This window comes from Electrona antarctica, assembly GCF_951216825.1.
Source record: "Electrona antarctica genome assembly, chromosome: 1".
NCBI lineage: Eukaryota > Metazoa > Chordata > Actinopteri > Myctophiformes > Myctophidae > Electrona > Electrona antarctica.
Window position 1 is genome coordinate 25116514 of NC_136806.1, and position 72089 is coordinate 25188602.

Below are 72089 nucleotides of genomic sequence, written 5' to 3' on the forward strand. Positions count from 1 at the left end.
AGGTGAAGGAGGAATACCCTGAGCATACTTTTTGGTCATCTCCACAAAGTCGTCCAGACTCACGGACTCAGACGTAGCTTCAAATGCAGATAGAAAGAGACGTTGTTGAAGTCATTTTATATTAAGACTGAATGTTGCACCAACTGGTTGCATGGGGAAATAGCAGCACAAGACGTCAAGGCAGAATCGCAGAGAGAGAAAGTAGTTTTTGTCATAATGAAATGTATTAGTTGATTTGAGCCTGGATCCCTGCTATGCTCTGTTTTGTGTGATTTATCCCCGTTTAATTGATACATCATTTACACAAACAAATAAAACTTCCACTTGGATTCTATCAGACAATCGTCACTCAACCTTATCTAAGTGTGGGTAACTTAATAAACAGCAGGACAATCCAAGTGTGATCATGTTGTGAATTATTCTGAAATAAAGGCATACTGGCCTTACAGACGTGTTTATTAGCTAATACTGGTTAACATTTTTGTCAATATGCTCTGACAAACAAAATTAATACACAGGTGGCACTAGGATCAAACCGGAAAGCATCCATGTCATTTTCGATTGCCTATTCAAAAGTAGCAGATCTACAAGCTCCCATCGCGTCACTTCGTGCCGCACTGCGAGGTTGTACATCTGCTATTGTTTTTTTTTTGGGGGGGGGGGATTTGGGCAGTATGTGAAGTATTAGAATTGTTCTCAATGTACCTTCACTGGAGACCATGGTCTGTAGAACTCTCCTCTGTTTCTGGGCACAGCTGGGCAGAGGGCCTGGGGAGCGTGGTGTGCCTGTGGGAAAGGGAAAGCAAATGAAATACAGACATAGGTAAACACAAATAATTTGTTAAAGTAGAACTATATCATTCAGAATGATGCGTGCTTGCGCACTTGTGCGTGCTTGTGTATTATATATATAATTATATATATATATATAATTTGGTTTCAATTATGATGTGCTTTCTTATTTTCTATTAATCTGCTGATCTATGTTCTATAAGAAACCATCGAGTTATTATTTCATGTTCATGATATGGCTGTGGTGCATATCATTGCTGTGAGTCTACCAGTGATTGAGAAGCCCTGCCCAAGACTCACCTATCAGACTAGCCTGATTGGCATTTGGCACTCACAATGTTTGTGGCATATGGGGAGTGTGGCTCTGGCAGTCCAGGCTGAATGTGAGCAGAGAGAGACAACTGGAGGAGCAGGTGGATTAGTTTCCAGGTTTTGCTAGTTTCTATTGGATCGTATTGGATACCACTACCACTGGATGAAGTGAACTTTTCTATTGTGGATTATTGGATTTCTTGGATCAAGACTTGCTATTAAAGGGACAAACTGTGCGAAAGAGTTAAAGGGTGGTAAGAGGAGACTAACTTACCACACTCACGGCATAGACTGGTTTGCATTTTGCTTTCTTTTTGAAATTTGTGTTTAGTTTTAGTCAGTGTGAATATTTTCTTATTTGAAGCTACATTTTCTTTGCCGTTTTTAATTGGCTATATATATTGATATGACCACATCTCTGCTATCTGCATCTACCTGGGTCTGTGTGGACTTGTCCAACGTTCTCCAGCATCTCAGACACAGTTACTGTCTTTTTCTTCTCTGGGTTTAGCTTCCAATACATTTGAAGGGCAGCCTTCCTCACTCCTCTCTCATAGCGTGTCTCCAAAATCAACTTCCTCACCTGCTCATGGTTTTCTTGTGTGATGCCTGGTAAAGAGTAAAGACAAAATGTGAATGAATATTTTGATACAGACAGCAACAGGACCAACAAACCCCCAAAATCAAAAATCTTCAACTGTACAGTTTTCTTCAGTTCCTTTGGTAAGTTTTTCTGATCAGAATATTAGAAATTCTCAAAACTATTCAACATCTAGTAACTTGTGCATCTCAAAAGGTATTTCTCATTCTTTTGGGGAAAAGGCAAATGCTTTGGCACAATGCATTGAAGCAAATTATTATGTAATTATATCAACATTGTACCTTTGCTGGAGGCCAGACAACTTTGCAAGAGTTTGACAGCATCCCTGCGGCCGTGTTTAGCAGCGTGGATCAGCCAGGTGACCCCGTTACAGTTGTTCAGCTCCTCATCTCTCTCCTCTGCCAGCGCCAGGTAGTGACGACCCATCTACACACACACACACACACACACACACTTTTTGTAGAGTCTTGACCTTAAGGTTTTTTAGTAACAGACTGTCACAATACCAACTGATTTGGCTTCAGCTGTTTTACAATTACAAAGACCCGTTGTCTGACTACTAAGATGGCCATTCATATAATTGTCAATGTTGGGAAGAAACCTTGTATCTCCATAATCACCGTAATGTTTATTTATTTTTTCATAAATTCCATGCATTTAAAAATGGATGTTGAAAATCTTTTCACCAGCATGCCCAAAATAGGGATGTCAGGTTGAAAGAGTTTTTCTTTTTTTTTAATATAAATATATAACCAATGAAAAGAGCTTGTGACAAAAAAATGGTCTTGGACAATTGTACAGGGTTTCTGCCAGACGGTGGCATTTACAATGCCGGTTATTGTGACAGACAGTGGTTGTTGTTGCTTACCCTGGTTTGTGATTTGGCATCTCCAGATTTTGCCCTCTTCTCTAGGATCTCAAAAGCTAGCTCCTCCTCTGGCTCTGGTTCTGGAAACACAAGTAATTTGCTTATTGAGCGGAATAAATGATCTGTCATTTTGCGATTGACTTGCTCCTCTGGTCAGTTGTGTGGTGATTAGTGAATTTACCGATAACAGCATATACATGCAATGTCTTTTGCATCAGACATTCTTATTGTGTAAGTCTAAACTAAATTATGTAAAGTAGCATACCGGTATTTGAGGCTAAGTATTTTTGGCATTATACAATGGCTTCCCTTTTTGAGGGGCGCCTCCATCCGCTCCTCCTCCGCTTTCCTTGGGAAACTTTGACAGCTGCTGAAAGTTGGGGTAACAAGTTACAACCTATGTAATATGTAGGCAATTTTTTCCAAATTTCATTCTGCTTTAAGTCAGTGGCATGAGATGGGTCAAACCAGGGGGTTTCCATGATTCTGAATCCACTGCAAGCATTTATTTTGCACGAAAAACACTCCTTGGGCTAAAAGGGCTGACCTCGATTAGTCGAATAGTCGACTAATCGATCGGAACGGGTCTCAGTCGACTGACAACCTCTCAGTCGATGTTCACAAAAAAAAAAAAAAAACAGTCTGGACGATTTTTTTTTTTTGGGCCGGGTGGAAAACGCCTCCTCCGTTATAATGGTATGTTCCCAGTCCCCGCACCGCAGCATCGGGGAACACTCTGGCAGCCAGAGTAAAGGCTGGGAGGGACCGAGCGAGGGAGGCTACTGTACTGTAGCCTACATGTTGTTTATGCTCCGGAGTCCAGACCCATGCAGTTTAATAATATACAGTCACAACAGAATGCACACTGCTGTCTCGTGTCTCATCACAATCCCAATGCGCCACCCGTGAAGTCGGGGGGAAAATAAAAAACAGGCTGCTAGTGTTAGTGTAGGGTCGGGGATCGTTAGCTTAGCGCGTAGCTACTGATTCAACCCACTGATTGAACTTCATCTCCGCCTGTAATCTAGGTTATTTTTTTATTGACAACGTGAACGAACCCCGACACCAGCGCTGCAAAAATAGACAGATCTACAAGCTCTCAACGCGTAGCGAACGGCGCTGCAAAAACAGGCAGGACGCGATGCCTTGAGAGCTTGTGGATCAGCCTCCCCGACGGTGCGGGGAGGCAAGAGTTCTCCGGGGAGGAGGAGAAGTTACCAGGGCAGGCTACATGTTGCTGCGGCTAACAACACTGTCACCAGCCAGTGGTTGTGATGTTAGCTTGGCTTGCATTGCAGCTGCTTGTCCGTTCCAACTTCACTTCATCTCCACCTGTAACTTATTTTTTATTTTGTTACCCTGGCTGCGCAGCTGCGCTGCAAAAATAGACGGATCTACAAGCTCTCAACGCGTAGCGAACGGCGCTGCAAAAACAGGCAGGACGCGGCGCCTTGAGAGCTTGTAGATCTGGCTTTTTTTTGGGTGTTCAGTCGACTATCAGTCGACTAACAGCAAATTTATTCATATTAATTTCGACTATACAAATCCTTAGTCGGGGACAGCCCTAGCCCCGGCGGCGGTCATCAAATTTGGAAAAGCAGCTGGCCGTTTTTAGCCCAAGAAGTGGGCAGAATAAAGCAGAATGAAATTTTGCCTGCAAATAGGTTGTTAATGGTACCTCAACTTTCAGCAGCTGTCACAAGGTTTCCCAAGGGAGTTGGCTTGGAACACATTTAGGTGATAGTAGACACCTTTGTCAAAAAAGCTAGTGGTAAGCATTTCTTTTGCAGATTTGCCACAAATTTAGCTACATTTCCCTAATTAAATGCCAGTGGAGTCCAGTCGAGCATCCCCCCCCCCAACATATGAACGCAGCATGTTCATATGTTGAAATCAGGACACCAAGACACACACGGAAAGGCCAAGGTTTACTTGTAGAAGTTCTATATTTATACACAACGCATGTATTCCAAGTATTAGATTTCATACTTCCCATCCATCCATAGTCTATTTGCATGTCTACAAACCAGGCCCACAGATTCCCAGTTGATTGCCTGTGAGAATCTAGGGGTAAGAACAGGATTTTCTCCCTCAGTAAGCATTATGGGAGAGGCTGCTTTTACATGTTGTGGTAAATGTGTATGGTTGTCATGGAGAGATCATGGCACATCATGATGAGTCAGGGTATCACTGATTGTCTGGGGAATACTACTGCAGAAAAGTATATGGTCACAGTCTAATTTTGTATGCATAATGTGTGTGTTTTATACGTGTATGGTTGTTGTGACACATGTCGTACTTCTGTCACCTGGTTCAGAAGCCGAAGTAGACCGCAGAGGGTTGGCTGCAGCCACGGCCGGGGGTCTGGAATTCTCCGTGGAAGCTGCATTGAGCTGAGACCTGCCCACCTGAACAGGATGGCGGAGAGGGGAGGAAGGTGGGGTGGAGAGCGCAGGAGAGGGTGGAGATAGAACAGGTGCAAACTGAGAAGTTATGGAGGGACTGGTTTGTTTGGGTGTGGTGGGGGTTGATTTTGAGGTCATTGGAGGTGGGGTTGCGGCAGGCGAGCCAGTCTTTGAGCTGGCGAGGGTGCCAGGCGATGATGGTTCCATGTCTGAAAAATGGAAACGGACAAGTCAAACCTGGCACGCCTTCAATCACAACTAGGGTTGTCCCGATTGGAAATCGGGGCCAATCGCATCATTTTCAAATGATCGGAATCGGATCGGGAGCAAAATCCCTAATCACAACCTTTCAGAATATTTTAAAATACACAAATAAAACAAACACACACACAGACCTAGACGGAACAATTTTATTTTCTGAGGCTATGAATGCACAGCTTGACTGACAGGACAGAGGGTGCAAGGGACCAATGCTGGGCCAGGAGGAGAATCAAGAAGGGGGAGATTGCAGATGGTGCTTGCATTGACAGGCTGTCAATGAAAGCACAGCTGCCAACAGCTGTCAACAGCAGTCTTTAGAAAGACACTGTTTTACTTTCTTCTCCACCTGCCAGCAGTGAGTCACTCTACTCTGTCACTAAGAAATCTGCTGCTCCCGTCCTGAGCTAGCTCACCAGACAGTCACCACTCCTACAGCTCAACAAATATATATTTTTATTAACGGCCTATGAAATTGTGCTGGCATTTTCATACATGGCCTACTCTGCACTCACAAGCACAAATACATGGTGGGTTGTGTTCAGTGGCTAAAAGACACATTTGCTACTATGCAGTCAATATTCATTCATTCCAAACTGATTTCCAGTCCCAGATTTAACACAAAACAATATCTGCACCCCATCAGTTGCTCAGCCCAGTGCCCACCATGGGAATGGGACGGATGGGAGCTTGGGGCTATATTGAGAAGGTGTCTGACCAACCTACAAAAGTGACATGCCCTAACCTCATAGCAGGGAATCCCCTTTGGCCAGCAAGAGTTGCACTGTCTGACTTTGACATTACCAAGGCATCCAAAATTCTAACACAGGCCGGGGAGCTAAAACTATCTGTAATGGCAACATGGCTCGTTCATATAGCACACAACATTTGAGACTGTTCATGGCGAGAGAACGCGAAACAGAACAGACAGTAGTGGGTGAGTGAGTGGCAGGTCAGTCAGGTACACAATGTTCACCCATAATCTGGAACTTTAAGGTGCTGCTAATGTTAGCACGAATCTCCTTTAGCATGTGTCGTTCGCTCACCTTTTACGATAAGTACACCAGTGTGTGTTTAGTCTGCTTGGGGAGAAATCTTCTAGAAATATCCAAGTCCTCTTTCTATTCAAAGGCCTTTCTCATTCATGTCTTCCACTTCTGAAAGCTCTGTGTGAGACTGTATGTGTTCACTGATTCCACCTACTAGTACTAAACTACTAACAACTTAGGCAAGTGGGAAGGTTTGTTAGCGGTTGTCATACACAATGTAGACGCCCATTTCGTATTTCTGAAATTGTGATTGGACACATTTGTGGCTTCTCAGCGTTACATTATTCTGATTGGACATAAAGACCGGAAGTGAACATCATATTTGGCAGCCGTTTTTCAGACAAACGTAGTGGAATGTCGAAAACACAGAGTATATAAAGGTTTCAGCTCAGCCAAGCTGCAATTTAATCTTGAATTAGTAGTGCGACGTCAAGACAGTTTTATAATATTGCATGATTCATTGACGCATTTGTTTCCTGGATACTTTCATTATCCATTGTTTTATCTCAGACTTTATCATGTATGGATCTATATCACTTCCTCCGATTGCTCGTGTGTGTGTGTGTGTGTGTGTGTGTGTGTGTGTGTGTGTGTGAGACTGTGTGTGTGCGTGCGTGCGTGCGCTATTCCTATGTCCACCAGGAGATGTCATCTAACTGTCAAGAATAAAACGTGCAAGCTAAAATACAAGAGAAATAGATTCAGTAGCAGTTATACTCTCATGATCCAGGATATAGCGATCTGGAGAAAATTATTCAACATATTGATTGATTGAAATTTGTATTGCAGAATGGCAATGAGTATCCTACAGTCCAAGGAAGGTACAGACTAGTACAGGTCAATACAAGGTCTGCTAGGATTGAAATACACATAAAAGCACTATATGGTTTATTTACATTGGGGTCCTCCATTTTCAATTAATCAATCTATGCAAAAGGGGAAAAAATCACACTCATGTGAAATGAGGGACGACCAGTTTTTGGGGGCATGTTGATGTTCTCATGTCTGAAAAATGAAATAAATGTATTTATATCGGCAAGATGACGATGCCAACCAAGTCCATGACTTGGTTGCATGAATTGCATCATAGTGCAGTGCAACAATTACAAATCATGTACAGGATTGACTTTTTTTCTGGGGCCAGTTTCAAATTGCAGTAATAAGTGTTGTGTTATAGGTGGTGGTCCTCAGGGTGATGGATTTCTAATCTATCATTCACTACAGTCTGAATGTATTATATTGGCTATATCAGACCAAACAATGTTCATGACAGAAACCGAAGATGGTAAAATGCATGGAAAGAACACATTAACACTTGTAGCTCTTTGCCCAGACATACATATTGAAAATGATTGCATTAACTCGATAGAACTAGCTAAATAAAGCCAAAACTGACATAATTCCTGTCTTTGAAGGCTAAAAAAATCACACCCGTGTGAACTGAGTGGTGTAAGGTTTTATATAGCATGATCAGCTGTGGTCTGACGTAATGTCTGACGTAATGAAATAAGGTAAGGTATTATGTAGCCTGATCAGCTCTGATCTGACGTAATGAAATCACACCTGGATGTGATTTCACAACTGGCTTTTTTTGTGCAGAGAAAATGACCACGGTTGCTACGGTCATCCAGTTCACCCGGGTGTGATTTAATTACGTCAGAAATTATTTTGAACATAGCAACCATGGTAATTTTTTTATGCACACAAAAGCCAGTTGTAGGAGTGGTTTACACCACTCAAAAAGAAAGAAAATAAACCTATTAACGTCAAATTAATTACAACATCAGTCTATTATTATCATCATCGTCAAATATGTTAGAGCAGTGGTTCTCAACCAGTACGTGGTCCGGGGACCACCAGTGGTCATTGAGGGGGTTCCAGGTGGTCCCCAGCTAAATGATGGAGAGCTGGTACCCAAATGTTGGACCCTTATAGATCTTTAAATCTTGAGAGTTTTTATTGCTGTTTTTTACTTTTTATGCTGGTTTTATTTTATGCATTGATGCAGCATTTAGTTACTATGCTACACAGTTGTAAGGAAAAAATCACACCCGTGTGAACTGAGTGGTGTAATATAGCCTGTCTGACGTAATGAAATCATGTCTGACGTAATGAAATCACACCCGGGTGAACAGGGTGAACATAGCAACCATGCTCATTTTTTCTGCACTAACAAAGCCAGTTGTAGACTCAATAATGAAATCACACCCGGGTGAACAGGGTGAACATAGCAACCATGCTCATTTTTTCTGCACTAACAAAGCCAGTTGTAGGAGTGGTTTACACCACTCAAAAATAAATCAAACAGTAAATAGAAACATATATGCAAAAATACACAGCATAGCTGAACAGCAGATAGCTGACATAAGCACAAAGGTGGTAGCCCTTCGTTAGGTCCACAAAGAAGCAATGTACAGCATGAGTGTCAATGTATTGTCAGGTTCAACCATATAGTCCACAATAGGCTGTAACTTTCCCAGGTAAAATCCACATGGAGAGATTCACAAGGAAAAGGAAAATCCAAGGCCAACCTAATGACAGACGTTGGCCTGCATGCCTTGTTCAACAGTCTGATGGTAGGCAGTCGGGATTGAAGATTTGTACAGCATAATGCAAAATGGTGAATTGTTGTTTGAATATACATTAAATATGCAAGGGGGTTTGAGTCTATCTGGAGTATGTCCCAAGCACTGTAATGGGTTTTACATATAGAAGTGGGTTCCTGAATGACAGATGTTTTCTTTTCTTCCTGTCAAAGCAGGACAAAGGTTCAACAGAAGGGTAAATGCTCCTACTACAATGCCGTTGATGAGACTAATGCCATGTGTGAGATTAAGTAAATCCATGCAATTTGATCTGGGAGTGAGAGAAATGGGAAAGCAGAAATTGGTAGAGTAATAGCTGCAGGCATTATTATGGCACTTATGTAAATTGTTCCTGATGATTCATCAGTGATGAATAGATTAATTCAACCCACTTGATAGCATGGGCTGGTTTTATTTATGAGGGCCCTCCTACACAGTATAGATACAATGTTTGTCTTTAGTGCAATGTTTGTATTGTAAATGCATTGACGTCATAATGTGTAATTTACGTCATATTGTCTCTTTATTCTTAATGGTGTTTAATATTTGTGTTTGCACCGTTTGTGTTTTACATCACCATTACATCACCTAATCAACATGAGTTAGACTTTAATATATTAGCGCTCCTCACTTCACACAGGTGTGATTTTTATTTTTGAGGGGCGCTAGCCCCTCCTATACAGGTTTAATGTTTGTTCTTAGTTCAATGTTTGTTTTAAAAATGCCATTGACAATGGAGAGAAATTAATGTTTGTTTTGTCCCTAACACAAATCCCATTAACAATAAAGAGAATTTACAAACAAAGTTTGTTTTGACACCGTTTGTTTTGCATCATCATTACATCACCTAATCACCTAAACCTTATAAGTGAATAGACATGGATTAGATGACCATTGAATAAAGTAACATTTATAGCTGCTCCAAGCTATACCAAATTCCCTCCTCGATGTTGTAAGATAAGAGTGCCCCTCACTTCACACGGGTGTGATTTTTTTCTCACACATACACCTTGGAATCTATGTTAAAGAAGTAGTTCACCCAAAGAATGACTTATTTTGTAGAAGCCTCTTGAATTCACTGAGATTTCTTTGTTTTTGTCGCATTCCTAAACCAATATTTTGATGACTGTCTGAGTCTCAGGCAGGAACAAACTGCAGGTTGATAAGGCCCTCAGCTCTGAACTCGGTAGAATAACACACTCGCTGATAACAAACTATCATTACACCTGGGAAAAACGGAATCCATTATCTTTGGATAGAGTCCCCCCCCCCCTTTTCCCCATACTGTACATGTTTTTTCCCTTTCTTTATATGATGATTTCCTGTTTGTTTTTGTTTTTCATAGAAGTGTATATCTGTACGTCTTTAAATGTTCTGATGAATTGAAAATGGAGGACCCTGATGTAAACAAGTGTAGTGCTTTTCGGTCTCGTCATCAAAGTAGCAGTTTTTGTATTGACCTGGCTGTGCCTTCGTTTGAAATACACATTCTACATACTGTGAAATAAAAAGTTCAAACAAAATTCAATCAATCAAAATTGTCTCAGGAAAGTGACAAAAACAAAAAAAAACTCCATGTATTCAAGGCTTCATGGGGTGTTTGGGTTGAACTACTCCTTTAAGCAATCTGTCTTTCAAATGTACTTAGACGAATGCTAGCACACATGCATAGTGCATCTCCTTAATTGGGTAATGCAAGTCAAGCTGGAGCTTTTATATGATCTTGTTATGATTCAAATCCCTTTGATTATGCAAATCTTCCATTAAGTTTGTTAGGGTAATACTGTGACCCTCACAAATAATTATGTTTAAGTGTTTTTGAAAGAACAAAAACAATAATGACATCATGGTAAATTCCACATTATGTTTGCTGAACAGAAGAAGGATAATTGCTCTTCCACATAGTGTACGTCTTTTGATTGAATAGTACTTTATTAACAGTTGGCAGAAAAGTTAATAAAAGAAAGCCTATGGTTTGTTTCCATTAGGGTCCTTCATATTCAATTCATCGGTCTATAAGAGATACTCCTATCAAAGACAATTTTACAATTTACCTTTATGGCATTTTATTATTTATTTTATTCTTTATTTCTACTTAGGCTGGTTTGTTCAGAGCAGGAATTGCCAGACCTCCATCATATACAAATGGCCCCCATTTCAAATGATACTTTATTACTTTCCCATCTTGTCAAGCAGTCTACTGTATATGACACTCGCTCTAAGGCTGCCCAAGAGAGGTGTGCCACAGGGTCGGCGATGGTGCAGATGTGGTTACAGTCCTTGATCAATAGACTCCTTCCTAACATAAGGGCAGTTTGAATAAAGTCATTTAACGTAGCAGGATTGCAATTACCCAAACTAAACAGACAGAGTTAGTTCTAGTAATTTAAAATGTTCTGACTGAATTAAAAATAAGAGCTTGTGAGACAATTCAATTTCCTTTGGCAACACCTTGCGGTTACTTTGGAGAGAGAAGTTTAAAGCTACACAACTCTATTTGGTTCCTCAGCCCTCCTGTCTGCATTACCTCCAATAAATTATAGCTTATTCTCATAGAAAACACAACTGCAGTTATAGCAACTTCTCCATCCACGTCCATCTACATAAATTATAATCTTACACCTGGCAGCAATTATCTAACAGCTTGTTTTACTGCAGTACTGCAGTGTTGACTATTACATGGCAGTATAACATTAGGTCCATGCAAAATACACCTTGTTCTCCTGCATGCCCCATGTCCCTATCTCTATGGTAATTAACAGGTCCCTCGAAACCCTCGCCCTGCCCATGGTCAGCCTTGCCCATGGTCACCCCTGATGATGTGAATGACACAACAGTGACAACACACAGGAAGAAGACCTGAAGAAGAGGAGATGTGGTCAGTAACCATAGAAACTATGTAGGTTGTGTGGAACTGACACTGGAGAAGCAGTGCCATTGTGAAAGCAGCCCAACATCTATCCAAACCTTTGATTTGTCTGTCTACATAGACAGACCCTATTGTTTCAACGATATATTTTGAGATTGTCGCATGGGGTTAATGCGAATCCACAAAGTTAGACTATCATGTTGATATTGCTCTGTTCACTCTCCAAGAAGGGGAACTCCTAGATTCCCTTGTCTAGCTTTGTGTCCCCTTCTTAGGTTGCCAGCCTTCTCTGTATTGGTTTTTGACTTGCCGGTGCTTATAGATCTACGCCTTTTGGCTTAAAACAATGATAAAAATGGCCATCCAGGTGTGTCATACCAGGATGGCAGCTCGTGGGATCCAGGCTGGCGAGGGGCATCCAGTGGTGCCTGGCCGGGTATGTCTGTCGCTCCATGGCTGCGAAAACCTGCCTCCCAAGGGACCTTTCATAATTGACATTAATGTAATTTGTTTCCTATTCTGAGACACTGGATGTATAGAGGAAGGGGAGGAGGAAGATTAAGATAAAGAGAAGATAAATGATGCCACATGACACAAAGTTTCCCAATGTATCTCAATCAATTAATCTCACGGACACAATCTCTGGATTTATGCTTGTTTGTAAATCTGTTCTTTCAGGCTTAAAATGTCCCTCTGTTTGTATGATAAATAATGACACCTCATAATATCCAAAGAGTGTCAGAGGTATGATGGGGAATAGACACACACGCAACAACAGACACGCAACAACAGCAAAGCTAACAATAACTGTACCACTGTAGTGTTTCTACTTTAGTGCCATTAGGCAACGTGTATTAAGATTCAGGGTGTGGGCGTTATAATAGTGTATTATAAAAGGCCTATAAAGCCCTGGACTGTTTAGTGTCTACTCTAATGGAACACTCAATGACAGTATTTCCACATAATTCCTCGGGTCTTACTCAGAACTCTAAATGCATGCCCAACTGAAATATACAGTACTGTTGCTTGTAAGGTTTTTGGATTGTTAAGTGCATGTTTTGGATAATGTTTTTAGGGGACGGACATGGAATAGCGGACTCAGACTTTTGTAGACTGATGAATAGGATGAGTCATGCCTGGTAAGATTAATTACCTTCATATGAAAGAGTTACGTCACTCCTGGAAAATAGGACAGTGTCTGTCCTCAGAATTTGAGTTCTGAGTTGAATGAGTTGAGAAACAGATTAAGTTTGTTATGTGGTTTGTATGTATATCTCTCTCTCTCTCTGTGTGTGTGTGTGTGTGTGTGTGTGTGTGTGTGTGTGTGTGTGTGTGTGTGTGTGTGTGTGTGTGTGTGTGTGTGTGTGTGTGTGTGTGTGTGTGTGTGTGTGTGTGTGCACATGAATGGTTTGTGTGTGTTTCTAGTAAATCGGTTATGTGGATAAAGGGAGCTGGCATTGCGATCTTTATTTGAAATCATGTCCCCTATGAATACCATATAGACTCTTAAAATAAATGATTTGTTTTCGCCCTTGTCTGTCCGTCCTTGTGTGTGTGAGTGTTCGTCCTTCCATCTGTGTACACTGTACAGCTAATCTCCGGCACCATTGGCCCGATCGGTGTGAAACTGTGCGCACACACTCCCTGGGTGCCAGAGCAGAACCTCTGTCCCACATTTTTCACATTAGTCTGTTATAGTGCCACCAGGAGGTTGATTTTTGCAAAACAATGTTTTTTGTTTACTCCTACAGATATTGTCATGCCAATCTGTACACATTATCTCTATAGTCATGTGATCGAGTGATCTGTCCGATTTTTCATATTCCATCCTGATTGGCTAAGATTGGCTTCCAACATTTGCAGGAGTAGCCTGTTTTGTGGACCCCAGGAAGAGTAGCTTCTACTAAGGTAGTAGCTTTGGGGATCCAAATAAAAAAATAAAAAAATGTGAACAAAATGACTCAAATCATAAACACAGTGTCCGATTGCCGTGAAACATTGCTGGCCCACAATAAGCTGACCTGCCCTGGCGGAGGGACACCCGTGCTCCGAGGAGCACATTTTTCTAGTTTAATCTGCTATTTCTTATGAATATGTTGAGCTTATTATGGGCACCTCTAAGAAGCAAACTAGTATGTTTTGTTTTTCAATCATGAATGTGAAGTCATGAAGAATCTTAGAATCCTCATACCACATATTGTATGTTGTGAGAGGTTATATGTCTCAAAATCTATGGTGAAGCTTATTGTAACCTCTAATCCTAGATGAATACTGCTTTTCTTTGAAGCTTTTAGAATACAGGCATTCTCTTCATTTACATCTCCCGTGGCTTATATATTTACAGTAACGTGATCACCTGAGTCTCATCAGATACTGAGAGCAACTTTTTCATTTGAGGCAAAGAGGTCACATGGGCTGACCACATGGTTATCACAATTAGGGATGGATGTGATTCCCTTTCCCCCTGTTCCTCCATAAAATGATCCTTCTGTTCTTGCTGTAGGCTATTGTTGTTGTTGGGAATGTGGTACAAAAAGAGAATCCCTGTCTTAAAAAGTACCTCAGGTGAAAACCCATGAACAGAAGCGGCATTAACCAGCATTAACCATATCTCTCTCTCTCTCACACACACACACACACACACACACACACACACACACACACACACACACACACACACACACACACACACACACACACACACACACACACACACACTCTCTCCCTTTTCTGTTCTGTTCTGAGGTTAATCTTCACTAACAAAACACAACTCACACGCAGCCCTCCCTCCTTCACTCTCTCTCTCTCTCTCTCTCCCAAACCTCCATTCATCTTATCAGTCCATCTGTGTCTGTGTGTGCTGGCCTCAGCAGTAATCAGTGTCACTACTAGGGGGCTGCATACCAATACTATACTTGTCTACTCTCCTATAAAAAAAAAATCAAATAGGATAAACCTAATCCCTGGCTGTGTAGGCCTAGTACTCATCCTCTCCTATATCCGGGTGGCTGGGCCAAGCCCTGTAGCAGTAGAATGCATATGCTGCAGCCTCAAGTGCAGTGATGTGTGTGTGTGTGTGTGTGTGGTGTCTGAATGCCAGTCAGGCACAGTGTAAGAGGCAGAGACAGGCAGCTGGGTGTGAGTAATTCATCCCCCACAATCTGGGTCATGATACTCGCCAGTCCTATATGCACACTTTTATGTTGTCATATTATTTTTCAACATACTTTTGTTATTTGCCCTAGATACACACATGAATTTAGAAACTCTACACACCTTTTTCTATTATGCATATTTGCAGCCGTTGCCCATATTGACAATTGTAGGATGTAAATCATATCTCTCTCTCTCTCTTTCTATTATGCATATTTGCAGCAGTTGCCCATATTGACAATTGTAGGATGTAAATCATATCTCTCTCTCTCTTTCTATTATGCATATTTGCAGCAGTTGCCCATATTGACAATTGTAGGATGTAAATCATATCTCTCTCTCTCTTTCTATTATGCATATTTGCAGCAGTTGCCCATATTGACAATATTGTAGCAGGATGTAACAGGCAAACAGCCACCAATGACGACAAACGCAATGACGACACACGTTCCTCCTCCAGCACCGTGTGCACGCATTTACCGTGCGCGGTGTCATTCTTGAACACGCAGTCAGGTGTCGCGCTTCTATCACGCTACCGGCGACGCCCGGGTTTTCTATGGTTTTCCCACGTCCACGTAACAGCAGAACTTGCATCCATAGGCTGTTGGACTTTTTTCATCCGTGGGTGAAACCGAAACGGACGGAAATTATGCCAGGTGACGTCGTGTGTGGGCGTGGACGAAAATGTCGGCGTGCACAAGAAGAGAAGAGCTTGAATATATTCTATAGTTTGAGCTCCCATCCCATGCAGTGCCACCACAATTTGTGTATAATAATAATCATGGCATTATAATATTTTGGCCGCATTGTACCATTAAAAGAGACCCGGTCGTGTTGGCAAAAGTTGAGCAAATGGACATGTTTGCAACGGCAGCAGGGCATCTGTAGGTGCATTCATGAGGTTCTCAGATCGAAGCCCAGCCTCCCTGGATCTGAAGCCAGCAGCAACATATTTCAACCTCTGTCCTGTCCAAAGAACTGTCTTGACTCTTCTTATCCACTGGACCTACATTTAATTTGAGGTAAGTTAATTTACTGATGATTGAAAGGAGAGTGACTTAAAACAGACATCGTTGGTGTTAAAACGCGACGGGCAATATTATAGCTGATGCATCTCAATATCCGGGGTACGATAAAGATAACAGTGTAATTCGTTTGCAACCCTTTAGCGCTTGGCGACTGTAGGCTCGCTTGACATGTACATGTGGTTCTTGGCTGCAGAGCCGCCCGTATGAGGAGGAGAGGAATATTATTAATGGGCAGTATAGCTTTCTCCAGCGAGGCTTCACCGAGCCTGATGCGGCGTGTGTTCAATGGGGAGCATGCGTGACATCTCCAGCTTCTAGATGTCAAATAAAGAGGATGTTTCGAGTCTGTAATCTGTCATTAATTAACATCGCCTCCCCATGGGCTCAGCGGAGCCCATTGATGGCCCATATGGGATACAAATACCAACCCGATCAGTACTTTAACGGCTCGGTGATGACAGGCAGCATCCAACAAATGGCAACATAATTGAGTGTGCATGCATGATGCATGTTTTCTTTGGTAGTGTCAGTGTGACTGTGAGGCATTTGATTTGACCCCAGGATGCTGCGGCCAGGGCGGCACGGATAGCCCCCCACAGCCCACACACAGTCACACACGCAGATCAGATCGCTGTGGGGTGTGGTTGGTTGGCACACCGAGTGGCCGTGGCCGTGGCCGTGGCCGTGCACTAGGCTAGACGACCCTCCAGTAGCCGTTGCTAATCTTCCGTTTGACAGCTCATTAGACTGCTGACCACGTCGCATTAGCAGGCTGTAGCCTGCAGTGTAGCTGTTGTATACATATCATCCTCCGCCATGCACTGCATGTCGAGTTGGTTTAGTGTCGGAATCGCTGTCATAAGTCATAACGTCTCTATCAGGCACTCTGGAGGACCATAAATCATACTCGGTGGGCAGCCAGCGTGTGTTGGCCGCCGGTCGGCGCCGAGGGCCACCGTTGTAATACTGACATGATGCATGCTGTAGTGGTCTATTGGGTGTCTACTGTCTAGCTATTGGTGGTGATGGATATGTTGAATCGGTAGAATACTCAGTCACAAAGTAGTCCAGATGTTCCTTAACTGCATCTGTTATGACTTATAAGGTAAGCATATTTATTATTTATGCATTCTCATTTCTGATTAACAGCTAAAAACATGCAGCTAAGAATGTTGATTGGGAATTTGGCAGGCATAACCTACAATTATCCCCCTTCTTTCCCCAACAGCAATAGGTTTATTGTTGTTTGGCATGTATAGTGGTAATGGTATTGCTTCTTTTTTTAATACCGGTTCGTATGTCCCTCTCTGTTCCCCTTCTCTCCCTTCCATTTCTAGTAATCTATCCCAGCCTCTAAATGTTCTGATGAATTGAACAAGGTGGACCCTCTTGTAAACAAGTGTAATGCTTTATTTGGTCGTCCACTCACAGTTAACAGTTTTTGTATTGAGAGTTGTGCTTGAAATTTACTGTAATTCTACAAACTGTTAATAAATACTTCAATCAATCAATCAAAAGCCATTTTACATTCATAATTCTCTATCTTCATATTGTTTTCCACATCAGCAAAATGTTTTGATTGATGAGTCTATAAGGCTAATCACAGAGGCCTATGTACTCACATATACATCTCTTCATTCATTCATGTCATCACACTTTTTAACCATAGCTTTAAAAGCTCTGTATAACAATAGTTGTTACAGTCTTGTGTGTGTGTGTGTGTGTGTGTGTGTGTGTGTGTGTGTGTGTGTGTGTGTGTGTGTGTGTGTGTGTGTGTGTGTGTGTGTGTGTGTGTGTGTGTGTGTGTGTGTGTGTGTGTGTGTGTGTGTGTGTGTGTGTGTGTGTGTGTGTGCGCGCGACCAAAATAGCATATTTCAGATCAATACCGATTTTTAGGGGAGAGATGGTGTGTTCCCTGTTGATACATATTAGTCTAGTAGCCAGAATGTGAACCCGGACATGTTGAGTACACCAACGTTTTATGTTAGACATTTTTAGTATGGGTCCCCAGCATGTAGAAACTGCTGGATGCTAACTTGCATATGTTGAGCAATTTTCATAATTGGCATAATATGTGACCATACCATTAACAACCTATAGAAGGCAAAATATTCAAAATTTCATCATGCTTTATCTAGCATGTGATGTGTCAAACTAGGGGGTTTTCATGATGCTGAATCCATTCCAAGCATTAGTTTTGCAAAAAAACACTCATTGGGCTTAAAATGGCCATACCCAAATGTGCTGACACACGGCTAAAACACACGGCTAAAACACACAGCTAAAAACACACGGCTAAAAACGGCCGTTTTTAGCCGTGTGTTTTTGCAAAACTAATGCTTGGAATGGATTCAGCATCATGAAAACCCCCTAGTTTGACACATCACATGCTACATAAAGCATGATGACATTTTGAATATTTTGCCTTTTATAGGTTGTTAATGGTATGGTCACATATTATGCCAATTATGAAAATTGCTCAACATAATGCAAGTTAGCATCCGGCAGTTTCTACATGCTGGGGACCCATACTCAACATTTCTAACATAAAACCTTGGTGTACTCAACATGTCCGGGTTCACAATGGGGCTCTATGGGCTGGCTACTAGATATATAGGGACTTTACTTCTTCTAAATGCAAGTTGTGAGCACAGCCGCTAGCAGAAGCAGACCTTTGCCTACTGCTTTGAAAACCAATTATGTCATAACTCTAATGAAGATCTGCTCTTAATACTTTGGATTTGTTTTGAATCTGTAATGCAGTTCCGTCTTGCCGCCAGCATTAAATCACGCATTGCCAAGGTTTTATCGCGCGTGCTGTGTGTGGTTGTTGATCTCTCGCTCGGTGCAGAAAAAACCCAACCGCGAGTATCACAGCGCCTGCTGTCGGCCGATGAAAAACCTTGTTCTCACCAGAAACGACATTCATTGCGCCGATTTGGAGATGCAGGCATTTGAACGTGGACCATTAAATGCAAGTGAATGCGCGCACATCTTCAAAATGGCCGCGGCCACTGTCCCACTTGGACTGTTGTGCTAACGAACGGTGGCTAACGATACGATCGGATCAAAACATGGATTAAAGAATATAAACCCCTGGATAACATAGCTACGTTTCTGGCAGGCTAGACGATTAATTTAACACCGTTTTCTACGGTTCTGGCAGGCTGCGTCTTAACTCTCAATCACCCAGTTTTTGCAATGAAAGATGGGAGATTGCTCCCTCAGTCTCTCCAGTTGAGTGAAGTGTTATGCTGCATTCACATGACAGGCAAGCGGTAGACGGCAAACGACAAAACCTTCTGGACGGCACGGAACGGTAAAAATATTTTAACATTGATGCCGTCTGCCATTACCGTCGCCGGTTCTGGCTGCTGGACTGCCGTGCTGTCCTGTTCCATTTACCGTCCTGCTCCCGTCCACTAAAATGCTGTCTACCGCTTGCCTGATTCCATGTGAATGCAGCATTAGAGATTGACTTGAGTCTATAGGCCATGATGCACATTTCAACTTTACTTGGAACATTATTTACTTTTTTTCAATAGAAAAGTGAAAATGTAAGTTGCTTGTTGATATTGATACAAAAACAGATACTTGTATCAGGGCATGTAGTCTTAAATTAACAGGCTAATCACATTATTGATCTCCCTTTAATGCCTCAGAGAGGAGGGTATATGCGTACTAGGTGCTAACAAGGATGCAAGCACACAGATTTGTGCACAGAGAGAGCGGCACGCACGCACGCACGCACGCACACACACACACACACACACACACACACAGACATGCCTGTGTCGTTATCTGCATCTGCCAGTGCCACATACTGTACATGGAGTCATGTGAGCACAACATGAAGTAACCCCTTAGACACAGAATTTAAAACCCTGTCTAGTCTGTGTTATAATACCGCAGTGTTTTGAAGGCAGCACTGTGCCATTTTTGTGGTCAGTGGATAAATCGTTAACATTCTCCAAACGAATTGAAGTGAACGTTCATTAAAATTGTGTCTGTGTGTGTGTGTCTCTCTCTCACACACACACACACACACACACACACACACACACACACACACACACACCAAGAGAGAGAGAGACTGGTGTGACATGGTGTCAGCATTGTTTATTTGTTTGCCTTGACTGTATAGTCCTATTAGTTTAGATTACATGCTTCACTAGTCTGCACTTGGCCGGGTTATGCAGCCTCCCAATGGACTATTGGCTCTCAGGCTATTGTGTGCATTTGCCTGTGTATTATTGGTTGGTATGTTTGTGTGGTTGGTCCTGTTCTGTCACCCTGCAGTCAATCTGGTGATGTTTTACTGAAAAAAAGAATGTTTGTGTGAGTCAATGGTGGGGTGGGCGACTACACTATACACATACTGTAACTACAGTATGGGTGAATGTACTGTATGCACGGCATAGAAAGTGTCTGTCTTATCTGTATGTCTGGTTAACCCTCTCTCTCTCTCTCTTTGTTGTTTTTGAACCCAGACAAAATGGTGGAGTGTTTGTTTGACGGCACATATGCAACTCATTTATGTATTTATTGGGTGTGTGTGTGTCTGCCTCAAGTCACTTCTAGTTAATGTTTAGCAATTGGTGTTTGTGTGTGTTTGTCTATGTGTATTTGTGTGGTCTAGTCTGCACTGCAGCCTAGAAGAGGTCCATCTGGGCTCTGGTAATGAGCTCCTGACAGTTGTAAAGGCATTTGGCTACCAATGCTTCAGAAGTTAATTGTATGTTATTCATTTCATACCTAGATACATTTATTTTGGAGAAACAGCCATCCCAGTGTTTCACCTACTGTATATGCAGTATTGTGTGGCGGGCCACAACACAATAATGACCAGCCACCACAGTATGATTTTTAGTAGGTGGCCCACGAATTGGACAAAAAAAGGCAAATAACAGCAAAAGACTGCAAAAGACTTTCTTGACAGGGAGTAGCTCTGATGTCTACAGTAGATTTTTATTAAGCAAACACATTGCAGATAGAGGATAATTCAAGCTTTCCGTACAGCTGCAATGTTGGTGAGTTTGACGTTATTTAATACAATTAGATAGGACTGTTCTCCATCCATCCATCCATCTTTCCATTCATCTTATCCGTAGTCTGGTCGCGGGGGAAACAGCTCCACCAGAGTGCTCCAGACTTCCCTCTCCAGAGCAACATTAGTGACTTCCTCCTGGGGGATTCCAAGACATCCAAGGCCAGTGAGTCGATGTATTTCCTCCAACTGCGCCTTGGTCTGCCCCGGGGTCTCCTCCCAGTGGTACGTGCGTCGAGGACCTCCCTAGGGAGGCGCCCGAGAGGCATCCTAACCAGATGCCCGAACCACCTCAGCTGACTCCTTTCCAGGCGAAGGAGCAGCGGTTCTACTCCGAGTCTCTCTCGTGTGACTGTTCTGTTTGGATGAATGGGCTGTCTATGGCAGCTGGCAAGATGGCAGCCGTGGGCATATCATCAATTGACTTCACATTCATTCATGTTAGGGTAGTGACGTTCCAAATTGCATATTTTCTATCAACAACTAGAAATGCACTCTGTCGAGGTGCCAACTTGCCGACCTCTACGAACTTACGATCAGCCCCTCTATAAAATATATATACCTACCTTGAAGTGTACCATGGTTACGTCACCGTCAACAGCCAATAGGGGACTACCATTCTTATCGGCATACATACATAATACATACATACGTTACCTTTTACCCACCCAACATTGAAACATATCTTTATCTTAATTACGTCACCATCAACAGCCAATTATAACCACGCATACCATGCATACCACTTTTGTTCCAGCCGACCACAGTACTTGCGTGCTCTACTTGTGCAAGTAAATATTCACCCTGTTGGACATGGTAACAAAATAGCAACTCAACGTTCCAGGTAACTCTTGAGCCTGAATTATCTGTGGGCCTATTCATACTCACAGCTGAAAACATGTCACGCCGCGGTGTTAAGCCACTCACTGCTCACCCAAACACATCTCTCTTGTTTTTACGACCCACCGTTTCGGTGCTCTCACCTTATCACCTTAGACTAGGCAAATTATTTAAGACTGTTGATGTTTAACTTGCTCTTTACGGTTGGTAATACCAATTTAGGCGTTATGCCAATTGATTCCTCTCCACACACATTTCTGTTTTGTCACTGCTGTTGTGTCCCACTGATGTTGTATCCCACTGACTCACCTACCATTGAGGCGCCCCCATTGAGGACGTAGAGCCTTCGTCCTACTCCTCTGCTCAATGCACGCTGCTGACGGGTGCTGCTAGCCAGCCCGTAGGATTATGTGTAGTGAGTGACATTTATCACCCTCCCCCGAACACGGGCCAGTCGTGTTTGTGTTGTAGACGCTTGACAAAGACACAATGGTGGATTTGAACCCACAACCTCAGTCCGCAGTGGTAGGCAGGCACTTTACCACTGCGCCACACAAGAGCCTTGTGACATCATTTTATGTGCCTTATGGTCCTGAGGATTTTGTGTTCAACAATGTGGCAAGGCTGGGATTGGCAAATACCTTAGCTGTTACAAAACTTTCTCTTTTTTTCTTTTGGTACACTCACACAAGATAGGCAAATAGGCCTTTAAAGGTGTACTAAAGTACTGTCTCTTGCTCCATTTCCCCTTTTACAACTGGGAATAAAATGGCATAATTTGGCAAGTCACTGTATGAAATAGAAAGCTAAACCTGGATGATTGGTTGACTGATATGATAAATTGTGGTATTTTTCATATCGGTCCCCTATCAGTTTGACTCAAAAGGTTGTACTAGCCTTAAGAAGTAAAGTAGAGGCCTGGGCCATGGCTCAGTGGTCCAGGCACCTTAGCTGGTAATCCAGTCTGGCAGTGTGCCGCGGGTTCGACTCCCGATCCCGACGGCCTTTACTGCATGTCTTCCCCCCATCTCTCTCCCCATTTCCTGTCAGCCTACTGTGTCCCACTATAAAAAATAAAGGTGAAAGCCACAAAAAAAAACAAAGTAAAGTAGAAATACTATGAGCAGATGATTGAAAGGTTAGACCTACGCTGGCTTTTGTTTGCTTCTTTGCACATGAAAGGTGCTTGTTAGATTCTCCATGCCCCTATAAAACTTCCAGTTTCCCGTATTAACATTCCTTGTTTGCAATGGACGATAAAGTTAGCTATTGCCTCCCGGGACATGTGCTTCCAGGATGTGTCATGAAAGCATTTTGTGTGTTGTTGCTGTGTTTGTACTTTCCTCCATGTTTCAGGCAAAGATTCCTGATCCTGATTATTCCTGATTTATCTAATCATTTTAAGAGTAGGATTCCGATGATTCATTTTTAAGCCTGATTTATATTTATATATCACAATGCATTGTGATCTTGAAACCGTGGTGTAGCCATTGGTCACAATGGCTTGTAGATTGCCTATGGTGTGCTACACCAGCATGACACCACAAGTCTTGTCATTCATGGGCCATGGCTCTATACTGTATATAGAGTCTATACCATTGTGTTTAATCAAAGATGAATCTTTGTCTTGTTCTGTTCTGAAAGTTGCTGGTCATATTTCTTTCTATTGACTATATACTTCACACTAAGGCCAGTTGTTGCGAGTCTGAGCATCCACGCCTCCACCTAGCGTTCCTCAGTCTCTTCTTCAGCTCAGGAACACCTGGTTATCAGTCACTGGCAGAGAGGCATGCCAAAACATGCGGCGATGAGAAAACAATAAGTGTGCAAATTTCATAATGCAGTACACAGTAACATCTGGAGTGTTATTTTTTTAACTCTTGAGTCTGTAAAACAAATGCATAACATATTTTACTCTGGACTTTGCTGTAAAGTAATGCTTGTGGGGGGGGGGGGGGGGGGGGTAGTAGATTGCAATACAATGTGTCTGTGCTTTTTCAATGTGAAGGATCCCTCCGTGTCAGTCTATCCGCATGTGTGTGTGTGTGTGTGTGTGTGACTGTGTGTCTCTGTTTGTGAATGGGAGTGAGATCACTGATTCCAAGTGCTCTGTGACTTGACGTCAATCCTGCCAGTAGGAGGGAGGATGGAGCGGTGGGCGTGAAGGGGAGAGAATGTAGGCCAGATTGGGGGTGGTGGTGGTGGTGGTGGGGGGGGGGGGGGGGGGGTCTCTGACTGTTACTGCCCCCTCCTGGCCTTTCCTAGGCTGATTTTCTTTTTTTAGTTGTCATTTCCTTTTGCCTTTCCATCATTGACTCTGTCCCTGCTCCTGTTCTGTAGTTCATTCCCCCTGTGTGGACTGAGTTCACTCTTTAAGACAACATGGTAGAAGGCCACCCCCAGTGGAAGCAGTACATTTCTGTCTCTCTCTCAACCTTGACTAATGCCTGACTTATTCTAATAGCCGAAAATAGGCGATCTAAAGGTTTACAGATGTACTATTTTCAGTGCACAACACCAGTGCCCAACTATGTACACTTACACTACAGAATAAATCCAGCTTAAGAGATTGATGAGCCAGATGATGAAATTGCACACATGGTTAGATTTTTCAAATGAAGAGGGTACACGTCTGTTTGTTAGTGGTTTTTCTTCCGAAATGTGTAATGTTGTGCTATTGGAGCATGTGTGTTTGAGCATACTCGTGTCTCAAATCATCCGAAGTGCTCTTTCCTCCTCTCCCATCATCGTCTACTCTGTGGGAGGGATGGAGTCTTTGAAGCGACGGTTGCCGTGGTAACTATTGCTGCCATCTGTGTGTAGTACGAGTGAGTGAGTGTGCACTATTTGAGTAGTGTTTGTCTTTGTGGAAAAGATGGAAGTGCCTGCGGTGTTTCAACTCCTTGGCTCCTTCGTTGTTTAATATGCATTATTTATTTAATAGTAAACAGACTGCAAGGTTACTAGGTTACAATGGAACCCACAGTTTTTGGCTTTCAGAAATTATAGGCCAGCCAAGTCTAAGGACTTTGAATGTTTGTCGAGAGCCTGATTATAAATTTCCCGTCCCAGCAAAAGTCTATGGAATTTGGAAGTTAAGGGTAAAATATAATTTATGCCAGCCAAGTCTATGGACTTTAATGTTTGTTTAGGGTAAAGTATGATGTAATTTGTGCCAGCCAAGTCTATGGACTTTAATGTTTGTTTAGGGTAATGATGACAACAAAATACGTCATCTGGCTGATATAAATACTGCCCTTACTGCGCCCCTCACTTCACTCATGGGTGATTTTTTTTTTTAATTTCAGGAAGAAATTATAAGGCCAGTCCACTTTCCTTTTATATTCTGTTCATCCAGGGTGATGAATTTGTGTCTCATTGGCACAGGACAGGTATAAGGCTACCAATGACACTGTAATCTTGCTTCAACTGAAAAATAAAGTTCAGCTTGCTGCACTAATGCACTTAGGGTTAGAGGCATAAAGACCTCCCTGCCTTCACATCATTGTTATTGTTGTTGTTTCATACCCATCCCACTAAACTGACTAAAGCATTTAAGTTGTGGCATCATCCAGTCGTGTTCGGCTAATACAGATACAGAGGCTGAGGACATAATGGTTCTTTTGGTGGTGGGTTGTCCCATTTCATGAGGCCCACATTTTTATTCCTTTAGTGACCGCTGTATTCCACTGCTGACTCATACTTGACTAAAACGTTATCCGGCCTCAAACTAGCATCAAGGATCAAGGAGGTTTCTTTTTCACCACACTCGAGTACAAACCGCAAAATACTAGTCTGGCAAGGTCTGCAAGACTGATACTGCAGTGTAGATAGACCAACCTTGTCCGTTAGTGATCCCGTGGGAGAAAGGAAAAGTAAAAAAACATTAATAACTAACAAATAATAATCACCGGACAAAACCATTCAGTATGATTAGTGATGTAAATCTCTTAAGTAATTTAAAACTGGTCTGTTAGGTGAAGCGATGATATTGATAGTCTCATTCCTTTTTTCCAGCTGTTCATCCATGTGTTTAAGCACTCATAAATGCTCTCTGCCGCCACTACACAATATTGTGAGTTATATTGGTGGGGAATACTATAGAGCTCGGGGGCATGGTGGCACAGTCTGTACTAGTGCTGTCGCCTCGCAGCTAGAATGTCCTGCGTTTGATTCCCGCTGTGGGTGCTGGTGGCGTGTTCTCCTCCGTGTCATCAGTCCCAATACCCTTGGCGAAAGGGCCTTTCTGTGTGGACTTTGCATGTTCTGACAGTGTCCCCTAGGGCCGGGGTTCTCAACATTTTTGGCTGGGGACCCCCAGAAATGCTTTGGCCATGTCTCGCGACCCCCCCCCCCCCCGTAACCGTAACTAGATAAAGTTCTCCACCAGGGCAGGTCAGGTTGTGGCCTCCTGGTGGCGCTATAATAGGCCAATGTGAAAAGGGTGCCATTTCTTCTTACGCCTAGGATGGCAATTGGATGATTTGAGGCATTTTGTTCCAAAAATGTGTTTTGCAAAAAAAACACCTGGGGTTGGTGGCGCTATAACAGGCCAATATGAAAAGGGTGGGATTTATTCCTCAGCCTAGTAGGAAAGTCTGTGAAAGATTTCTCGTAAATTGCACGCTGCGTTCATGATTTGAGGCATTTTGTTCCAAAAGTGTGTTTATAACAGGCCAATGTGAAAAGGGTGGGATATATTCCTAGTAAATATTCCTATGCCTAGTAGGAAAGTCTGTGAAAGATTTCATGTAAATTACACGCTGCGTTCATGACGGAGATTAGCTGTACACAGATGGACGGACACACACGGATGGATGGACGGACGGAAGCACACACACACACACACGGACGGAGTGCAAAACATACTACACCTTCGGCCTGGTGGAGACAATAATAGAGAAAATATATCATAAATTAATACTGAAACCTGATATAATCATTAAGGGAAGTTTATACATGCACTACCTGTATGTGTACTATGTAAACTTCATTTCCATTTTCCAGCCATTCAGTTGCAAAAAAATGAACTTTTTTTATAATTTGGGGACCCCCCAAAATAATTTGGCGACCCCCTGAGGGGTCGCGACCCACGGGTTGAGAACCCCTGCCCTAGGGTAAGTACCCTCACAAAAAACATGCAGTAATCCTGGTCTCTAACTGCCTCCCCCTGGCCAGCCGAGGGGAAAGGAACTGGTTGGAATAACGTGTTCCTTCCACGCGCTACGTCCAACCGGGGAAACTCCCCCCTGTCAGGTGCAAAGAAGCAGGCTTGGACGCTCATGCATTGAAGGAAGCATGAGGTCAGTCCGTTGCTCTCCCCAGGTTGGCGGAGGGTGTGTAGAGCCCAGGATCACATTAGATAATTGACACTGGGTTAAAAATGGGTTGCAAAATCATGGGATAAAAATTATATTAAAAAAAAAGCGAATACTAGAGCTCTGGGCGTGTACACATAAAGTAGTAAAGGTTTTTTTTTTCTTTTCGTATTGCTGTATGTGAAGTGAACTCACTACTACAACTAAAACTAAGATGAGAGAACATATTACATATTACTACTAGCTTCACTGCATTGGCTTCTGGTTGTTTTTAGGATTGATTTTAAAATCATTTTACTTGTTTATAAAGCTCTCAATGGTCTCGCACCTTCCTACCTACATGACTGCCTGCCTAAATATGTCCCAAACCGCCCCCCTCAGGTCTTCCACTGCTGGCCTGCTCGCTGTGCCTAAAAAAAATGGCAACTAAAAAACACGGTGAAGCTTCTAGGGGCTGACCGCGTGGAACAAACTTCCACTGTACCTTCGACAGGCAGCCTCTGTAGACATTTTTAAAGCGCAGCTAAAGACCTACTTCTACACTCTTGTTATTCATGTCCTCACTGTATTGCATTACTGCTATTACTTTAATGTTTTATGCCTTGCTTTTCTTTTCTTTTCTTTTTTTCCCTCCATTGCTCTGTAAAGCACTCTGGCTAATTCTTTTGAGAAGAACGGAGAGAGACTGAAGGGGAAGAAGAACTTCAACTTCAAAGAACTTTATTTTTCCTTTCAGAAACTTCTTTGATGCAGTGGTTTAAAAATACAACAAAAATTCACAATGCATGGATGCACAGATACTATATAAAAAAGACCATAAAAACTAGTGCTTAAAAGCATAATATATTAAAATCAATTCTATATATAAGTGCTGATAATCCAATATAGTGTAATATGCAACCTATGTGTTCACTATAGTCCATCAGGTGGTAAGGGGGAGGGCGATTCAGCCTAGGCATTCAGAAGTCTGACGGGAGATGGGCACAGAACTAGCTGAGTTTTGAGGCCCTGTATCACCGGCCTGAGGGCATTAGTTTGTAGTGGGTGTGGAGGGTGGGTGACTCCTCAACTGTGTCCTCAACTATTTGAGACACTTGGAGTGAATATTATCCTCGTTGGTCTTAAACGTGAGCTTATGGTCAATGGTGGTGCCAGGCAATGTATACTCTTCGACGTGTTCTGTTGCCTGTCCATTTATCTCCAGGGTCAGAGGTGGAGTGGGCGGGTCCTGCCTAATGTCCACCAGCAGCGCCTTAGTTTTTCTGGGGTTTAGGTCCAGGAAGTTGTTAAGAGGAGACCATTGTGACCAGGCACGTTTTCATGCACCGTGGAGCCTCTAAACACGAGTCAAGGAGAGGAATTGTGATAAATTGTCAAGACCAGTGCTGGCAGTGCTGAGTGTGAGAGAGGAGACCGTGAGGAAGCATAGACTGTGAATGTTGGTCCCCAAAATAGACTGTTCTTAACAGAATATAATGTGTCATAATAGGTTAGGCCTGGGGTGTTGTGCAGAGGTGTCACGCTGAATGTAGTTTTGTCTTAACCCAGTTTTTAACCCTGACTCACCGTTTTGTCTTTGTCTTATGTTTGCCCCGTCTCTCTCTCAGGAACCTTCAGGGCCCTCGAGCAATGATGTAGGATGGCACAGAAGATGACGATGATGACGGTAATATGTGGGATAATCCGTGCAGGGAGGAAGAGCAGCGATTGACTCTGCCCCCCCCCCCTGTTTCCTCCAAAGCCACTGCTCTATGTCTGTCCTGATTGGTTGGTCAGAGTGCCATGTCATCGACCACACCCCCCTCGGCCCCACCCTTTAAGAAGGGCAGGAAGCCGGAGAAATCCGAGGCGATGGTGGACCCGGTGCATGTTGCCAACGAGGAGCTGAGGAGCAAGCTGATGGACAGCCAGATTGAGCTGCAGCAGGAGAGGAGCAAGGTGACGATCAGAGCCACATTTATGGGTCCAACGCCAATCCCCATTTTTGAGGGGAGCTAGCCCCTCCTATGCCCAGCTTTCTGTGTCTGTGTGTACCCCATAGCGATGACTTGATTGTCTTGAGCACGGAATGTGATGTATGATGATGATGTATAAGAGCGGCCCTCACTTCACACGAGTGTGATTTTTAGAGAGAGTCCTAGATCACTTAACAGTTTGGCTCGAGTCGAGTGAGGAAGAGGAAGCGTAGACAAAATGATGATGATGAATATTACGATATGGCACAAACTATGACGTTGGTAGTCGGTAGTCAGCAAAGGCACTCGACAAAAACTGTAAAAATCATAATGGTGCAGCAAGGTCTAAACTTATACCATAAACGTACCTTACACCAACCATACTTTACAAACCCCCACCAGGTGTGTAAGCTGCGCGAAAGGCTCCAAGAGCAGCGGCAGGCACGCGAGCTGGAGCAGCACAAGCACGCTGTGGCGATCACCGACCTGCGTGCAAAACTCCACGAGGAGAAGCTCCGGGAGGCGGCGGCTGTCCGTGAGGGCTTAGCCCGCCAGCATGAGGTGGAGCTGGCGCGGACTGTCAAGATCCGAGACGCGGAGGTCCAGAGGCTCCAGGGCCTGGTGTTCGCCCTGAGGGACGGGGCGGCCGACAAACTGAAGACCGCCCTCCTCTGCGAGGCCCGGGAGGAGGCCCGCAGGGCCTTCGACGGGGAGAGGCTCAAACTGCAACAGGAGGTATGAAGGATGGTGGTGTGTGTGTGAGTGTGTGTTGGATTGTGTGTTCTCTCATTAAGACCTGAGACCGATTCTACAAACGCCTTCTACTTCAGTAGTTCTCACACTTTCAAGATTTTTCAAAAATGTTTAACAATGGCAGATGTACAAGCTTGCAGCGCTGTGAGCTTGTACATCTGTTATTTTTGAATAGCCAACGTAAAAATCAAAAATGACACAGATGCTTTCCCGGTTTTAATCGGTTATTTGAGTAGAGTTCCACTTCATGTGCATACATTGTAGTTGTCTTTGCAGTCATGTGTGTCAGTGTGAATGTACAGGTGAGAAACAAACCGAATGTGTTATGGGTTTGTGTGTGTAACTGTATGTGGCTGGTTCCCATTCTGTAAATGATGATTAGGGCTCATTCATGCTCGCTCTAGCATCAACACAAAATATAGACCGAAGGCTAGGTCCATATCTGTATTCAGAGCATAAAACGTTATGCTACTTTTAAAACAGAATACTAGAGCTTTGGGCCTAAAACAGGAAGCAGTACGGAGAGTTCTCTGTGCCAGCCTATTGTTTCATTGTAACCTTTTAGATAAACAGGCTGAATGCTTTCAAACAGTGTTAATAATGATAGATGTGTGTGTGTGTGTGTGTGTGCGTGTGTACGTACGTGCACGCGCTGTTTCTCCCTCAGGTCCAAGAGCAGAAAACAGCCAGGAAGCAGGCAGAGGAGGCGCTGGCCAATGCTCTGCAAGCAGACAAGGCCAAGGCTGCAGATCTCCGCACGGCGTACCAGCAGCACCAGGATGAGGTGCATCGCATCAAGAGGGACTGCGAGAGAGACATCCGACGACTGGTGAGACTTCAAACTGCTGCTGGAGTCAGACTAGACTGCATAAACGACACATCCCTTGGCATAACCTGACATCATCACACTGGCACCTGCTGTATTCTCATGGTGGCCATTTTGCGCTCACGTCATACTCTGGGTGCAGGGTGTATTTATCTCACTGACGTACTGTACAAGTAGGTGATAAATGATTGTACCGTCTGCCCCACACAGGCTTTACCGTCTGCCCCACACAGGCTTTACCGTCTGCCCCACACAGGCTTTACCGTCTGCCCCACACAGGCTTTTATCTCACTATTTGCTTGTCTCCCTAGATTCGGCCCTACAGTATAAGCCAATTTGAGTTACCCATTAACTATATTATGCAAGGCAACTATAAGATGAAGGTATATCAATATAAAAACATCTAGGAAATGTTGAAGGAAGGACATGGTTTATTTATCACATATTCAACCTACGTAGTACGCTTAAAGTCCTGCATGTAAATAAAACTAGAAGGCTTGTTTGTGAGGAATGCAGGAAATACCAAGAGCAAAAGAACAAAGGCAAATGGTGACAGGGGAAACGGGGACAGTAGCAGAGGAAGCCATGCAAATGCAGGCCAGGAACAACGCGTCATAAATTATTAATGGCAGAGTTACAATATGTATTTAAAATTGTAGTTTAAACTGGAGCAACCTAGATTGAACGGAAAGAGAGTCAAATAAAATGGAGGATTAAGGCTTTTTATACCCATAATGAATGTTTGTACAAGAAATTGTGCAGAACTCGAATGCGTGAAGACTAATCTCACTGTCAATGCTAAACCTTTTTTGTAATTTAATAATTTTTGCCCCGATCTTCCTATTGGTGGGAAATAGCTGTCAGCTGTGAGCTGTAACTCGGGTGTAAAAGATTCAGAATCAATCCAAATCTTCCTGTTTCGGAAACTCAATTAATTCTTTCCACACAGCATGCAACACGACTATCACCTCCCTCTGCAACTACTCCCCCTCTTATTCCTTGTAGATGGATGAGTTGAAGGGGAAGGACCGGGTGGTGTGTGCCCTGGAGAGAGAGCTGGGAGCACAGGCTGGTTACGCCCAGAAGCTCCAGCTTCAGAAGGAGGCCCTGGATGAACAGCTGGGCCATGTCCGGGAAGCCGAGAGATACAACCACGGCAGCCCCAAGAGAGAGGCTGTGCCTGGGCTAGGGGACACCCCAGACCTGCTTAACAACCAGGTAAGAGAGAGGCTGTGCCTGGGCTAGGGGACACCCCAGACCTGCTTAACACCCCGAGCGGCAAGGACGGAGTTCTCCGTTCAATCAATTAGTAACGCCCAGCGCTAGATAACATAACGTCCAATTCTAAGCGAAGATTACGTGTTAGACGGCCCATCGCCGTCCTGTCGCTAGTCGTGTTAGAATTAATCATACCTCCCGTTGTTGTCGATTGCATCGGGAGTGTTTTGGCTACATCTAGCTACTTTACCTACATCCGGGATAGCGCCTGGTCCGTTGCTAAATGTGCTCCGCTGCTATAAATCGCTGGGCGCTCTGATTAAAAAAAAAACAATAATGCATGCATGTGTGTATGCTTCTTCTTCTTCTTATCGTGTCCACAATACAGTCAGTTACAACACTTGGCTAGATGTGGTTCAGCCACAGCTGAACACATTGCTGTCCTTTCTCATTAAACTCTGCCAAGTCCGATGCTGTGCAGTGTGCAGGGATGTTCCAGCAGGGGGCATGTGAGGAGGTGCTGCATGGTCTGTGGTTCAGTTCCACAGTCACACACAATGTCCTCGTCATCTGAAAATCCCCATTTTGCGAGAGTGGCTTTTGCTTGCCCAACACCAGATCTTAATCTATTTAAGCATTTCCACACTGCGTAGGTTGAGTCTGCTCCAGGGGGTAGTGCCTCACTAGGCTTTAACTCCATCGTTGTAGCTGGTGGGAGGTTGCCAGTTCTTTCTTCCCACTGAGTGACTCTCTCACTACTTATGCTCGGTGTTCCGAGCACCGGGACGCTATTCAGGAAACTTTTCCTGGATTTAAGGCGGCTTTTGGCTGGCACATGGCCGAAGAGAGCGTGTCTTTCGTCGATGTGTGTATGCTGTTATGTATGTAGTGATGACAGTTAAAGTTGTTCGTGAGACAGTTCATTATTGACACGGATGTGTGACGATTCAAACCCATGAATTGAAACTCGAAGCTCTTTAAGTGCGTAATCTATTTTTGAGTTTGCTTCTTCACAGCACAAACGTGTTTTATTTTGGCATTTATAAATTAGGCTCTAGCAGTAAAGTCATAAATGCAGCAGTGCACTGTGCACAATTATTATACTATTTCCATATTTATGACCTGGTGGAGTGCCATGTCTGCTCGCAGATTCTGACAGAGCCCCACAGCTCATTTTGGGGCAGATGTACAAGCTTGTAGATCTGCTATTTTCAATGCACGACATCAACGTTCGGTGGAGTGTACATTAACCAGAAATCATATCGACTTGTGAGTTAAGTGAATCATTAAAGCCCTAGTGTGCGCATTGCTGCAAACACACATTAACATACCATACGCCAATATACACACTATTCGTATGCTACTGTACACATCAGCCTGCACGTATAATAAAACCTCAAGACAGAAGCAATTTAGGCATTAAGCAGAAGCGTCTCCATATTTTGCACGCGGACGGACAAGCAACGCTTGCATACAGGGAATCCATGCACATGCATACGAACTATGAGACAGACACGTGTGGTTCATACAATATACACACAAAACTTGCACATGCACGCAATGTAAAACATGCTTTGACACACACACACACACACACACACACACACACACACACACACACACACACACACACACACACACACACACACACACACACACTCTCTCGCTGGCACAATGCACACATGTTGAAACCATCTCGTGAACTCCTCTTCCCCGTCTAACAACTCCAACTCCTCCGTCCATTGCATGCACTCCCTCTATCTCAGTTGTTGTGTTCCTCCTCCACCTCCGCCTCCCCTCTGCCCCCTCCCCCCCAGGAGGTGGAGGAGCGGGATGCGAGGCGCTTCCAGCTGAAGATGGCGGAGCTGCACTCCGTCACCAGAAAGTTGGAGGACAGGAACGCCCTGTTGGCCGACGAGAGGAACGAACTGGTGAGAACCACTCGTGTGAATGTGCCGGCATACAAGTATCAAGGGGTGGGGGGTAATAATAATAATAATAATAACCATTTCCTCTGTGGTGTTGCAGGTGAAGCGGGTGCGGGAGGCGGAGAGCCAGATGAAGCCCATGTTGGAGAAGAACAAGAGACAGTCCAAGAAGAACGATGACCTCCAGCACACACTGCAGCGCATGGAGGAGAAACTGAAGAACCTGAGCCGAGAGAACGCAGAGATGGTGAGAAAGACCCACCAGCCTTGACAGGCTTTTACTACTACTACTACTACTCCCCTTTTCTATGTAGCCTTTACTTGGCTCTGTCTTTAAGTAGTGAGAAGTCCCAGTTTCTAGCCCTAGCACAGATAAACAGATGTTTAAAAAGTTAACAGAAATGGTGATCAGCAATGAACCAAAGTGGGGTACTAAGAGTTCAATTGTAAGATTGTATTTATTATTGTCATTGAGATTTTGAACACAGAGAAAGTAAGACCTCTACTGGTTGTTTGACAAAATGTATGCGTTTAATGCTGATAATCATGAGAATAATAACGGTGCTCCTTGGAGCATAGGTCTCTGCCAGGCCCGGTTGCCTACCCAGGGGACGCAAACTTTGGTCATAGACACTTGGAATGGGATCTGAGAAGTCAAACTCCTACATCTTGATCACATGACCCCAGTTGATTATGTGTACAGATTTGTGTGAGTTTTGGACAAAATGGTAGCAAATGGTAGCAAAAGGTGTGTGTTGAAGAAAACACTATGGAAGAAAATGTAACCTGGCACAAACGGGGCCTATAAGTTGCGTCCGGGTCCAAGGAAAAAATGTTGATTGAATGAAAACACACAGAAAATGCAAAATTGGCAGATGGAAATGGCCTTGTAATGGGGTGTTCCGTAATGATCCAAGGAATCCAAGGGGAAAATAATTTTGTATAACCCACACTTCGAGTTATAGGCCAAAATGACGATCGGCCTGTTGTAGCACCAAGAACATACTCAATGTTTCCCCCCATCTCTCTCTCTTTCTCTTTCTCTCTCTTTGTCCATCTGTCTCCCCTCCCTCAGAAGGAGAAGGCCGCCACCTCTCGGCACCAGTCTCAGCAGCAATCCCATCAGCCTCAGCTGAAGCGTCCCACCTCTCTGACAGATCTAAGCCACGCCCACGAGGAGCAGGAAGTGGAGTTCCTCAAGCTACAGATTTCCGAACAACGTGGCATCATCGATGAACTCACGCAGGTCAACTATATCACAGATAATTATGAACTCACACAGGTCAACTATGTCAGGGGTTCTCAGCCCGTGGGTCGCGACCGGGGTCGCCAAATTATTTTCGGGGGCCCCCCCCCCCCAAAAAAAAATAGGATAAAAATAGGCTGGATAATGGAAATTAAGAGTTTATATAGTACACATGCATAAACTTTCCTTAATGATTATATCTGGTTTCAGTATTTATTTTCGCTATTCTTAAGGTTATTGTAGCAGTCAATTTGTATTGGGGGTGGGGAGGGGGGCGGGCGGGGGTCGTGAGACATGGCCAAAGCATTTCCGGGGGTCCCCAGCCAAAAACGTTGAGAACATCTGAACTATGTCAGCCATAGATAATTATGACATCATCGATGAACTCGCGCAGATCAACTATGTCACAGATAATTATGACAAATGTTTTTTGTACATTTCTAATCGATGCCCACCAACCAGCCTGTCCTCCCTTAAGCCAATTTTTGAGTGGTGCAAACCACTCCAATAACCAGCTTTGTCTGTATGTACCTGTGTACCTGTGTACCTGTACACCTGTACGTGGCCCCACGTACAGATGAGCATGGTTGCTATGGTTAGTGTGTGACGTCACTGCACCACTCGGTTCACACAATAATAATGTGGGGTTGTCACACCATTTGGGAACCACATCTAGAGCTTGGCCCTGGGTTCGCTCCCCAGTGTCAATTGCCCAAAATAGGGCCATGTGGTTAACTTATTCATCTTCAGGTTCAATTTCAAGCAGGCGCGCTGCAGTTATTAGCTCAGTCAGTGGTAAACATGTCAGCTGTCAAATCCGGTAGAACAAGACCGTTACATGGAGCAGCTTTAAGCCTGATTTGTGTTACATCGTACAATGGTGTTGCGCCGTGATCTACAGGCTCTCGATGACGCAATGCGTTGTGTATACATTAAAATAGGACAGCTATAATGACATGCCCAAAATAGGGATGCCCATGGGTGATGGTGGAACCTCTGCTTACTTGCGTTTCTCCTCTATATGTTTCTCTTTAGGAACGTGACCGATTGGTGATCAGCAAAAAAAAAAGGAAACCTCTCAACCTCTCAAAAAAAGTAGGTGTGGTGTGGTGTGTGTGTGTGTGTGTGTGTGTGTGTGTGCAAACAGACAGTTACTCCAGTGGGTTGTCACATAGCAACCACCCTACCTGGGGTGTGTTGATGCTCTAGTTAGTTAATTTGTGTGTGTGTGTGTGTGTGTGTGTGTGTGTGTGTGTGTGTGTGTGTGTGTGTGTGTGTGTGTGTGTGTGTGTGTGTGTGTGTTTTAATTGGGATGGTTCATCAGGGGACTTTGCAGAGTCAGTGCTGTTGCTAGGAGAGGAGGAGTCTGAACATGCAACACACCATTTTTGTCCCTCCATCATTTATGGGATCCAGTCATTGTCGACCGTTCTATCTTCTTTGAGAACTGTGCCTTCTACCTGGAGGTAGCTTGACAATTAAAGACCTCACCTGACTACAGATCTGACGAGAGCCATAAATCTACTTTGAGTCTACTCTGAGCCTTCTTGAAGGATCGGATTCTTCACCGTTTGTGTGTGTGTGTGTGTGTGTGTGTGTGTGTGTGTGTGTGTGTGTGTGTGTGTGTGTGTGTGTGTGTGTGTGTGTGTGTGTGTGTGTGTGTGTGTGTGTGTGTGTGTGTGTGTGTGTGTGTGTGTGTGTGTGTGTGTGTGTGTGTGTGTGTGTGTGTGTGTGTGTGTGTGTGTGTGTGTGTGTGTGTGTGTGTGTGTGTGTGTGTGTCGTGGGTGTTTGACTTGGCTAAACAGTCATGGAACTTAGCATTGAAGGATTGTTGTGCGTGGTATAGATCTGCTGGCACAGGTCCATGCACGGTAGAGGTGTTGTGCACAGCTCCCGTATAGATTGGCATTGGGGTCTGTGCTAGTGCAGTATGTCGGAGTACATCCTCCTCATCCTCTATTTTTCCGCTTTCATCTGCCTGTGTGCGCTGGTCTGCCTCTACTTCTCTGGCTGCCAAGAGATGACCTATAAGCACGATGGTAAGCACATGATATGTACAGTATTATGTAGTACACCTAAAAACCTGGACTGGTGGTCCATTTGGTTGTTTTTTGGTCTTTGGTCTTGTTTCTTTAGAACTGAGATACATGAGAGTTGACAGCATCAACTTGAGGATCAGAAATAATGTGGGATGTGTTTTATTGGATGCTTGATGTGTTATTAAAGCAATAAGGCACCAGAGGCTGTGGTTTACCCTGGATTTTAGAACGGCTGAGAGGCATATGATGCACAACACTCTTCTCACCTTCTTGGCTGTTCTAAAATCACATGAAACCACTGCCTGGCTTATTGGTTTTCTAAAATGTTTTCCAAGTATGGCAACATGAAAATCATATCATTTTTAAACTAATTTAATCTCACTACAATAGGCCTGCCTGTACAAACAAGAACGTTGCTGTTGCAAATGCTTGGAAGGTACTAAACGCTACTTGTCATGGTATCTGCCTTGTTTTAAAGTGATTTGTAAAACCTTGCACATACACAGGATGAAAAGAAGCACTCCTCTTAGGCTCTTACCTTGCACATACACAGGATGAAAAGAAGCACTCCTCTTAGGCTCTTACCTTGCACATACACAGGATGAAAAGAAGCACTCCTCTTAGGCTCTTACCTTGCACATACACAGGATGAAAAGAAGCACTCCTCTTAGGCTCTTACCTTGCCACAGGAAAAACTAAATCAGTAATACATCCATGGAACATTATTGTAAACAAGACATTGGCAGAGTGATTGTGTATCAATCGAGTATTTGACAACAGGACTCAGAATCCAGGACTGGAATGAGTGAGTAATAGACTTTAGCAGCACCTGTTAATGTGTGTTTTGGTAAGCGGTGACACTGTGTGTATACAGTATTTGTATTTATTCCACTGTTGTCTTATAAAAAAATGTATCCCACGATATTTGTAACCCATTTGTTTCACCCATTGTCAATATTGTCTAATGTAATCCTGGGTGCTACACTCCCTCTACCAACCTGGAGAGAGTAATGGACTGACATCATGCTTCCTTCAAGCTGCTTTTTGTCAAAAGTTTCCCTGTTTGGATGTAGTGAGTGGAAGGAACATGTTATTCCAACCAGTTCCTTTCCCCTCCCTAGGGGAATCGAAGGGGACACGGGGAGAACATACAAACTCCACACAGAGGCTCAGATTGAACTTTTATTTTCATATAGTGTAACAGCATGTGTCTTTGTATTTTCTCTTCTCTCATAGAGGCATGTTGTGGAGACATATTTTGGATTTGATGAGGAGTCAATAGATTCTGAGACCTCCTCTCTGACCTCCTATAACACTGACCTGACAGACCGCACCCCTGCCACGCCAGAGGAAGACCTTGAAGATGTAAGAGAATCCCTCTGTTTGGAGTCATTTTATTCAACTGTTCGTAAAATAAGAAAATCACATCTGTATGAAGTGAGGGGTGCTCTTATCATCGTACATCATCATACATCAACTCATTCCGGCCAATCACAATTTGCGTCCTCACCTTTGTCATCAATGTTGCTTCGTCATCAATGTCGTCATCAATAATTTACACTATGACGTAAAATTGTCCATTAATTGTCAATGGGAATTTAATGTTTGTGGACACACAAACACACACTAAAAGCTGGACATAGGAGGGGGCATGCATCACATTCCGTGCTCAGCCAATCAAATCATCACAAAAGTCATTCCGGCCTATCACTTTTGGCGTCTTCACTTTTCTGCCCTCACTTTTATCTTCCATATGTTTGCTCAGCTAATCAAATCATCGCTATGGGGTGATCAGCCAAGCCGATGTTTGTATTCACACAAACCCAGAAAGCTGGGCATAGGAGGTGCTAGCGCCCCTCAAAAATCATACCTGTGTGAAGTGAGGGGCACCTACAGTACTGTATTTATATCGGCCACATGACATCTTACGTAGTCATTTAGTGCCCTAAACAGACATTAAAGTCCATAGAATAGTGCTCTATACAAACATCAAAAATCCAATACACTTTTCTGCCATATGACGTTCAAATCGCCCCTCAATAAAAAGTGTGTGTAGTAGGAGGTGGAGGTCATGAAGCGGTTATGGTCTGTGGTTAAATTGTGTGTGTGTGTGTGTGTGTGTGTGTGTGTGTGTGTGTGTGTGTGTGTGTGTGTGTGTGTGTGTGTGTGTGTGTGTGTGTGTGTGTGTGTGTGTGTGTGTGTGTGTGTGTGTGTGTGTGTGTGTGTGTGTGTGTGTGTGTGTGTGTGTGTGTGTGTGTGTGTGTGTGTGTTCTTCTTCCTCCTCCTCCTCCTCAGGGCGTGTCTCGCGAGGAGTCGGAGCTGCGTTTCCGCCAGCTCACCAGGGAGTACCAGGCCCTCCAGCGTGCCTATGCCCTCCTGCAGGAGCAGGCGGGGGGCTCTCTGGACGCCGAGAGGGAGGCCAGGGTGAGTCTTCATCAGGCGTGACCTTCTGACACCACCCCTTTCCCCCATGAAGAGTTTTGTAAGCCTTTAACCAAGCAGCATCTCTTACAAAAAGCATTAAATACAGTGATTCATTGTATCATGCACACTTCCTGTATACCTTTACCTTTAAGCTAGATTTCTACTTGGTTGCGCACTGCGTGTCGCAAGCTGAAAATAGCTGATCTACAAGCTCACAACGCGCAACTCATTGTGCAGCTTGCAACTTCTAGATCTGCTATTTCCATTGAGTGACAATGTGCACAAATGCCTTTTCTCCGCCACATGGTGGAACGCCAGGCATCATCAGTCCCACTGTTAACTTGTTGCCTTGGCGATTTCCACACTGGCTCCCTAATTGGTTAATATTGACCCACCCACAGACGCGTGAGCAGCTGCAGGCAGAACTGAACAGCTGCCTGGCCAAGATGGCTGACCTGGAGAAGGCCCTGGCGGAGAGGGGGCAGGTAACAAAGACGTCCTCGCTGCCATTCTCATTGGCCCTGCTCCTTGTCTGTCTGGCCGCTCTGCTCCTGGCCTGGCACTATGCCGACAGGGTGTGCTGCAGACTCCTGTGATGTCACAACCCTGCTCCTCCTAATCATGCTCCACACATGCCCTTTCTCCTCATTGGTTTCTTTTTCTTTCTGGGTTTTAAATTCAGCAGTTCAACAGGAGACCGAATCCAATTTCATCTGTTTACACAATAAAAACATTGATAGGATGTCATTTTATCGTACTTCACTTTAGTTGTACAAACAGACATGAATGAATCTCAATTCATTCATTTCTAACAAAAGTTCATGATAAATCAGTTTGACTGAGAACCAAGCCACATTTTTTGAGTTACGGTGCACAATATTAGCTTTTGTTGGAGAAGCTTAATAATATTAAGAGATCTTGCTGTGGAGCACTTTAAAGATATTTTTTGGTGTTTTGTGCCTTTATTGATAGGGTACAGTAATTAGACAGGAAAGGGGGAGAGAGGTGGGGAGTGACACGCGGCAAAGGCCGTCGGGCTCGGGAGTCGAGCCCGTGGCCCGCCGTCCGGCTGGCTTGGCAGCCTAGGTGCCCGGACGGTTAGCTCAACCGTCTGGGCACCTAAGCTGCCTAGCCAGCCGGACGGTGTGTGGAGCACTTTAACGAGAGGTTATAATAAATTAATAATGAGGAATGTTAATGATATTTAAGTTCATATCTCCTTCCTTTGTTCTGAATGAGTTTGCACTTTTGCTTGTCACTGCATCTTCACTGCATGTTGCCTGTTCCTCTGTGGCTTGATTCACTGTGTGCTGGCATTGGTGTTTTGTTAACACTGTTCTTCTGTTTATGTGAACACTGAATGACTGCTAATGGAACTCTCACTCATCTGTAATCACGGTAGTGGACTGTCTCTCCTGTTGATCAATAAACTTGAGTTATTGCCATTCTCTCCCTGTTGCTTGTGTCTTTGTCTGCATGCACGAGAGGTATACTGTAGATGGTTTTGTTTATTTCAGTTATACTTATTACACTCATTCATTCCTGTGAGCTTGGGTTCTTTGTACATATAATGGTACACAGTGTTTCCCTTCTTATTTGATGTGTGTCTTTGAGTGTTTTAGATGATGGCTTTGTGCTTTTATGGTTCTGATGGCAGGACGCCAAATGGATTGAGGAGAAGCAGTACCTTCTCAGGACTAACCAAGAACTCCTAGAAAAGGTACGTTCTCACCATCAACACAAAAGCTTTTAGTGGTGCAATAGTTTCAGATCTTTTCAAAATAATTTCTGCAGTACCATGACAGTTGATGGCACGATGAATACACTTAGTTGCTGCGAGAGTGAGGTCTAGCCAACACCAACTCGGGATTCCTGGATCGCTGCCCTCCACAATTTCCTATCCAACATCAGGTTCTTGAGCTCTTTGAATACACTTAATTAAAGTCAGTGCCACAATGTTGGTACTTTTTCAGTTTTTGAGGGGCGCTAGCCCCTCCTATATACAGGTTTAATGTTTGTTTTTTATTTTAGTTTGTTTTAAAAACGCCATTGACAATGAAGGGAAAATGTACGTCATCTTGTCCCTAACACAAACATTAAATGCCATTAACAATGAAGAGAATTTAATGTTTGTTTTGACACCGTTTGTTTTACATCACCTAATCAACATGAGTTTAATATATTAGCGCCCCTCACTTCACACAGGTCTGATTTTTCATTTATTTACGCAGTCGACATTACTCCTCTAGTCTTCTAGACCACCCACCGTGTTGGAAATGTGCAAAGATGTGTTCCATATGAATTTGTGCTCTGTCAAAAAAAACTGACTGGACTTCTTGCATTATACGACCACCTCCCTGTCATTCACATCAATAATATATATCAAAAATATTAAGCGGTGATAAGACAGTTTGTTTGCTTTCGGTAGGGGAAACCAGTGTGTTCCCCAGGTCCCCATCCTCAGTCACATTACAGATTACAGAAGCCCCGTTGGGACATACTGTAACATGTCTGTACGTCTTTGGTCTTTATAAAAGACATGTACAATTTTTTGTTTTTTCAAGTGATCTAAATACATCTAAATAGGCGATTTTGCCTAAGACCCAGCGCGCCCGGTCCGAGCTGGGCTGCGCTCTGGATGTTATATAATATTTCACTTGTACCATTGATATATTTATGTCAGATTACGTTAAGAAAACGGCTACTCCGGAATTGTCCTTTAATCAACTGTGGAGTGTTTTCGCAGAACAAGAGCATTTTAACACTTTCTTCAAGAAATTCTTTCTCCATATATAATAATAATACTCAATGATCATTCGTTAACCCATTAAACCTAGGAAAGCATCTGTCATTTTATATATATATTGGATATAAAAACATTTATTTTTATTTTTTTCTTGAATTTTTGAAAGATCTTGAAAGTGTGGGAACCAATGATTTAGAAGGCATTTGTAGAATCGGCCTCAGACCTCAATAAGTTAAGGTAGGAGGAAACAGTCAAGTCACCTTTATATAGCAGAATAGCACACTTGGGCCTCATTCACACGTACCAAACACCAATCAAGCAATGTTTGGTCGTTTTTTTGTTTTTTTGGGCCACCACAATGCTTTTCCAATGGGAGTCACATGGTTTGATCAAACATTTGTGTTTGATCGCTGATTAATGATTGCTCCCCCCTCATCAAACAAAAATGTTTGGTCAAACCATGTGACTCTCATTGAAAATGAATTGGAGCAGCAATCAAAAAGCAATCAGGCATCACACACGGACCAAACATTTGTTGTGTAGGTGTGAACTAGGCCTTGGCAAGCAAATCCTTTTCCAATCAACACCAATCAACAACACCAAGGACATCACAGCGTTCAGGAAGAGCTCTAATAGGACTGTGGCCTTATTAAGCCATTTCATTGTGAAGGTGGTGTGTTTATGCGTGTGCGTGTGCGTGTGCGTGTGCGTGTGCATGTGCGCAGATGAGTGCGTTGCAGCAGGCAGAGTCTCGGCTGCAGGCGGAGGTCCAGGATGCACGGGACCAGAATGAGCTGTTGGAGTTCAGAGTCCTGGAGCTGGAAGTAAGAGAGTGCACCCCCATCAAGCTGTCACCAGGGGCCGACAGCAACAATCACACCTCCCGATGCAGGACCTACATACAGTGACCAAGCAGACAAATAGACACACTTTGACCATATCGATACAGCAACCGCTTTTTTGCTTCCGAGTGTGACGGAGGAGCTAAGTGGCTGCCGGTTGCATATGGTCAATACAAAGACAGAGACACATGTCCGTTTTTCACTGTATGTAACCACAGTAGCTCCTTTAGCATGTCATCTGCCTGCCCACAACCCCCTCAACTGAACTGGAATGTCTTGTTTTTTATTTTACTTTTTTATTTTATGTTGAGATGAATATAATTTTAATGGAATAAAAATGTATTTAAGTTTACCATACAACCCATATCTATCTGTTCATTTTGTGCCTCACATCCTTGCATGTATTTTTCTTCATTTATGAATGTTTTCCATGTTTACAGCCAATGCACATTTGATTGTTCTCAAGTGATCATCATATCTCATACTGTACTGTATGTCTGACATTCATTTTGGATTATATCTGTTTTACTGATTATAGTTAATTGCAGCAATGAAAAGCTGTCATATCTGTAACTTTGTGGTTCTATAACTGGCAAGTGCAGACATAGAAAGAAGCTTGATAATCAATCAGTTCAATAATCAAAATTCATACCACCTATAGTTTATCAGTTAGTTATTGTATCTACATGGTGCTCTAACTGAATCCATGGACAGAACATAATTTACAGTGATGGCGTTCCCAACATTCATCTTTATCTTGAGTTTTAGCATGCGTGTTCAAAATCCAACTGCTTTGGTTTGCATCTCCCGTTTTAAAACCGTGCATTTCCACCCACTGTATCCCATTTCGGCAGATAGTGACCATGCTTTCAGTGCCATGTGAGTACATTTCATCCTACAATCACCCACTTCCCAATCCTCATTACATGTCGTGCTCATTCCCTCGCTGCAGAGCACCATTTATAATACATTTCTATACAAGAGCAGTGGTTTTCAAACTTTTTGTGTCCTAGGCTGGGAAATTAAAAAGGCACACTTGTACTAGGAAAATGGAAGATCTGCATGTTCCGTGATGCGTTTGTAGATGGCCTATTTTCACTGTTTTTGAACAAATGTGGTGAAAGAAAATATTTATTTTTACATAACATAACATAATTATGATGCCCCAATTAGTGACACCAGGTTGAAATATGTTAGTATTTTTATGGTATAGAATTTGCCATGTATTGGGGAACGAGTGCCCACAAAGTACTGATATAGACTCAGGGTATGTGTGTGTCATCATCATAACTGGAAGTTATGTGGAAACGCCTACTGAGTGGCAAAAAACAACTTTTTGGCCTTGACAGTCCAAACAGAAAAGTCCTATCTGATTGCATTAAATTACGTTACTCACTTTACCACTCAATTTGCCACGAACTTATGCATACGAATTCCCTCTATTGTAAAGAAAAGAGAGAGAGAGAGAGAGAAACAATGAATCCAAGGCACACCTGGACTTGTCTCACCAATATGCATTGCCTTCACATACGATTTGGGAACCACTGTAATAGTCTTGCGTTTCACCAAGGGAAAACATGTGTGTGGTTGTGTGTGAGAGAGAGAGAGAGATGTGTAACATGGCCCTATCTTCTCTATAGGAGAGGGAGCGCAGATCTCCGGCCCTCAACCTCCACATGTCTGCCTTCCCTGAAAACAGCAGCAGTGCCCTGCAGATCTACTGTCACCAGGAGGGGGTCAAGGTGACACGTACTTACATGAAGCAAAGATACATTCATCAAAATAGTGACGATCAAAAGACAGATAAAATGTATACTGTACGTATAAGACAACAGATACCTGCACTGACGGATCAATAGTGTTTCATCTGTTAGTCTTATTGATTCAATGTGTTAATTCTTTCCCTCAGCACATGTATAGTATTCTACTTCAAATTGAAATGTATCGCCAAACACATCACAAGTTTACAGGTGAAAAGGAGTGTGTGAAATTATTTTTCCCATACAATTTTCCACAAATTGCAGCTAAAACGATATTCATTTCCACAATACAAATACAAATAATATACTTGTATTAATATATTTGCACAATCACTCACTGTCCATTACACAACATATGAAATTATACAGTAAACATAAAAATCAGCGTTACAAGGTTCAGACCCTGACCTAGTCTCCACAGTCAGTGAGTAACATGGGATGTGTGGATTTGAATCTATGTACTGTAGGATGTGGTCATTCCTGAACTGATGAAGAAACTGGATATCTTGGGAGACAATGGGGTGAGTTATAATAGACGGCTAATGGAACTCTATGAGATCCATCTGTTACCTTGTATTTGACCTTTGACCCTGATACTAATAGTAGCTTGTGGTGTTTTCCATAGAATCTCCGCAATGAAGAGCAAGTAGCAGTGATCCAGGCAGGAACAGTGCTCTCCCTGTGTGAGAAGGTCAGTAGAAAATCACTGTCATAACATTCTCCTGACACCTAGTGGACAAACAGTGTGATGTGTAGCGTCTCCTCAGTTTCTGATTTCCTATTTTTCATACAACACGGATACTAAGTGGCTCCTGGTGGTACCACCAGTGCCACTTTTGTTTCTAAATGTAGCAAACATCTATCAGGACCCAGGAGACCAAAAGGGGAGATAATTGTCATTTTCCCATCTCTTCTGTACATTTTTGTACTTTTTGTATGCTATGTAATGTTAATGAATTGAAAGGGACTACAATGGAAACACGTTTATTTTGTGGATCCTTTTAGCTTTAATGTCCTACTGTACCACATGCTGTTTACATTTCTGACTAATAATGTATTCAATCAATCAATCACTGTGTCTTTGTCCCCTCCAGTGGTTGAAGCAGATAGACAACACAGAGGCTGCCCTTACTCAGAAGATGATAGACCTGGAGAACGACAAGGTGAGAGACAGATTCAGCTTCACAATCTTTAAGTTCCAGATCCTAAAAGGCATAGTCTGATACTCAAACTGGATTTCCTTTAAATCAATTTAGACCCGGAGCATTAACAGTATAACTTTATTCAAAACAGGAATTTTATGTGTTCATCAATCCATTTATGTCAAAAAGGATGTCTCTAGGATGCAAAATCCTGCCCAACCTATATCCCCTGATACTGTATGTATTGGGCTGTTGTGATGACATGTCCTGTGTTAAAATAATATGCCATGTACTTCTCCAAGACGAAAATAGCAAGATATGCCACCTCTGGTTTACTTTGTGTGTAGTAGCTGTAGTCAGAGACAAATCAGGAGAAAGATCTACTTTATTATCAACCTTTCTCTGTCCCAGCAACACACTAGTCTAGCACCAGTAAACATTGGACATTCACCTCCCTGGTAATCACATGGAATTTCCAGGGGGGGGCGGGTGGTTCACCAGGTTACCATTTCGCCTCTAGTGGCTCCAATTGGGATAGTGTATCTTCCTAAATTGAATGATTTGGTTCCTGCTGCAGGATCTGTTCAGTAAACAGAAGGGCTTCCTGGAAGAAGAGCTGGACTACAGGAAGCAGGCTTTGGACCAGGCTTACATGGTACGGAGCCTGGAACATTTTGGAGTTCTCTAGCAGTGGTATAAAGTAACTAAGTACATTTACTCAAGTACTGTACTTAAATACAGTTTTGACGTATTTTTTAATTTATTTCCAATTTTCAATACTTTTACTTCTACGCCACTACATCTCTGAGGAAAATATTGTACTTTTACTCCACTACAATTATTTGAAAACCTGAGTTACTAATTACTTTGTAGATATTGAAAAAATACATTTCCCACCGCATTGTGAGCTTTTAAATCTGCTATTTTCAAAAGATTTTTATACATTTTATACATTTGAAAACTTCTGAAATGGGACATTCTGCATAGTAAATATTGAATTCCGTACTATTACTTTTAACAGAGTAATTCCACATTGCAGTATTGATACTTTCACTTAAGTAAAATATGTGAGTATAACTTTTCCACCACTGACCTCTAGTTTGTTGTCAGTCACACAAAAAACACAATTTCTTGACCGTAGCAAAGGCCAAATGGTTTCATTATACAATAATTCAGCACTGACTGTAGATGTGCATTTAGCTTAAAGCATGAAATAGAATCCTTCAGGAATCCATCATATATCATCCGCCCTATTCACACCATAACGGTAAACTTGTCATGTTTTGTTGGGATACTGCATCTTTTACCAATAAAGTTATGTGCTCTGTGATAGACACCAAGGGCTTATCTGGGGCGCTTGGCTGCTGGTTCACTGGTGTCTATTGGCTGCGTTATGTCAAATAAAGCCAATCACTGGTCTAAATCAGTTTTACTCTGGAGCTCAACAAGGGTATGGGCAATAATGAACGGATTTCCCTCTTCTGTTATCTTGATTTAAAACCACTGACTCCAATAGCAGAAGAGAATAACTTACTTGCATCACTCTCCACTTGGGTTCAAACCATGCATTTGACTTGGTCAGTTGCTTCTGCGTTGGATTGTGTTTATGGTACGACTTTACAGCAATGATTTTAGCAGTTTATTATGCATTAGGCCATGTTATACAATGTTTTCCTCTGGGACCCCAATCTACACTGTAGAATGTGTTAATTGTGAGTGTACAAATGGAACCAAATGTACCCGTAAGGTTCCACTGGTATATGCTTTCAGACGTACAGATTCCATTTGGACCCCAGGTGGTCCCTGGACCCCACATTGAGAAACAGTGGGATAAAGTGTAGTATTTAAGCGTTTGCACCATGAGCTACAAACAGGTTATTACTTATTACGGTGTAGCCACTGTACAATTATGCACAGCCCCAAATAACACTTTATAAACGGTGAATCCATGTTCTCCATATCTGCCATGGCCACAGTGGTATGTGTTTGTGTGTGCGCGTAAATCTGTATTTACATGTGTGGTTGTGCATCTTCCTGTGCATGTGCATGTTTGTCTGTATATGCATGTGCACTGTGTGTGTGCGTGTGTGTGTGCGTGTGTGTGTGTGTGCGCGTGTGTGCGTGTGTGTGTTCCAAGGTTATTATAGTTTTCCCTTATTTCTTTTATCATTTTATTCCCGTTTTGAAATTTGTTTGTTTCAGTTTAGTTTTGATACTTTTCTGGGTTTAGTAGTTTATTTTTATTTATTTTTAAAAGGCTTAGTTTTAGTTTAGTTTTTATACATTTTAGTGTTAGTAAATTGTACTGAAATAATGGGGAATTCAGGGGCAAGATTCAAAAAGCTCAGATAAATAGCAGTTCACAAAGCGCTGCAATGCGATGCCTTATGAGCTTGCAGATCAGCTATTCTTTCTGTTTCTTAAAGACTATAAGGACAACGTTCTCTTCGATGTGTAAATACACATAGCAAGTTTCAGTTTGTTATTTTTTTGGTAAAGCTTTATTTTTATTTCGGGTAACTAAAATGTGTTTGTTTTTTGTTCTAGTTTTAGTTAATTCCTTTTAGTTAACTATAATAACCCTGGTGTAGGTGTTTATGAACCTGTGTGTGTGCTACTTGTGCGTCCGTGCGTCCGGCGGCCGCCCGCAGCGGATCGATGAGCTGGAGGCCACGCTGTATAGTGCGCTGCAGCAGGAGCAGCCGGCGGGCGGGGGCATAGCCGAGTCGCTGACAGACAGGCAGAGGGAGGAGCTGAGGCTGGCCGTGGACAAGCTGCGGCGGCAGATCCTCCGGCAGAGCCGGCAGTTTGACAGTCAGATCTTACAGGAGCGCATGGAGCTGCTCCAGCGGGCCCAGCAGGTAAGGCCCTGTCTGCATGAGCAGTGGTGGAACAGGCTAGCTTAACCCATTAAAACCTGAGGCCCATTCTACAAATTAAAAAAAGGTTAAAGTCCTAGTATTTGTCACATAAATTGCTGTATGCGAAATTTGTTCTCAGCATTTGACCCATCTCTTGGAGCGGTGAGCCGCTGCCGTGCCACACTCGGGAATCAGTTGTAGTTGATCTAACCCCCCAGTCCAACCCTTGATGCTGAGTGGCAAGCAGGGAGGCATCGGGTCCCATTTTTACAGTCTTTGGTATGGCCTGGCCGGATACTCTAACCACAAGGCAACTGAGCTGATACTAAATCACAGTAGTTCCCAAACTTTTTGTGTCAGGACCATATATATATATACACACATATAGCTGTTTTGCTGCAAAATTATTCAAAATATTTCAAACAAGAATTTTCTAAAATACCAGTGTGAGCTTGTATATTTGCTATTATATTTAGCCGACGCAAAAATGTAAAATGATACCGGTTTTAATCGGTTAACTTAAGAAGTAAAAGTAGTAATAGCACAATATATATAAAACAATCAAAAAAGGTCTTATTGGCATCAAAATATACTTATAAATGTATAAATGTTTAAAGATTTGTCAAATAGCTGACCTACAGGCTCACACGTGACATGAGCTTGTCGATTTATTTTTGGATTAGAAGTATAGAAGTATTGAAAAATGGAAATAATAGTAAAGTAAAAGTATACCTCTGTAAATGTACTTTCCACCACTGGCCCTGAGACAACAACCTCAAATCACCAAAGCTCTGGTGTGGAGAAAAAGATGCAGTATCCCTACCTGTGACCACTCGTTTTTAAGTGGAAGATGGTGTGTGTGTGTGTGTGTGTGTGTGTGTGTGTGTGTGTGTGTGTGTGTGTGTGTGTGTGTGTGTGTGTGTGTGTGTGTGTGTGTGTGTGTGTGTGTGTGTGTGTGTGTGTGTGTGTGTGTGTGTGTGTGTGTGTGTGTGTGTGTGTGCTGCATCCCTTCACTCCTCAACCCTCATAATAGTCATGTGACCCCATTCCCTGGATGCACTGAAGGGATCAACCAAACCTCATTTGAAACACTTGTCGCTAACATTACCATGATGTCCCTTACCCCTTAACTCAATACATCTACCTAACTGACCACAAACTATACTAACCTATCAATAGAAGGACAAAACACTAGAGGAATAACAAGGACAGTGTGTATGATGTTTACCTGCGGTCCAGGCTAATGAGATATTCGGAAGTATTTTCAACAGGTCTTCTGTCTTCTGCACAGAACTTCATAGAATGAAATTAAAGCAACTTCCGCCAAGTTAAACATACGTAGAGGAAGACAGTGACGTGGCTGTTTGAGAGCCGTGAGGTTCTCTGTTCGATCCCTGGCTCTTAATGGATTCATGTCGAAGTGTCCCTTGAGCAAGACACTTGCCCGATGAGGGTGGTACCCTGCATGGTTGCCTCCAACGTTGGTTGTTGTGTGAATGGGTGAATGTGAAACACACTCTGTCAAGCACTTTAGATGAAGGTGCTATAGAAATTGTAGACCATTTAGCTTTTACAACATTCAGAATTTCTTCCCACTTCAAAGTCCAATAAAAGTGTTACGTGTTAGTTACGCCTGTACAGTAGGTCTTTATGTAGGCTACACCCTCACCCCCTCCAAGTCTCCCAGCTGACTCTATATGGTATAGTGAGCCTACTGGAAGTACCTTCACTTTGTTTAGGTTCAAAGTGAAGGTACTTTCCTTCATTCAGAGATAAAAAGCTCCCGTTTCAGTTTAACGATTTCACGCTGATCTTAGTTTGTTTGCAAGGGGTAGATTGAAATCCCTTTATTTTTGCAACAAATTGGAAAGGCATATTTTGGTTGAACAAAAGGGAGGATTTTAGTGGCTCGATGAGACATGTTCGCTGTAGCCAAGGACACTGTTTACAGGGCCTTGTTAGTTAATCCGCTTTCTCCCAGTGTGCAAATGAGCCACTCGGGTTTTACATCTCACAGATGAAGTCACTTCCTCCTTTTACTGATCTGGCACTCCAGTTTCCATGACAGCCCATTCTTAAGCCCAATACATGCTTCGTCACGCGACGGTGTCTCACGGCAGGAATAGCCAACCGACAAGCTCACAACTAGCCACGGATGCGACGCGTTGTGAGCTTGTAGGTCTGCTATTCTCTGCCTTTCTCGGCGCGTGGCCGAGCATAAATTAAGCTTTACTTGACGCTGGGCAACAGCTGCCATGGAGACCGAGGGCATGGTGGAAAGGAGGCAGGATTTTGGCGTAGATGCAGAAGTGGTTGGCTTGCTTAACATTCAGTTGCCCTTTCAATAAAACAGAATGAAACGGTTACATTTAAGCAGCTGTTTCCCTGCTGTGTAATACATCTCATATCATCACATTTGGGAAACTTGTATCTCTATTTAACTTTTTCCGCAACGCAAGCTCACAACTCACCATATTGTGATGCATTGTGATTTTGTAGATCAGCTATTTTCTAAATTGTTGAAATTTGACATGTCCAATGTAGGGACATGGTTATGTCTGTGTCTGTGGGTTTTATAACTACATTGTATCCATTGGAACACGTGGTTCTTTTTTCCATTTCCTGAAAAGTAACAATGTTTGCCGTGTAATGCATACATTACAGTATGAACAGCTGGCCAGCATTTCACTATTCCTGTCTTGTTTGCCTTGCAGAGAATTAGGGAGTTGGAGGGCAGGATTGATATGCAAAAGAGACAAATAAAGGACATAGAGGAAAAGGTACTTGTAATTTTACTTTTTTTTCTGGGAATACATTTTGTCATTGGCTGATAGAAATAAGCATGCATGTTGGGCAGATGGTTTAGCTACAGAATGCATACTAAGAGATGATCTTTGTCTTCCTTTTCTTTTGGCCTGTTTGTTAAACCCTTTGTGTTTCTTTAGTTTTTGTTCCTCTTTTTGTTTTTCTCTTTAGCATTTATTCTTTGGCCTTAATCCAGGAAACATGGACCGATATCAGGTATATTCCATAACAATCATCACTTCACAAATCAAAATGAAGAGTTAGTGTAGAATTGTATTGTCCAGGTACATTTGCATTTTTTTATTTTACTAATTATTTTTTACTAAAGTTCATCCCACTAGAAAGACATTTAAATCAACATAATTAGTACAAGCAGAGGTGAGATGATGATGATGAATGTATACATAATATTTATACATTCATCATCATCATCGTCATCGCTCTGTTTGTGCTAATTATGTAGATTTAAATGTCAATATGATTATGTATTTTATTTGTTGTCTCCTCAGGTGCTAAGGCGCTCAGGTGGCAAGAGAGGACAAAACACAAACTTTGTTTTTTATGCATTTCTAGACAGCTGTCGATACCCAATGGCCTTTTTGATACACATGCACTTTTTTGCGGATGACCCTAAGCTGGAATGCTGGAAGCATTCAAAGACATAAAACTTAACTGCAGATGAGATACTACATTTTTTGTAAAGAAAAAGTATTATTCGAATAGATGATGTCTTTACACTAGTGTTTTTTTGGACCTGGAACCCTAAACGTGAACACCACTGAGATAAGAACATGTACAGTATGGACTTACGGAGGGAAAAAGCTCTGACTACAGAGAATTGAGACAAGGAATGCTAAGCCAGGCAGTGAAAGAGTGCAGCCACAGAGGGAGAAGTGGACGACAGACGGACGGACCAAAGGATTGGGTACAGTATACAGAGTAATAATGAAAGGGAGAGAGTTGGGGCATGAGGAGGAGTGGGTACAGTATACAGAGTAGTGAAAGGGAGAGAGTTGGGGCATGAGGAGGAGTGAAGGAGTGGGTACAGTATACAGAGTAGTGAAAGGGAGAGAGTTGGGCCATGAGGAGGAGTGAAGGAGTGGGTACAGTATACAGAGTAGTGAAAGGGAGAGAGTTGGGCCATGAGGAGGAGTGAAGGAGTGGGTACAGTATACAGAGTAGTGAAAGGGAGAGAGTTGGGCCATGAGGAGGAGTGAAGGAATGGACAAACCATGCTCAGCCCGCCTGGACATTGGACAGCCTGGCAAAAGGTCAGCGTCCATGGTGTGTGTCTATGGAAACCAGAGTACAGCCAGGTTCAGCAACCAACACACTGGAGACTCGCCTTGGGACTGGGAAGACCACATTACAGTAATCGGACCAGAATAAAAAGCAGGTATGTTACTTCTCATCACTTCAGAATCCAGTTTTTTATTATGGCTGAGCAATTCTGTATCATGAGACTAGATCGTATATTGTAATATTGTGATGTGACATAAGTGCTCTTACCGGATTTTACTAGTTGGTAGGCCTGAGTAGTCCAAAATGTAAAAAAAATAAAATACAAACTTTACAAGCTTACAATGCGTCGCATGGTTACATGTTGTGAGCTTATAGAACTAGAGCTTATACATCACAATATTAGCAAATGTTATCGCAATATGATATTATCGTCACAATATCGATTTCGAGGTATTTGGGTGAAATATATCACGACATTTGATTTCGTCCATATCGCCCCACCCTTTTTCATAATGTGTACTTGGTTATACTGTAGTACCAAAACACATTGTACCCCATGTAGTCAACTCAGTTATCCATTGGTTTCATTGGCCTAAACAAGGTTATGTAGTAACCCAAATTAACTTGTGATGTGAGAGCAAAGGTTTCCATGCAGGAAAGAGGTCTCTGTGGAATGTCTGTGCAGGAAGGGGAGAGGGGGCGGGGCTAGCTGCTGAGGAGGTGGGGTAACATGATAGACACCTGTGGTTGGCATCTTGCTACCAAGCTGTTGTTATTGTGAATAATTAATAAGTGTGTGTGTGTGTGTATTCTTTTGACTCCACTACATTTCTAGGAAGGGACTCTTGCAACCCAAACTTATTAATTAACCACTTGAGCCCTATTTCTAATAGAGAAAATAGCTGATCTACAAGCTCACAACACATAGATCTGCTATTTGAAACATTTTCAAAAGTTCAGATTTTTGTAAAAGAAAATAATAATAATTGAGCGCAATGTTCAATGCATTGATATGAAAAGAAAATGAACTTTGTAATTTACTTGGGTATACTGTCTCTACTTTCTCCACCACTGCTCACATGCTCCAGGTGTGAGTGGGCTGACCAATGGAGGACTGTGTGCCTCCGCCGGACGGCATGGAGACTGGAGGTGGCTCCGATGCCGGCGGCGCCGCCACAGGCTCGCCGGCTGCCGAGCCGCCATTGGACCTGCAGGTTCTGAGTGACAGGGTGAAGGTTCTGGAACAGAGTGCCACGTCAATCAGCCAGTCTGACAGCAGCAGCTACCTGAGGAACAGGTGAGAGACTAGGGGAGAGGGGATCCCATGACACACACACACACACACACACACACACCCACTCACCCACCCCTATGTCTGTCCCACGGACTCACATATGGCCAAGGTGATATCACATATCACACACTGCACGCTTACACACCAGCACACGCCGGTGCTCACATCATTCCCCAAATTGTATTCCTGGATATGACTTGACTTCCCTGACACCGGAATGCAAAACAATACGATTTGGCGTTCAAATAGTAAAAAGTAAGTCATTATGAATTTAGGCGTGAGTTTGGCTGAGCGCTGCATGTTGATTCAGTATGATTGAGTTGTTCTGTGCTAACGCTAAGCTAAGGTAATATGAGTGTGTATCATGTGCTGCTGTGGTTGGTGTTAGGATCACAGAGCTGGAGCAGTCGGAGAGGAATCTGCTCCATCAGTTCAGCCAACTGCCTCACGCCAACTGCTGGCCCAGCGTGCAACACACCCAGAGGATAGACCAGAAGCTACACACGCTCAGGGACGAGGTCAGGACCATGGTGAGTCTTTCATTCATTCATTCATTCATCAGATTATTTATCACTGTTCAGAAGTACTACAGTATCTATCCAAAAAAGTAGATGCGTCTGCTACTGCCTAAGCCTTGATATTAAAATATATATATACACAGTCTGTCTGTTCTGTACCAGTGAAGCCAGGACAAAATTATAGGTGGGGGCGGGGGGGGAATTCAATGGGTAAATGTGGTGTAACTTCAGTTGTGAGCTTTTAAAAGTCTCCTAAATGTAATGTGTTGTAGCAAAACCTTGTTTCACTTGTCTCTTCCCCTGCTTACTGTTCACTCACTCCCATTCTCTCTCTCTCTCTCTCTCTCTCTCTCTCTCTCTCTCTCTCTCTCTCTCTCTCTCTCTCAGACTCTTGAGAAGGAGCGAATAGAGCGCATGTGGAGGGATCGACTCCAGCGCAGTCAGAACCAGCTGAGGGTCAAAGAAGAGGAGATGGGTCGCCAGTCGCAGTACTTTGAGAACTTCAAAACGCAGCTCCTGCACAAACTCAGCCTGGCCAGAGATCGGGAGCAGAGCCTGCAGTGCCGTGTCCACACACTGGAGAAACAGCTCTTGGACATGACAGTGGCCGCTGCAACCAACATCTCAAATATCAGCGCGGTTAGCATCACTGCTGGGTCTGCACTGCACAGTGGGGAGCTAGAAAGACTGCCATGTCTGAGAGGAGAAGGGGAGGGAGAGGAGGAAGGGGAGGAGAAGAAGAAGAAAGAGGAAGAAGAGAGGAGGAGGAAGCAGGCACCCGGGTACCAAAGAGTCGGTGGAATAGAGGGGGGTGTTTCAAACGAGGTCAGGCTGCAAGGTTTCATCCTGAGCCTGCAGGAGGACCTCAGGGTTCTGCTGGAGAGAGAGGAGCAAGGCGTGGCGGAGCGAAGGGAGCTGACGGAGCAGCTCCAGGAAGCACAAGAGAACGGCCACTTCCTGGGCTGTAAGGTGGAGGGGATGAAGGCCGAGGTCTACCAGCTGAAGCTGTCCGAGAGCTCTCTGATGGAGGAGGTGGAGGAGCTGAGAGAGGAGAACCAGAGACTCCAGCAGGATATGGAGGCATCTGGCCAGACACCCGGTCAGACATCCACCATCGCTGGGTCTGCGTTTCCAAGCCCTGGGCCTAGCTCCCCAATTCCCACCAGTACAAGTCCAGCCCCTGGTTCTTGTCCTTTGCTGTCCCTCTCAAATGGCACCGCCATGAGACACTGTTCAGCCAATAGCTCTGGAAAGGTATGTCAGAAAAGATTTAAATTAATTTATGTATAATTGAGCCCATGCCCAGCTGGACTTACATCTGTTCACCACCAGGGTGCAGCAGACAACTAACACAACGCTGCACAACTATACATTTCTTCCCCAGTTTTATTTATTAGCACATAAAGAGAAAAATATACATACATATATCTTATTGTGCAGGAGAAGTTTATATATAAGGAGAGGCTTATATAGAACTTCCCCTATTTTGTAGAAACATACATATAAAAAAGTAATACCAGTAATACATTCCACACACACACACACACACACACACACACACACACACACACACACACACACACACACACACACACACACACACACACACACACACACACACACACACACACAATATATGTACTGTATGCATAATATACTGGTATACTGCATATACATAATTAACCACCTGACCCACCTACAAAACTGCACACACACATAACAAAATGCATATTTACCTACTTGTCTCTACCAGGCCAAACCAGATGTTCTGAATCTCTCCACCCACCTCAACTCATCCAAACACAACCTCAGCCTCCAGTCACTCTCTCTGACCACGGACGCGGTGGAGGTCGGGGCTTTCAGACCAGGAACATGGTGCTCCAGAGGGGCCCTGAATCTGGAGGAATGCCCCAGTGAGGAGTCGGACGCCCTGAGGGCCGCATACCTCAGCCTGGGGCTGGGGGAAGACGCGGAGGCCCTTAGAGAGCAGCGTGAGCGCCTGCAGGCCTCCCTGCAGCGTGCACAGGAGCAGCTGCAGACGCTGACTCAGGAGAACTGCCAACTGAAGTTACAACTCAGGGAACAGGAAGAGGAAGTGGAAGGAGAGCCGAGTACAGTGCCTTCAGAAGAAAAGGTACATTCTTCAGGGTTCAACCTGGTGTTTTTAAATGTTTTATTTATATGTCCCCAGGGCTGGTAGCAATTAGACTTTTTTTTTTTCATATGCCTTTAAACAAAAACAAGTTCACCCATCTAGCCCTACTTTCATCTACATGCTCTAGATTCACGGGGTGCCAACGCAGAACACACCAACCCACAATGGTGCTGTCCACACCTCATGTTCGTCCACCCAAGAGGACTCCATTCTCGCCCTAGCTGAGGATGACCTCGCCCAGGCTCTGAACCAGGAGAACCGGGCCTTGGCAGAGCGCATCCAAGAGCTGTTGGCCCACATGAGGCTCCAGGAGGCAGACAACGCTAAGGATCTAGCCCAGCTGAGGCAGCAGATGTCTGGGCTAGAGGCAGATGGAACCAGGCTCAAGCAAGAGAACCAGGAGCATGGCTGTCTGATCACAGAGCTGACCAGGAAGACCGAGGATGATCTTAACACTATCATGGACCTGCAGCAGAGGCTGGCAGAGAGTGGGCACGTTCTAGAAGAATCATCACAGTGTCATCACATACCTGATGGTATCCATTTACAAAATGGCCACATGGATCCAAACTTAGGGTTTGGTGGCAATTTAGAAGGAATTGTGGACGCTTTAGTGGACAGTGTATTAGATAGCGAAGATAAAACAGAGTCCATATCCGGTTCACAAGCACACCATTTAACCACAGATTCAGCATTTTGCTCTCAAGATGAGGACCACGATGTCTCGACAAGCCATAGCCTACAAGCCAAGCCACAAGGTAGTCTATCGTCTGATGGGGTTGAACAGCTGGCCGGGTCAGTTCAGAACCTGGAAAAAGAACAAGAGGAGCTGATGGGTTCTGTACGGTCCCTGAGGGAGGAACAGAGAGAGGTTTCCCTGTCGATCCAAACTCAGACTGAAGAGAAACAGCAGCTAACTCGGACTGTTTGGGGACTGAAGGAGGAGAGAGACGGCATCAGTCAGTCTCTATCTGGTCTCAGACAAGACAGAGGGCAGCTAAGTAGGACAGTCTGTGGGCTAAAAGATGAGAGAGACCAGTTCATAAGGTCCATGAGTGGACCGAAGGATGAAAAAGAGCAGCTAATTGTGTCATTGTCTCACCTTAGAGATGAAAGAGAGAAAGTGTCAGGATCTCTTTCATGCGAAAAAGCAGAAAGAGAACAAATCACGCAAACGCTCCAAAGTTTACAAAAGGAGCGGGACCGGTTAAGCCAGGAGGTGTGTGACTTAAAACAGGAGAGTGAGGACATTATGGATTCATTCCACAGTCTAAAGGAGAGCAGAGATCAAGAACAATCCAGAGGAGAGAGAGACAAGCTGTCACAGTCAATTTGCACTTTGAATGAACAGAAAGATAAGATTGAACGTTCCATCGCTGGTTTAAAAAAAGAGGAGCACCAGATAAGGCTGTCGCTTCTGAGTCTCAGAGAGGAGGAGCTACAGGTTGTTGATGCTGCAGCGGACTGGAGTCGGAGGCAAGATCCTTCCGATATCAACAATGCTGGCATGGCGACGAAGGCTGTGGAAGTGTGTGGAGAACAGGAGCAAATGGCTCTGATGACGGAGGTTGAAGCTTTGGGGGTGCAACTCACAATGTTGCGACAAGAACTGGACCAAAGCCAGTTAGAGGTGAGCATCCATACACACTAAATATATTATGCAAAGATGTTTGTTGTTGAAACAATTTCTGTAATTCCTATTAGTGACATTATTTATAATCAATGAATCTGTTTATGCATGCAGATCCAGAGACTGAACAGTAAACTGTGTCAGTCTGAAGCTACGAGGGTGGAGGCAGAGAAGAGGGCAGATCAAACAGCCAATGAAGTGATGAGGTTGACAGATATAACCAATGAGATGGAAGACACCAAGAAGGAAAATGACAGCTTGACAGCACAGGTACTGTACATTCATGAAAAGGTTTGCACTGTGATTTTTGCCATTGCACATCCAACCACATTTGTTTTACTTATTTAGCTTTCTTTCAATACCAACCAAGGAACACATCTAGCTCATATCTGCCTTAGTGAGGTTTCCACCTCACCTTTTTGCTGACCGGCAGATATTTGATTTATCTCACGAGAGGTCTGTAAAATAGCTGTTAATCTTCATTTCAGAGTTGGGAAGTGGGAAACGGGATATTATGAATTTGAGGCTATTTGAAAAGCTAAACTTTTCCACTAGTAAAAAACATATTGTTGTGCCATTCATTCACATTATTTTCATGAATGCGCTGAACACAATAACAACTTGAATTCACAATTACACTCACATCATCATATATCGTTGCTGTCCAAACCTCATATGTCAAACGGTTACTTTTCAGGCTTAAAAATTGGAAATGGCAAAATTTGCACATGTAAATGCTCAAAATGTGTTGCGATGCCATGCCTTTTGAGCTTGTAGATCTGCCATTTTTGCTACATTTTGTGACACTGCAGTATGATGAAGTGGGGCATTCATAAAGTTACATTATGGAGATAAGAGGTTTTTACCAGCAACAATAATGGTATTAAAACCTCAACTATTCATTTGTGGATGGTTAATTCATGTACTTACTGGTTTTCTGGTCTGGTTTAGGTGAAGGAACTACATAGCAGACTGGCAGGCCTGGCCAGAGAAAAGGCTGATGCTCTGGCACTGAAGGCTCAGATAGAGGAGCAATTCAATATCCTTCAGGCTCAACTCAAAGCCAAGGTGGCCATGTTTTGTTGTTTGGGAGTTGTGGCTGTGTCGTTGTTGTTGCTGCTGTTGTTGAACGATTGTGTTGCGGATAGTTGATAGTAGAGATGTGTCTGTGCATATTTTTCTAAACACGTGCATACCATAGACCCATGCCTGCATATAGCATGTTTTCAAAGATGTATGTACTGTATGTGTCTGACCCCACAGACAGTGGCTCTAGAGGAGCTGAACTCAGAGTACACGTCCCTAAGAAGAGACCTGGGGAACAAGGAGGAGTGGAGAGCTACTCTCGCCTCACTCCGGTCACGCTATGGTGACATAAGATCTAAAGTAGGCAACCAGCTGCCATTTTGTAGTCTGTTGTAGCAGTTGTAGTCAAACAAGTCCTACAAGCTCAGGCTATTCAACAGTTCACAATACATCTGTTTCTTGTATTTATAGTATGATGTTCTCTTGAAAAAGAAAAGCCAAACCGATTTGGATATAGCTCCTTTAAAGGTACGTTGAATGACTCATACAGTTTTGGCTCACCCAGCTAATCACACTATATTGAATATTTCACTGACAAGTTGTTCAACTTTGGAAAGTGAAAATCGTACCATACTGTTGCCATGTTAATGTCACATGGGTTTTAATCCAATATAACACAGGCCAAGCTGTCATGTCTCGTGGTGAAGTGTCAGGAGAGGAACAGTTTACTGGCCCAGATGATGAGAGCCATGAATAGGTGTGGATGTGCGGACTTCACTCTCACACAGCAGGCAGAACACCTGCTGTGTGACACAGCGCTGCAGGACTACACTACTGCATTCATATCCGACGTAAAGGTCCAGGACTTCACTTCTGCATTCACATCTAATGTAAAGATACAGGACTGCACTAGTACTACTGCATTTACATCTAATGTAAAGATACAGGACTCCACTACTGCATTCATACCGGATGTGAAGGTCCAGGAATACAATACTGCATTCATACCGGATGTAAAGACCCAGCACTACAATACTGCATTCATACCGGATGTAAAGACCCAGAACTACAATACTGCATTTACACCTAATGTAAAGAAACATGACTATACTGCTGCAGTCACACAAGATGTAAAGTTCCAGGACTACAAAAATTGCTTCATTCCGCGGTCTGATGAACAACACAACTACATTGGTGGATTCACATTTGATCAAAACTGCAACACTACTAACCACGAATATCCAAATGGACTCACTCCCAGATCTGGTATAAAACACCTTGAACGCACCGGGGGAAACCGTGCTAGTCTATTAACTGCTGGACCCTCTGCAAAGCATCCGGACAATATCAGTGAATTTACACCAAATGCTGGAGTGAAAAACCAAGCCAATTCACCTGTGCCAACTTCAGCAGTGTCTGAGCGTGCCAACGTGCAGACGCCATCTTCACCTGTTGCTCCTGCAGTGAAAAAGAGTTTGCCTGCAGCATGCGACATAACGCAGGTAGAGTATGTTAATTGAACAAACAAAGAGGTAGGAGTGCACACCAATAGTGGGGAGGTGCTGACCACGGGAGACAAAACTTGAAAAAAGGGAAGGAGAGGTCGCACAGCTCGTAGTCCTGAAGAAGGCATTTCGTTGCCGAAACGTTGGCCCTAATAAAATTAAGTTATTAACACAATATAACTTATACTATTGGGGTGGTTGTGTTTGGTCTCCCTGCTCTTCTTTGAGATATTTAGATCCTGTGTCTAGGTTGGACGACCTTAGACACGATCCTATTACTGGTTTGACACAAATGCAGGCTCTATTGGCTCAGTGGTACAAATGTCAGCACTTGCACATGGGAGACCTGGGTTCAAATCTGGTGTAGAACAGGATAGTTACATGCAGCTTTAAATCTACAGAGAAGAACATAAAATACATGTAGTAGTCTCTAATACTATCCATGAATACATTGTTTTTTTGTTTATACCGGTAGTACAGTTTATAGTGAAATTGATGTAGCCTATCCTCCATTCCATGACAGATGCCCCAGTCCCCTGGTGGACCAGTCCAAACACCGACTTCTCCAGACCGACTTGGACTATACCATGTTGGCATGAAAGGGGAGTCCAGCTCCGTTCCAGCCAGTGGTTCAGAAGGCAGAGGGAGGAACTACCTGAGATGTGCTCCCCTTACCCCAGACAGATGTTTCAGTCAGGGCAGAAGACTGAGTAGTCCTGAGAAGATCATTAGTTTACATCATGAACTGCAGAAGACACTCTCCAGCTGCTATCAGGTAAACTTTAGAGCTACAGTATGAACATGCAGACATACTGCAAACAATCAATCAGTGTATTGCCTAGTGACCAGGGGGAAAGTGTTTTATTCTCCACTAGGAGCTGCTGAATTGAATTTAAAAAAAATGCTCCTCGGAGCACAGGTTCGTCTTGATGACTTGATTATATAGATAATGTGAACTGATTTGCATGTTTTTACCAAATCTGTAGGAGTAATAGCAAAACATTTGTTTAGCAAAAATCGGCCTCCTTTTTGCGCTATCACAGGCCAATGTGAAGTTTCACAGCAATCGGATGCTGTGTTCATGCAAAATCTTAGTCTTCGCCATGACTTTGGCCTGACAGATACGAATAACGTTATGCCGTTTTTTTTTGGTATTGTAGTCACATTAGTACTGGAAGTCAACTTCAGACTTTCTCTGTTATGGATATGTACACACATGTGTACTTATATTTATGTCTAATACATGTATTGTATATCTAATATCTTTCAAGGCTCCAGCAAGAAGAAAGTCAGAAGACATCCAAGTAGGTGACAGAGGGAGAAGACAGCACCCTAAGAAAGCCTTATATTCGTCCACAGGAGACCTGAATTTGACCTCTCAGACTAAGAACCTCACAGTCACCAGTTCCACCCCTGTTCCAGTCACCATTGCCCCTGGCCAAACCACGCGAACAACAGTAACATTAGCAACGTCATCAACTAAACCTATAAAAGCTGCCATGTCTGCAACCCTTTTCACTGCAGTTGCCTCTAGGTCTGCAAATATTCTACTCAATCCCAGTAAGCTGACACACACAAAAGCAGCCTCAAGCACTGCCACAACTACAGCTCTTTCTAACTACTCTAATGCTGTCAATGATACGGGACCTAGTAAGTCCACCTCAAGTGAAAGTGTTCATATAGTTGCTGCCCCCAATATACCAATATCCTCCAAACAGACGAGGAAATGCACTTCTATCCCCACATCATCTACGGCTCAGCATCCAGTCGCTACCACTGTAACTCCAAGGTCAACTACCTCAGTTAACGCTGTCAATTCTGCAGCCACTGTCTCCGCTCTGTTTGTATGTACTGTTACTAATTCTGATACCACTGCCCCTGGCATACCAACTGCCCCTGGCTTACCAACTGCCCCCACGGCTAACCTTTCTAAAATGGCAGAATCTATCACCTCCATCACTGGTGATCTGGACAGTATGGCCCAAGTCTTCGCTGGTCTCGCATCACCAACAGCCTGCAGTAAATCTGCCCCTCCGTCTCCTGGAAGATCATGCAAGTCTATCTTCAGGAACTCCACTCTGCCTCTAGATAATAAAACCAAAACAGAAAGACCAAAACCAGGTACACGCACGCACGCACGCACGCACGCACGCACGCACGCACGCACGCACGCACGCACGCACACTGTACAAACACGTGCACTTAAAACAAAAAGGAGAGGAAAAACAAAAAAACTGCTATTGGCTTTTGGTGCGTCACGTTCAACGCACCAGATCATATGGGCACAAAACACACACCATGATCTACATCCACCTTTTCAAATAGATGAATGTTTGTCATATCTGTCCGTTTTTTTTTGTCAGCAAAGAGTGTGTTCCATAGACTGTAAGAAATAAGTGCATTTGTGAAGTGGCTGCAAGTAGCACTTGCTCTGTCTCTCTGTTGCTCTCTAACTCTCTCTCTTTCTCTCTCTCCTGTCTGTCTGTCTGTCTGTCTGTCTGTCTGTCTGTCTGTCTGTCTGTCTGTCTGTCTGTCTCTCTCTATCTCTCTCGGGTGTATGCTGCCCAGAGGCAATACATAATTATGACTAATGACTATCCAAAGCAATGGCAATAATTGTTTTGGCATTGCTTGGGATTATGAAAAGACATGGTGGGGGGTAAGGTTTATAATAGAGGACGCAGCTTTCAAAAAAATCGAATTACTTCAAACGAATTCTATTTTTATCTTTACTCGCACAGTGTGCTTGCTTGTAAATTATTTTTCCAGGTATCTATTTTTAAGGGAAAATGTGAGGGAAATACTCACACTATAGAGCCCTTGGTCTCCTTATTTTCTCTTCCCTTGGAATCCAGAGAAGCTCTCTTATATCATCATGCCAGAAGAATGGAGCCAATTAACCCATTATAAGAGTGGGAAAACATCTGTGTTACTTTAGATTTAACAACTGTAACGATTATTTCATACTTTGGCTATTCAGAAATGCCAGATATACAGACTCATTAGCGCGTAACTTCGTGCCGTGCTTACAGCCTATAGATCTGCTATTTTTTGAAAAATCTTAAATTTGTGCAAATCTTTGAATATAATCGTTGCTGTCGGAGAGAAACCACCTAACTCAATTTTTTAGGTTTTTGATTATTATCTTTTTCAGAAATCAATGCTATTGAACACCCTTTACGTGTGTGTTGGTTAAAATAAATGAACCAATGAAAAGTATTAAAAAGCACTACGGACAAAACATCTTCACACCATTGGACCCTCAAACTGTCCGCTAAAGTCTTAAATTCTCACAATACCAACACTGGTAGTGTTGTTTTGTTTTAAACAATATAATGGTTTTCTTCATTTCCTGAAAAAAAAAATATTTTTCATTTTGAAGTTACAGTAGGTGGTTTCTTTCCGATGGCAGAGATGTATATTTTTAAACTGAACATCTTTAACTCAAATCTTTGCTTCTGGGGGTCCCTGGAACAAAATATTTTGAGATGGGGGTCCGCGGGCAAATGCAATATATAAGTGGTTCTCAAACCTTTTCATGTCAAGGACCCCCGAAATGATATGTAGGCCTAACCTATGTTTTTCGGAAAACTGTTAGAATTTAGAAGACATTTGTAGAATCAGCCTCGGGTCTTAATGGGTTAATAACCATAACCATGTATCTACTTATTATTATTGTTAGGGCTGGGACTTTAACAGAAATTAATTACAGAACAATTAATGCGGTACAAAATTAACGCATTTTAATCGCTCGTATATTTTTGCGCTTTGAGTTTCAGGCGTACGGTACCAATCATAATGTGAATCTTTGAATATAATTAGGCCTATGCCTAAAGTTGCTTTATGGTAAAACGCACTGATCTGTCTAGTACCACCTTGGTAAATATATATATATATATATATGTATTCACTCATAAATTGCTTAAACTTATGTATTCACTCATTGATTCACTCGTACACCAAAATCCATTTTAAATTGAAAAGAACATTGCTTCTCAGGTCAAATATTGATATGCGATTAAACGTGATTCATTTCGATTCATAAAGCCTCTGATTAGATGTCTGTCTCCACTAGGCCTGATAGCTATGTTGTTACAGCCTATCTGTTATGGTTCAGCTTGTCCTTGTAGCAGCTACTGTAGCTATGGTATCATCCCTGTGCTCGTCCTCGTTGGCAGAAGTAACTTACCACCCATCTGTGTCAGACTGTTTGTCTAACGTACTTCTCCCCATGATATCATGTACAGTACATTAAAGCATAACCATCACCACCTAGAATAATTATTGTCTCCTCAATTGCTCATCGTTGTTTTGGTTGCTCTTCTCGACCTCCAGAAGCTCCAGCAGAGGTGGGATCCGTTGAGGTGATCAGAAATGTGGGCCAGAGCAGTCTCATGATTGGCTGGGAGCGGCCGCCACTGGATGAGCTGGGCTGCAGCAATGGCACATTTGTGTACGGATACAGGGTAAGCAGCCATTCACTGTGTACGGATACAGGGTAAGCAGCCATTCACTGGCCAGTACAGGACATTGTGTACGGATACAGGGTAAGCAGCCATTCATTGGCCAGTACAGGACATTGTGTACGGATACAGGGTAAGCAGCCATTCATTGGCCAGTACAGGACATTGTGTACGGATACAGGGTAAGCAGCCATTCACTGGCCAGTAGTGGATACAGGGTAAGCAGCCATTCACTGTGTACGGATACAGGGTAATCAGCCATTCACTGGCCAGTAGTGGATACAGGGTACGCAGCCATTCACTGTGTACGGATACAGGGTAAGCAGCCATTCACTGTGTACGGATACAGGGTAAGCAGCCATTCACTGTGTACGGATACAGGGTAAGCAGCCATTCACTGTGTACGGATACAGGGTAAGCAGCCATTCACTGGCCAGTACAGGACATGTTTTTAATGTACCACTACTCAACTATTTTATGTGTGGATTTCATCTCATTGTTTTGTTTTTGTGTTTTGTTTCTTTACCCTTCTAAAGGTGTACGTAGATGGAGAGTTCCACAAGTCTGTGATGAGTTCAGCGTGTACCAAGGTAGCAAATCCATGATGCGTGGCAGCTAAGCCTACCATATTTTTCTATCAAAACACAAACAGCACAAGTTCACAACTGTGTGTGTGTGTGTGTGTGTGTGTGTGTGTGTGTGTGTGTGTGTGTGTGTGCGTGTGCGCGTGTGTGTGTGTGTGTGTGTGTGCGTGTGCGCGTGTGCACACTGTGCGCGTGCGCCTCTCTCTCTCCCTCAGTGTATTCTGGAGAATATGGACTCGAGTGTCCCAATCCACATCAGTGTTCAGACGCTGGGCTCTAACGGTCTGGGTTCTAATCAGGTCCACACCGTGTACAGACGCCCTGACAGAACTGACTCCTTCAGGAGAGAGCAGTCTCCTCATCGGCCTGTCGACTCGCAGCCTGACAGAACTGACTCCTTCAGGAGAGAGCGGTCTCCTCATTCTGCGTCTCCTGACCAGAACTCTCCCCCTTTACACAGACACAGTGGCCTTACTCAACATGTACGTACAGTACGTTCACTTCTCTCAGATGATTACTGCCTGTTTACGTGACATTTAAGCTGCCAGTGTCGTCATGCCATTCTGTCCATCTCTTTGTAGAGTTTGAGCAACTCTTCCCTTTCAAAACCACCAATGGCTGAAACTAAAACGGTAGGGGTGTGTGTGTGTGTGTGTGTGTGTGTGTGTGTGTGTGTGTGTGTGTGTGTGTGTGTGTGTGTGTGTGTGTGTGTGTGTGTGTGTGTGTGTGTGTGTGTGTGTGTGTGTGTGTGTGTGTGTGTGTGTGTGTGTGTGTGTGTGTGTGTGTGTGTGTGTGTGTGTGTGTGTGTGTGTGTGTGTGTGTGTGTGTGTGCGTGCGTGCGCGCGCACGCACGTGCGTGCGTGCACAATCTCCCATTCAGTCAAACAAATATTTTTGTTTTATTTTTGCCTCTGGGGCACCACCTCCTTTTTGCGTAGAAACAGGAACTACTCCCCTTTGCTTCTGTCTTTATTCCTACTAACAACAACATTAAGTTTGTTGTAATGATTATGGCAGTGGTGCTGAGAGATGGAGAGATGTGTGTTATTGATTGGTGTAAGATTAGTCTGCCATTGTTGGTTTTCCAAGCTGGCATGGAATGGAAACATGGGTATATCTAGCATCAGTATTGTTAAAACTGCTTCAGAGGCCAGAAATAAATGACTTGGACTGGTTATATCAGAGTGGTGATTTAGGCTCAAACCATTAGAAATACGTTTGAGGGACATACAAAATGATATTAAATATTAAAAATAGGTCAAATGCATGTTGTAGTTCCTTTAATGCTTGATAAAAGAATATTTCGGCAAATTATTAAAGAACACTATTCACAAGGTTTTTTTGATGTCCTCTGTGTTCCATGTGTCCCCTCTGTCCTGTTTTGTGTGTGTGTGTGTATGCATGCATGTGTCCTTTAGTGCATGGCCATCTATAGCTACAGCCCTCTGAGGGACAGCCCTAACCTCCATCCGAGCAGAGAGCTGGCCCTACGAGAGGGGGACACCGTCACGCTGCTAGGCAACCCTCGCCATGATGGTTTCTGCGAGGCTCAGGTTAGCCAATGAAATCCACGGTCAAGGACATTGCCAGGGGAAGAGTATATATAGTATAGGGGTGGCAGTGGCTCAGGGGTAGAGCAGACGCTTCAGAACCAAAAGGTTCCCAGTTCAATCCCGGGCTCCACCAGAGTTAGCGTCCAGGTGCCCTTGAGCAAGACACTGAACCCCTAATTGCTCCCGATGTGCAGGTTGGTGCCTTGCATGGTTTTCTCCGCCATCGGTGTATGAATGTGTGTGAATGGGTGAATGTAATGCACAATCTATGTAAAGCGCCTTGGATAAAGGTGCTCTATAAATGCACCATTTATATAGTGATTTTAGAATCCTGCGTATCATGTGATTGAATAACGGGACAACCGAGGTCTTCAAATATTTTAATAATTGATTGATATTCTGTATTTTCAAGGTCAATGGCAGGAGAGGACTGGCGCCCATTGCCTATTTGGAAGAACTTCCTGTTTCAGAGTCCCGTCCCATGAACTCCACTTCCTGACAGAGCGGATAAGACATTGTAACTGCCAATCAGATATTATTACCAGGTGAATGGCCAGAGTGGCTGCCAATCAGAAGTAGTGGAATCAGGTGCAAGGCCAGAAAAAACTGTTAATGTGTACTTTCCCACAAAGGTTTATGAGGCCACGATCAATAATGTCATTAGAAGCTGCCTATGACGAACATTTCTGAACACGTGCCGTTCTGAGACACTTTGTGTCACATGCCCGAGGGATTAAGTGTCTTGAAACCAAACGTCCCTATTGTGGAGCATACATTCAGCGGAAATAGCAGATCTTAAGCTCACAATGTATTACGTTGCAACGCATTATGAGCTTGTTGTCAGTGAAGAGATTTGTTGTTGAAGGAAAAAAGGAGAGGCTTAGTGTAGACCACTGGGGGACAACAAAGTGTATTCTTCTGCCTACACATACGTCATGTCCTAGTATGAGCAGCGAATAGGGGACCCTATGTGTGTCTCAAAGAATAGGGTTGAAATGGATATTTACTCGGCTGCTTCACAGGACATCCTACTGTTGCCTCTGTGAACTCAAACATGCATCGTCGGTTCGTGGGACACTTTGTCAAAGCGCGTCTGTGACAACCACCTACTGTATATGTGACGCGCCGAAGCAACATTTTTGTACCCGAAGGACATCTTACTTGATTTCCAGACATCAAGCCAAATATGACATGTTTCATTCCAAAGACGTTTTGTTTTATTTCCTCACAACTCAACGTTATTGCTGTAAATCAAGCCAGATTTTATTTTAATTCAGAATTTTGCACACAGTCTCTATTGAGGTCTAGTAAATGGAAAGGGGAAGAAGAAAAAAAAAGATAGTCACCGATATTTTTTCTAGGGAATATTATTAAAATACGATATATGCCAATGGTGTATATGGTATTGAACAGTATATCTGTCTTTTTAAACATTGTTTATCTCAAAGGAAAATACATGCAGTATGGTTATTTTGTGTTTCATAAGAGTTTCATAAAATGTTCATCTTCTCATTTTGCATTTTATGTTTGGGTGGAAAGTGATGTTGTAAGGAAAGGTATTTTTCTATCATTAAATGATGATGATGATATTAACTGTACAGAGAATAAATGTTTATATAGTAACTGCTGGTGTTCATGTGTGTTCATGCCACTGGGTTTTAAAGCACATGTGTAAAGTCTGTTCTTATTCAGTCACAATGTGGATGTGAATCTGAAAAAAGAAAAAAAGACAGCATTATGGATCCATAAATATTAATAATATCAATAATATTGAGTCCCATCAGTGTGATACAGTATAGACATGTATTATGCTATCCAAGACATTGGTAAGAGAACAGAACTACCAACTTCCACCTTTAAAAGGGAAAAGTTGAAACTGAACATTTCAACGTTCTACAACACTCTTCCTATTGTCAACACTAGGTGGAACTAAGCAAATACCCTGTAGCCCCAAGTTATTTACTGCTGGTTGGAACTTAATACTAACTTAATATTACAGTATTGGGATTGATTGAAAAATGTTTGTAAAATGGGTACAGGTCAATACAAAATCTGCTAAGAGGATAAAACCAGAAAAAGCACCAAGACTTGCTTACATGAAGGGCCGGGTCCTCCAAGATGGGACAAGATGATGCTGCCCTGTGCAGATGGATACGGTACACATTCAAGTCCACCATCTCTGGTATCAAATGTAAGCCTATTTTAAACTTTTTTTCAATATAAAGAATCTGTTTGGTGCACATTGTCATTTAATAGTCACATATATCACATAGATCAGAGAACGTGTACTTAATATGCTGAAGATTGTTTAAAGAAAAGACAGAAAAGGGAGATTTGTTGCATTTGTGGTGCTCTCTAATGGTCTATATAAAATTGCTTTTGTCTCTGCATTTTGTAGCGGCCCCACAATTTGTGATTAAATATGGGGGTACTAAAGGATAATTCGTTTCCTGCATGAGGCACACAGATGTAAGAAATAGAAAACCGCCCATATCTTTGTTTTCCGCATGATGTGTCCAATTATCCTTGCCTGACCCTATTGGACAATGCGTTGTAAAATAGGTCCTGTAGCTGCATTATGATGATGGGAATCTAGGGGAAATACATTTTGATTGCACAGCCAATGGTTCAAGAGTTATAGGCCGAGCAGGTACAGCACCACCATCGCCATGAGGCCGATTTGAAAAATCTGTAGTGTGCAGCAGTTTGCGAGATTAGTCAAAAACACACACACACACACACACACACACACACACACACACACGCACGCAAGTGCAACAACAATATGTGCCTTCTCTTTTTAAAATATGTGCCTGGCCTTCGGCCTGGCAGGCCAGCCAGATACTGGAAATGTTAGTGATCTTTCATATACTAACACAGATGTAGGCCTGTGTACAGGCACAGATTAACCCCCACGAGGGCCCCTCGCACGCACGCACACACACACACACACACACACACACACACACACACACACACACACACAGTCAGTAGATGCAGCAGCCAGTAGATTAATAACTACCTGCCCAGTATCCTGATTTAACTCTGGTCCATTTATTCTGAGAATGTCATCCCCACAGTTTGTGTGTGTGTGTGTGTGTGTGTGTGTGTGTGTGTGTGTGTGTGTGTGTGTGTGTGTGTGTGTGTGTGTGTGTGTGGAGGCACGCATTGCTGCTTGTCTGGCTGACATCTCGGCGTGGATGTCGACAAACCACCTGAAGCTCAACCTGGACAAGACCGAGCTGATGTTCCTCCCGGGGAAGGGCTGTCCGCACCGAGACATGGCCATCACCATTGATAATGCTGTGGTGACCTCAACTCGGACTGCGAAAAATCTGGGTGTGACCCTGGACGATCAACTGACGTTCTCGGCAAACATCGCATCAGTGACAAGGTCCTGCAGATTCCTCCTCTACAACATCAGGAGGATTCGCCCCTTCCTCACGGAGAAGGCAGCCCAGGTGCTCATCCAGGCTCTCGTCATCTCCCGCCTGGACTACTGCAACTCCCTCCTTGCTGGTGCTCCGGCATCTGCCATCAGACCTCTGGAGCTTGTTCAGAAAGCTGCGGCTCGTCTGGTGTTCAACCGCCCCAAGTTCTCCCACACAACCATCCTTCTCCGTTCTCTACACTGGCTCCCCGTAGCGGCCCGCATCCAGTTCAAAACCCTGGTGTTAGCCTATAGGGCAGTGAAAGGAACAGCTCCTTCCTATCTCCGGGCTATGGTCGATGCCTACACCCCTGCCCGACCACTTCGGTCTGCCACCTCGGGGCGACTGATTGCCTCGTCACTCAAGGGTCCTTCTGGCCGATCCACACGGTCACGACTCTTTTCTGTTCTGGCCCCACAGTGGTGGAATGAACTCCCCACTGATGTTAGGACAGCAGAGTCACTGCCCATATTTCGCCGCAGGTTGAAAACCCACCTCTTCAGGAAACACTACCCTTCCTCTCTGCCTGACCTACTTGTTGTTAACTAGTTGTACGAACGTTTGTTTTCTATTGTTGTATTGTTTATTGGATCTTGTTTAGTCGATACACTTAATTGTTTTAGCTCATGCTCATTTGATTTAGCTATTTTGTCTCATCCGGTTAAGGAAATAGGTAGCTGATATATTGCACTTTTACCTTAGCGCTAGGTATACTCTTGGTTGCTTGTTTTTGCAGAAAATGCACTAAAGACTTCTGGTGATTAGTAGTTTTTGTTCCCTACCTATGTTGAATACACTTATTGTAAGTCGCTTTGGATAAAAGCGTCTGCTAAATGACTGTAATGTAATGTAATGTAATGTGTGTGTGTGTGTGTGTGTGTGTGTGTGTGTGTGTGTGTGTGTGTGTGTGTGTGTGTGTGTGTGTGTGTGTGTGTGTGTGTGTGTGTGTGTGTGTGTGTGTGTGTGTGTGTGTGTGTGTGTGTGTGTGAAGGGAAGAGAGGATCAAGGAGACACAAAC

At 43.4% G+C, this 72089-nt stretch overlaps 2 protein-coding genes and 1 long non-coding RNA gene across 4 annotated transcripts in view; 2 read left to right on the top strand and 1 right to left on the bottom strand.

Annotated features, from left to right (window-relative positions):
- The window catches only part of wfs1b (Wolfram syndrome 1b (wolframin)), an 11649-nt gene extending 4385 nt beyond the window's left edge, over positions 1 to 7264 (bottom strand). The window contains exons 1-7 of one of the 2 annotated variants that reach the window (XM_079504282.1): positions 6285 to 7264; positions 4873 to 5188; positions 2574 to 2653; positions 1987 to 2131; positions 1540 to 1713; positions 706 to 786; positions 1 to 77 (exon numbers count right to left, since the gene is read on the bottom strand). The exon at positions 1 to 77 is cut by the window's left edge and continues 87 nt beyond it. In XM_079504282.1, the coding sequence (XP_079360408.1) occupies positions 1 to 77; positions 706 to 786; positions 1540 to 1713; positions 1987 to 2131; positions 2574 to 2653; positions 4873 to 5185 (870 nt within the window). In that variant the 5' untranslated portion in view covers positions 5186 to 5188; positions 6285 to 7264. Of the gene's footprint in view, positions 78 to 705; positions 787 to 1539; positions 1714 to 1986; positions 2132 to 2573; positions 2654 to 4872; positions 5189 to 6282 lie in introns of both variants that reach the window. The other variant, XM_079504283.1, reaches the window with a different exon arrangement.
- LOC306925469 lies at positions 1697 to 5028 on the top strand. Its single transcript, XR_013790253.1, has 3 exons — positions 1697 to 1827; positions 1998 to 2116; positions 4891 to 5028. It is a non-coding gene; the product is annotated as an uncharacterized lncRNA (long non-coding RNA).
- An 8189-nt stretch (positions 7265 to 15453) lies between the features above and the next one.
- On the top strand, positions 15454 to 51861 carry jakmip1 (janus kinase and microtubule interacting protein 1; the record flags this gene model as incomplete). The annotated part of the gene is made up of 22 exons (XM_079497750.1): positions 15454 to 15914; positions 28733 to 29063; positions 29483 to 29815; positions 30501 to 30662; positions 31665 to 31877; positions 33644 to 33808; positions 33906 to 34052; positions 34881 to 35051; positions 36087 to 36146; positions 38327 to 38455; positions 39386 to 39514; positions 39916 to 39999; positions 41172 to 41234; positions 42986 to 43084; positions 44743 to 44844; positions 45330 to 45383; positions 45488 to 45553; positions 45957 to 46025; positions 46582 to 46659; positions 48656 to 48865; positions 51580 to 51645; positions 51811 to 51861. The coding sequence occupies exons 2-22, from the start codon at positions 28908 to 28910 to the stop codon at positions 51859 to 51861; spliced, it is 2607 nt and encodes an 868-aa protein (XP_079353876.1). The 5' UTR covers positions 15454 to 15914; positions 28733 to 28907.
- Positions 51862 to 72089: the final 20228 nt, after the last annotated feature.